The sequence below is a fragment of the Clarias gariepinus genome, chromosome 21 (genome assembly GCF_024256425.1).
Source record: "Clarias gariepinus isolate MV-2021 ecotype Netherlands chromosome 21, CGAR_prim_01v2, whole genome shotgun sequence".
Lineage (NCBI taxonomy): Eukaryota > Metazoa > Chordata > Actinopteri > Siluriformes > Clariidae > Clarias > Clarias gariepinus.
The window spans coordinates 865,397-926,344 of NC_071120.1; the positions used below are offsets into that span (position 1 = coordinate 865,397).

Below are 60,948 nucleotides of genomic sequence, written 5' to 3' on the forward strand. Positions count from 1 at the left end.
GACGATTTTGCCACATTCTACGATGGGAAGATTGTAGCAATCCGCCAGTCCTTCGCTCTCAACCAAAGTCCTTCGGCAGAACCTCAGGACCTTTCCTTCCCTCCTTTAGCAGAATTTTCCAACTTGTCATCTGACGAGATTCAACAGATCATCTCGTCATCTAACCCCACCACCTGTTCATTAGACCCAATCCCTTCCACAATGCTCCAGGCCATCTCACGAGACCTCCTTCCCTTCACCACAGCCATCATCAACCAATCCATATCATCTGGTCATGTTCCTGCCGCTTTTAAGAAGGCGAGGGTTATTCCCATCCTCAAGAAACCCTGCCTGGACCCATCAGAAGTTAACAACTATCGCCCGGTATCACTGCTCTCTTTTATTTCCAAAATTCTTGAAAGAACGGTTTATAATCAAATGTCTCTTTATCTCTCACAGAACAACCTTAATGACCCAAACCAATCTGGATTCAAAGCGGCACATTCCACAGAGACTGCCCTTCTGTCAGTCACTGAGAAGCTCCATGCTGCTAGATCTGCTAAACTTTCATCTGTCCTCATCCTCCTGGACCTGTCAGCTGCATTTGACACCGTGAACCATAAGATTCTATTATCTATTCTTACAAGCCTTGGAATTTGTGGAACAGCGTGGCAATGGTTTGCTTCTTACCTTAAAGATAGGTCATATGAGGTAACATGGAGGGGATCTACATCTGCCCCACGTAGACTCTCTACTGGTGTCCCGCAGGGCTCAGTACTTGGTCCTCTTCTGTTCTCCCTCTATACCCGGTCTCTTGGTAAGGTCATATCATCGCATGGATTCTCATACCACTGTTATGCAGACGACACCCAACTTGTCCTCTCCTTTCCTCCCTCTGACACTCAGGTTTCCACCCGGATCTCAGCATGTCTGGCAGACATCTCATTTTGGATGGCTGCTCATCAGCTGAAGCTCAATCTCAGTAAAACCGAACTGTTGTTTATCCCTTGTGACTCATCTCCAGGTCAAGACCTTGTGATATCCATGGACAACAACCAAATCACTCCCTCAACCACCGCCCGCAATCTTGGGGTAACCGTGGACAATCATCTGTCATTTTCCCCACACATCGCTAACCTTACTCGCTCTTGTCGATTTCTTCTTTACAATATCAGAAGAATTCGCCCATTTCTTTCTTCACAGGCTACTCAGGTGCTTGTTCAGTCCCTTGTTATTTCAAGACTGGACTACTGCAACTCACTCCTGGCAGGCCTGCCTCTGTCCACGATTCGTCCTCTGCAACTGATCCAGAATGCAGCAGCACGACTCGTTTTTAACCTTCCCAAGTTCTCCCACACCACCCCACTCCTCCGCTCCCTGCACTGGCTTCCTGTAGCTGCCCGCATCAAATTCAAAACACTGATGCTTGCCTACAAAGCCAAAAATGGCCCAGCACCCACTTACCTCTCTGCGCTAATTACACCACGCACTGCACCACGTTGCCTCCGATCCTCCAGCACTGCTCGCCTCATCCCACCATCTCTCAGGGATCGAGGGCGGCATTCATCCAGGCTCTTTTCTGTTCTGGCACCTAGATGGTGGAATGAACTTCCTCTAGATGTCCGTACATCAGAGACTTTGACTATCTTTAAACGACGACTCAAGACGCATCTGTTTCTCCAGTACTTGGACTAACCCCCCTCCCCCCGAAAAAAAAAAAAAGAAAAAAAAAAAAAAAAAAAAAAACACCTCAGTTGTGTTGGACTAATGGTACTTAGTTATTAACCTAGTAAACCCAGTGTAAGTATGTATCCAATGTTGTAAACATTAAAGCACTTTTTGTAAGTCGCTCTGGATAAGAGCGTCTGCCAAATGCCTAAATGTAAATGTAAATGTAGACAGACTTTCCTTTTTAGTTAAATAAAATCTACCAAAAATTTTATTAATTTCTTTGTATCCATACCTCAAGTCTATTTCTGCACTCATTCCGTCTGTCCCAGACATTTTGTATTTCCATCCTGATCTCATCTTTAGAAGTGTGTATGCCTAAATATTTAACATTTAATTTAATTAGAATATTATATGCAGTTGTAAGGTGACATTCGTGTATGGTAATAATGCCACATTTTTCAATATTAGTTTTTAAGAAATTTTCTTAATAAATCTCGATAAAAGTTAGATGTAATACCATCTAGTCCAGGTGATTTATCTAATGGCAAACACATAACAGCAGAATCAAGCTCTCAATCAAGTTTGTACTGTGCATCTATTTGAGGGACAGATTCACTTAGTTTTTCAAAAAGAGGATCAGGATCTAATATTGATGAGGAAGAAGAGAATAAATCTTGATAGAAGCTAGCTATTGTTTTTAGCTATTAATTGTGTATCTGAGCATTCTACCCCATCAAAGATTAAGGTTTTAATAGAGTTCCTTATTTTTTCTAATCTTCAGAAATAAGCTGTATTTTTTTTCTCCTTCTTTCATCCATTTAGCTCTTGATCTAATACACACCCCTTTGCCATTTACACTGTAAAAAAAAATGCTGTAAAAAAACGGTAATCTACTGGCAGCTGTGGTTGCCAGCATTGCACTGTTAAAAAACAGTGGGTTACTGTTATTAAAATTAACAGCAAGATACTGTTTTGTTAGCTACAGCATACAACTGTTATTTAGCAGTATATAGCTGTTAATATACATTTTAATCACAGCCCAATTATTCTAAATTGCAAATGCTATTATACCCTGCATTTTATATTTGTGGAAAACAAAATAAATAATGCCAACTTACTGTTTTAGTCCTTCTTTATTTCCATTTAACATTATATTAATTGTTAAGCTGTTTGTTGTGCCAAAAAGAAATGTGTGAAAATGCAAGCCATCATATTTTTGAGTGCATAAACTATGGTGCAACAAATAAGCACCCATAACATGGAGAAATACAAAGATGGCTTAAGAAAACAAACACAATTTCAAAATGCCTCAACTTGACATTAAATAATAAACAAGCTTCAAATCAAGCTTCCGAAAAAAAATAATGAAAATAAATAAATCAACACAAGGCTTTATCAAACACAAGCCCTTTCTGGATATAAAAAGTAGAATACAAAAAAAAATAATAACAGTATATACAAACCACTGTAAAACAAAAAACATTTTAAATAAAGTGCCACTCAAAGTCCATCAATCTTTTTAAAAGATTTGACACTTTCAGATTGACTGTCATGGTCTTCTTTTGAACAGTTTTTCCAGTCTTTTTAGATGTCACTTTTCCTTTTGCAGCCTTGGTCCCTTTTTCCGGATTTATTCCAACAAATCGTCTAAAAAATAATAAGGGAAGACTTTCTGTCATCAAACTTAAAATTCTTAAACCTTTAATAATAAAACAAGATTTAAAAGATTTACACAGTACTGTAAAGCTTGTTATTTAATACATTAGCTAATGTTATGAAGTGTTACCAAACTTACAGCTTAAACCTTTAAAGACCCAGAAACTTTAACTTTACTTTTTAAAATACTATTATTACCATATTATTGTAAGATAAAAATAAATTTACCTTTGAAGGAATTCCAATGTGGATGCTGCTTCCTCTTGATATTGCAGGTTAAAGATGTAATACAGTGAAAACAAAGCAGCAAGTCCAGACAGAAAGGTTGGTTGCACACCCTCACAGATTATTCTGCCCTCCAAGCTGATCATCCATTGTTTCATCCACCGCCCTTGAGTATCACTTGGACCTTAAAGGAGTGTACAGATTATGTTATAAACTATTATCCTTGGAGAGCTAACATAGCTAACAAATTATGCAAGCCCTGACAAAATCATATAATATTCATATCTTCCCAGACAACTAACCTTGCAGTTTTTAATATTTTAGCCAACAAGCCACTAAGGTTATGATATGCAAACTAAACAGCACAAACTCATTCAGGCATCACATCAAATATTTTCTTCAGTTTAAAAAAGTACACTTTAATCAAACTTTTTTATACAGTGGCCAGAATGAGGCACATCAAGATGAATGTTTTCCTAATGGTAAAAAGTTGTGCCAGCCAGCCTAGAGTGTGATCCTTGTTTAGTGAACATACAGACATGTCATATTTCATATACTTACCAAGCAGGATCAATCGAGGAGTCACAGGTAGGTTACCAGTCTTCTCAAGGTCAGCAGGAGTGGCAGACATCTATTGGTAAAGATAAGAATTAGAAATTACCATATCCAAAAAACATACAGTTATGTTCAAAATAATAGCAGTGTTTTTAAAATGTGAGTAAAGCTCAGAATTCTTATAATATTTTATTTCCATTTATTGGGAACACTGCACATTATATTTTACTTCAAAACATGAAGAAAAACGATCAATATTTTAATCACTTTACAGAAAATGACAGTAACAATGATATTGGGCTGTTCAAAAAAATAGCAGTGTCTGCCTTTTTCAATACAAACTGAAATATTTACTTCATAAACTGAAAAAACATTAAGATTTAGCTTTCCTGTGAATCACTAAACTAATATTTAGTTGAATAACCACTGTTTTTGAGAACTGCTTCACATCTGTGCTGCATGGAGTCAACCAACTTCTGGCACCTGTAAACAGGTATTCCAGCCACGGATCATTTGACAATTCCTCTGTATTTCTTAGTTTTGCCTCAGAAACAGCATTTCTGATGTCACCCCACAAGTTTTCTATTGGTTAAGGTCCGGGGATTGGACGAGCCACTCCATAACCTTAATTTTGTTGCTCTGGATCCAAGATGCTGCTCGCTTACTGGTGTGTTTGGGGTCATTGTCTTGTTGAAACACCCATTTTAAGGGCATTTCCTCTTCAGCATAAGGCAGCATGACCTCTTCAAATATTTTGTTATAAGCAAATTGATCCATGATCCCTGGTATGCGATAAATAGGCCCGACACCATAGTAAGAGAAACAGCCCCATATCATGATGCTTGCACCACCATGCTTCACGGTCTTCAGAGTGTACTGTGGCTTTAATTCAGTGTTTAGGGGCCACAGACAGTTTGTCAGTCAACCCCCAAACACTGAATTAAAGCCACAGTACACTCTGAAGACCGTGAAGCATGGTGGTGCAAGCATCAGCCAGACCAATCCCCAGACCTTAACCAATAGAAAACTTGTGGGGTGACATCAGAAATGCTGTTTCTGAGGCAAAACTAAGAAATACAGAGGAACAAACAGACAATTTATTTATTAAAATATCCTAATATGTAAAATTAAACAAGTCCTTTTCCTACACATTTGTTCATAGTAAGTACTAATAACAATGTATATAAAGAAAAACTTACATTTTCTTGAAGAATAAGTCCATCTTGATTCTCTGCAAAGTGAGCCATTAGGAGTTGAACTATGAGATGGGCTGAATCAATGGCTTCCTCCTTGGAAAGAACTGCCTTAACTTCTGAGTTAGTTGGCCTGGTTTTAAAAAACTGTACAATGCTCCTCCCACACTCTTCGACAGAAAGTTCAAACGCACGTAGGACATTGATCTCAGTCAGAAGCTCAAAATGTGTAAATAGGCCTTTCTGGAGAAAAAGGTATGGCCACTTTTTTATTACCTCTGCAACAGAAGGTGCTGGAATGCTATTTATTTGACTTCGTTGCAGGCAGAAAGTTGTCTCCATCAATTGAATTACTTCAGCATTCTCGCCACCCTTTGTTCCTTCACGAGAGTAGATATCCTCCAGCTTTTGACGTTTATTCTCAACTGAGTCCTCCGTTTCCTCTAAAGGAAGATCAGGCTGAAACCGTACACAGCCATATGTGTCGGTTGGTCCTCTTTTAACACCACAGAGTGATGATCGGTGCTGTCGGAAGCTGGTGGTCCGACTGAGGTTCTCAATTCTTGTCTTGACCTGGGTCAAAAGTGAGCTGTATCCTTCCCCTATAATTCGTCCATCATGAAGCTGGTCTGCAAAGCTCTGGGGATATTGATTGACAATTGTTTTGCAAATGGTAAGACACTGTGAACGTGTTGGGGTTGTCTCCATTTTTTTCATTTCATCTGCAAGTACCCTAACCATTTGTCGTCTTGCTGCTGGTGAAGGCCTTTTTCCAGAGGAAATAGCAGACTGAATTTCTGCAGGCATGAGCTGCCATGGTACTTTGAAGGTGTCTGGCCATGATTTCCTAATATAGGATGTAGATGGCTTACTGCATTCAAGACTGCTGGATTCTCCATCAGTAGAGACAGACAAATTAGAAGAGGATGGCAATGGTGAGGAGCTCCCAGCTGACAAGGAAGGAGTGTTCTCCATGATGGTGAGATCCAAAGTGACAGTTTCCCTCTCTATAAACCACCAAAATATTAAACAGGCAGTTAAAATTCACCCCACTTGATCTGTATAGACAACTTCAATTAAACATAATAAAATATATACATCATCACATATTGTTTAAATGGGCAGTTTATAGGCATCATTTTTAAACTATTTACATTGTTAATGTTACTATTGTAGTGAGCAAGCAAATTAAATTGTTAAACAGGAAATTAAAACCCCATTAAAACTGTAACACTCTTACTGTAACATGCACTTCCAAAATGTCAGGCCTAAAATTTGTCTATTCACACTTTCTAATATTAAAGAAATAGTTCACCGTGAAATTAAAATTACCCCATAATTTACTAACAAATGTCATCTTTAGTGTATATTAATGGCTTTCTTCAGATGAAAACAATAGTGTTATATAATTATATTTGTTATATTAAATAATAGCCTGGCTCTTTCTAGATTTATAAATTGATTCAATGGTATCCAAGGTTTTGATGCTCCACATGACTTTGGTTAACATAGGAGAATAGCTCATTTGGTGAATACCATGTTGCATATAAATGTATATAAAAAATAAACTCCAGCACAGTAGGTTTAAAATGGTGGCATGTGAAATGTCACAACACACTCAAGAACGAATTATATTCTTAAATACTGACATGTCACCATTCTCAAACTTACTTTCTAGCATGTCTGCTTCTGTATGTATAGATTTCTATGCAACATTATCCCTAAATTAGCTCACAATATTATTAGGTTTGCTCACAAATGCATCGTTTAACTTTGGAAGAAATTTATTAGTCATATGGATTACTTCTATTATGACTGGATGCAGCTTTAACTTGAACCCCATTAAATGCCATTACAAATGAACCAAGATATATTAACGATTGTATTTATCTACAGTGACATATGTAAATTATGTAATTTTTAATATCTGGCTAACTAGTTACTGAATAAAAATGTCTACTTTTGCTTTTAAGAACGAATGTAAATGAGATATAAAAAAGTAATTACCCATTTTGAAAGCACTGAGAAGTTTTCTGACTTTTATAGCTGGTAGAATGCTACTGAGGTCATGTTCTTCAACAAATTGGAGATCATCTTTGGATTCCACTCCCGACTCTAAAAGTCTCTCAATCAAAAGCTCTGTGGTGTTCTCAACATTTGTCGGCAATGCCCTGAGGATGATCGCCCTCAATTCTTCCACCAGGCAAGACATTGCTCTAAATTAAGAGAAGGGAATGATGAAGAACTATTACAGACATATCAAAGACTGTGTACTTCGACAATGGATAATAATCCAGAAGGTCATCCTGATTAACACAAGAGTAGGAACCATTTTTTACTGTCAAGCAGTAAACACCCATGTTATGGATAGTGGAAGTTTGGAAAAGTTCAGTGATGAAATACACTGAAGAATTCTGTATGACTGTCATCACAATCCTTCCCACAATAATGCCTTCATCAGTTTCCTGAATAACAACATACATGTTTTTTTTGTATGTTGTTCCTTTAACAGTTGCCTCATGAGCAACCGTAGTATTTTCAGGCTGAAAATCATATCCAGCCACAGCTTCCCTAATGGCGTCATTGTAGTCACTTACTACAAACTCTGTTGCCTTGTCTGCTACAATAGTGGGAGGGAAGAACTCACCAGCGTGAAGAAATGCCTGGAGAAGCTGATGTCTTTCTGCAAGAGTAAAGCACAGATTTTTAAAGTTATGTAATTTTCTTACACACTGTTTGAAATAAACATGCTTGCTCTCAAACCTTAAAGTCCACAAGCGAATGAGTGGACCAAAATATATAATCAGGTCAGGGTAGTGGCTAAGATAATGATGTTTAGGTCTGAGACAGTGGGCAGGAAAAATGTGTTTCCTAAAATGTAGGTACTCATCAATCAAAACTCTCAAATACCCCACCTGACCGGTGGAAATGGCTGGTGAACAAACAAGTGCAACGATTTCCCTTAACAGTAAAATTAGTTGCCAAACTTCATTTGTATCAGGGGATTCAATTTTGTCACCAATCAACAATGGCAGCATCCTCAAAAAACACCAGTTTTGTACAGCTTGGCCACCAAGCTTCTCACTTCCTGGGTTAATTTCACAAGGTCTGTCCCTGTTTTCGTTACCCAGAAACTTAAACTGACTGATCCTGCGATTTAATTCCAGGTAAGTAAACTGTCTGTCAACTCTTACAAGATGTTGTATACATAAAGGAATGTCATACGACACAACACCTTCAAACAAATCATGTCCAAGGCATGGGGGCAACCCTGGCTGACAAACATGATAGAAAGAGAGCTCATTGAATGATGAGTCGAACTTGATGCCTCCACTATGAAGCAAACCCTCGGAACGGTTTTGAACATGATCTTTGTACGACTGCACTGTACGAAATGTGGCCCTGGAAAGTGGATCTTGCTGAAATGTTTTTTTATCTACTTCACAGTATCGGCAGAAGTATGTGCTTCCACTGAAATTCTCCACAAACCCACCTATGCTATGTGAGCCTAAATTGTCACCGGCTATCGCCCACAGAATTGCTTTAATGTTCAGTCCATCAGGAAAACATACACCTGTAGTCTCAAGGTCTTTTAGGTCGTCGACTAAGCACCTCATGACCAATTTTTCACCAAAGTATTTGAAGTCTTGTTCCCTACAGAGAAACACCAATTGCATTTGATCAGTGCTTGATCTGTTATAAGGACACAGATCTGCTAATGTAAGGTACATAGCAAGTATTTTATGTTTTTTCCTGCCAGACCCTAAAGGGTTCACAACTTCAAAAGAGTCTTGATATAAGATCAAGCCTAAGGCAGATTTATCTATTTTATGCATGTTTGCAGTTCCATTTTCACCATCCCACACATCTTTTAAAATGTCCTTCACTGGGACATGACTGTGCACATCTCTGTACTGTTCCCTTACAGACTTGCAGTTAAGAAGAGTTTCAATTGTTTGTTTAATCGGTATGTACTGTGCAAAACACTCTTTTCCTGCTTCATTCTGTCCTAGACGAATAGGGACCGGCTCAACATAATGGAAACTGTTCTTGAAAAATGATTTTCTTCGCTGATCTGATCTTAAGGTATGACTGTTACACGACATAAAAAGATCTTCAGGTTTAAGATCGTCAAGAACCATTTTTATCATTGTCTCTGGAACGTCAAGTGAAACTAACTTTTCCTGAAGTTTGAAAAGCATATGAGACAGGTTGATTTCATGGATAGACTGAATATCTTCAATGACTGTCTGAATTACTGAGGCTGGAAGCAATAATTTTGCTTGCAGTTTCAAATAGAACAGAGCAAGATTCCTTAAAAACAATGTCTCATCAACATTTTCAGGACTTACATCTGGTTCCTCACAGTTCTCACCTTCATCCGTCTGTGTATCAGACTGAAAATTATCCTCTTGAATCTGGGAGCAGCTGGCTTCAGATGTCGTGATTGATTGTCTTGTGTCTTCTTTATGTTTTCTAGACAAATGAGAGGTAAATGTTGATATAACAGCAAACTTTTTACCACACTGCATAAAAGGGCATGTGACTCTTCGACCCTCTTTAATGTGCATTTTGATATGAGAAATAAAGTCAGGTAAACTGGAACTTTTGGCACCACACAAATCAACATGACATTCCAATGAATGTGTAGTGCACATTGTGGTTTCTGACTTATATCTTTTATGGTGTCTGTATACGTGAGATTTCAAGCCTGCGTGTTTTTGAAACTTTCTATTACAGTTACGTATGCAACAACGGAATACACTATTTGAGACATGACTGTGTATTTTCATGTGTTTCACATAAATCGCAGGGGTAGCACACGTTTCCCTACAGAAATTACAGGGAAACATAATGCAAAAAACAGCCGGAACACTAACTAACAAATTACTGATGCATTCGAGTCACGATCAAAAGATAAAATGGTGACAAAGTGCAAGAGTATTTGACGTTAGATTTTTTTTTAAATAAGCACATTCACAGTAATCTGTCGATAATTTGCTTATATCATTTACTGTCAACTAAAATAAACTAAACCTGTCTTTCCAACTATGGGTATAGCTTGCCAATGTAATGTAAAGTTAAATTGAGGTAAAATGTAACAAGCATATAATTTATCTTGTATTTAAACATTAACGTTAACTTACCCAGTCAGTTTGGGAAAGTTTCAAGCTGCTAACTGCATGTAATTAAGTTAATTACAACGGCTTCACCGAATCTTTAACGTTACCGCATGAATTTTAGAAATCGTCTGTAACACCAATAAAACAGTGAGTAAAATATGGTGTATTGAACCGATGAATTTAAAAATAATACGAAAATCGAATTTCAGAGTTGAACTTACAGATTTTTCATCAAATGAACAGTTTGAATAAAAGCGAACTCTTACCTGTTAGCAACACGATGGAAAATGTAATGCAGTATGGAAGTTCCGCAGCTCCGTGTCGCATCCGTCTGTGGCACCCAGCTACAATGGTCTCTGTTTTAATTGATCCGTTACCCACATGTTTTTATAATGTTATTTTTAGAAATACTTTAGAAATAATTATAAAAAACCCTCTGTAATATTTTTAAAGATATGACAAACATAGATAAAGGTGCACTCTAATTACCTCGTGGTGATAATACACGTCGCACAAATAAAAAAAATATGATATAATACCGTTAAATAACAGTGACATACTGTTGTTGTTCGACTACTAACCTGAAGTGAGCAAGTCTTCCCACAATGCACTGTAAAAAACGGCAACCTACTGATATTTCATTAAAACAGCATTTTTCTGTTAAATTTCTATGTAAATTTACAGAAATTTTTTACAGTGTATAAAGACTGCATAAAATTGTGATTGCAAAAATAGCAACCTTGAGTTATCACCTTCTGTTAAATTCATTTAGTTTAAATGTTCAGTTCAGGTATATTTAGTAATAGACGTCTGTGATATGATTTTTGTTTATCTGTTTACTATAAGAAATAGATAACAGATGAAGTTTATATTTTTAAAAAATCCCATTTACTTGTCCAGGAGAGCAAATTACTTGTTAATTATATTGTTAAATTACTTGAAATTATAAATTATATCTTTAACCAATTTTGCATATTCATCTTTTACAAAAAGGTTGGAATAAGTTTCCAATAACCTTTATTACGAACATGATTTATTGTCAACTTAATTTACCACTGATCTGTAAGGGGTGAATAAACTGGATATTGTTTGATAGTATAGAAAATTATAAGAAATTAACCAAAAATTAATTCAGGACTTGATAGAGGCATCAGGTTTAAACCATCAAAATCATCTTTGATAAGGGTTTGATTTACGCCAGGGATCTATTACACCCTGTTTATTACAAAAGTGTAGCAGTAATGAATTATAGTGATGTACATCATATTTAGTTGGTGATCTATCTAGCCACTCATTATACACCATATTAAAGTCACCACCCAGTAGAACAAAATCATTAGCATATTTTGTTTTCATTTCCTCTAATATTAGTGAAATGTCTGAAATTAAAAGTTTGTTTTGGGATATATTGTTATAACCATACACATTTCCCAAGATAATGTAACAGTTATCTTTTTTTCAATATAAAATAACCAATGTACATCTAAAGCAGATCTTGATTCAATAAGTTTTCCAGTTAAGTGGTTAAACAAAAAAGCAACGCCTCCTGAATGCCTTGTGCCATGAGCAAATAAAATTGGTTCATCCCACTGATTAAACCAAAAAGTACAATCACCGCCACTCGAGTGAGTTTCCTGCAAATGAACACATTGAGCTTTTTTCTCTTTAAAGCAGCTTTTGGTATTATTTTACCTAATGTTTAATGAGAGAAAAGAAATACAACTATTAAATAGAAACTTGAAATAGGTATAACACTATAAACAATCAAGAATAAAAATCTATTCCAACTAGGATTAAATATCATCGGTTATTAAAATCTGACTCAAAAAGCCACAGCAAAAAATAATAATGATAAACTGATGCCCTGGCAGATAACAGTTTCCTATTTAGTTCTCACTATGTAAATCCTCATTTTTATTTCACAGAAGAGTAATCACCCTTTGGTTTTATTTGCTGATGAAATTAGACGACCATTAATAAATCCCAAAGGCCATGACGGCCAAGCTCCCGTAAGTGTTGTGTTCATTGAATAAACTAATTCTAAGTCTGTCAAACAAACATGATAACTCACTAATTAAACACGCTGGTAAGTAAAAAAAAATACAAGTTAAAATAAATTTAAATAAAAAAAAAACATGTGTGCCAATGTCGCCATCTTGCCTCTTCTCACCTCCACAGGTTATATACAGGAAACAGAAATGAGTAGTTACCTTTGAGTCTTTCCAATCTGAATCGTTCATTCTTTTGTCACGTGACTCCCATAGACACTATGCAGTTACTGTATATTTACATACATAAAATAAACACCAAACACAGTATTACATTGTTGTTTTGTAAAATAATTTTAATTTAAAAACAAAAATTGTAAAGTTTAAATAAACAAGAGAAAGTTTAAAAACCAAGCCGTGTACTGTACACTATACATATGGGGGTCTGTTTATTTAAAACGTAAATTTATTTTATTTCTGATCAAATGACCGAAATGAACTAAATGACCAAAAAAAAAAAAAAGATTCCTTCGCTTGGTTGAACGAGATTCAAAGAACTGAGTGACTAAAATGATCCGAACTTCCCATCTGAATGTGGCACAAGGCTGGGGGGAGGGGCCAAGTGGGTGACTGAGTAACACGTAGGTGCTGAAGCTCTCAAATTCAAATTCAAATTTTATTTATCACGTACACGGTCATACACAGTACGATAGGCAGTGAAATGCTTTTTCGACTACCAGTGACCTTAAAATAAAAACTTAACCATAAGAATAAATATAAATAAAAGGTAATACGGTAGAAAATAAAGTTAACTGGTAAAATATACTGTACAAGTAAACAAAGACATATTGCAGTAAAAGAAATATTGCAGAAAAATGAAATTAACTAGTAAAAGTAAAAATATACTGTGCTACCTAAAATAAAATAAGAATAAAAATATACTGTACAAATAAGAACAAAATATATATAGTATAGAAATATGAAAGAAAAAAAAAAAGAAATTTGTCCATAAGTAATTTAAAAAATGGCTGAGGTGTGCAAATATGCATAAAGTGACTTTTTAAAGTGTCTTATTATTAAAGTGATTTGTGCAGTGGTCCATAATGAAAGTATAAGTATATAGTGCAAAAAATGTGCATGAATGTGTCCATACTGTCCATGAATGCCCACTGTTGGATGTAAAAGAGATATTAGTGCTGTATTAGTGCTCTGCAGTTATATATAGTTTTAAAGATTTATTATGCAAAAAGAACACAAAATGTCAACACATTTATGTCATGAACGGGGTGTTGTGGCAGGTGTTGAACGCCGTGGGCGGAAGAAGCAGGCATAGAGGCAGAGGGGTGATGTAACCAATAAGAGTCTTTTAATAAAGGGTAAACACAAAGTATAAATAAAGATACAAACAAAGGAACAAACAAACTCAAACAATACTTAACTTTGTGCTAACAGGGGCTCTCTGGCAAGACACAGACAGGGGAACAAACACACGCCCTGTGGCGAGACACAGGCAGGGGGACAAACACATAACAGGACACAAACGAGGCGTGGAGCTGAAACTGGACACTAGAGAGCACGGGGGACACTAGAGAGCACGGGGGACACTAGAGAGCACGGGGGACACTAGAGAGCACGGGGGACACTAGAGAGCACGGGGGACACTAGAGAGCACGGGGGACACGTAAAGACTAGCGACGAGAGACCAAGAGAGGGACGGGACGAGGGCTAAAGACCTGGCAATCAGCTAGGCATGGCTTTTAGCCAAACATGGTTAAGCTAAGCTTAACCATGGCAGTCAGCTACACATACACCTAGCTAAGCATGTCTTTAGCCCCAACATGCACTAAGCTACACTTACCTAATAGCTTAAACACACTAGGGAATGGGGGCACAGAAACACAAGGACCAGGGATACCCAGTGGCTAGGCTAGGGGACACTCAAAGGCTAGGCTAGGGGACACTCAAAGGCTAGGCTCACTGGGCAACTAGGGAGGTAGGAAACACAGAACAGCTAAAGACACAGTGGGGCTATGGCTAGAAGCATGCTAGTTACTGTAACTCAACATAGAATTTAGCTAAACATGCTCCTAGCCAAACACACACCTAACTACTTACCTGCTCTAGCTAAACACAAGAACACAGGAGGACAGGACTGAATCAGCTCCACTAACACAGACACACAAAACATACACAGAAACATTGCCAATAAGAGAGCCCAAGTCAACACAACTAAAATCAAAGTACAAACTAAACAAATAACAAAATAGAACAAACCAAAATGCCCACACAAATGACAGTGGTAATACCAAAAATGCTCGACCCAGTTTCCCAGTCTAATGAGCTATTTATAGATTGATGGCTACCTCGGTTCAGGTGTGCACTGCCTCACCTGACCGAGGTGCCTGCTGGGAAACTGAGTCGGCCAACAAAAACTACAAAATAAAAACAGTAACCTCTAGTGGAGGACCCTTACAGTACCCCCCCCCTTAAACCGCTCCTCCGGAGCGCTATTGGTGGTCTCAGGGCACTTCCCTGGTGTCCCGTGTCCTTTCACCCGACCCCGACGGGCTAGCTCCCGTAGTCGACTGTGTGGCGGAGGCAGCACCGGATCGCTGTTGTAGGCCAGGCGGAGGGGGCAGCACTGTATTGCTCTGAGAAGTAGAGCCCCTGAAGACAGTGCTGTGTTGTCCCCCAATCCGGGCGGCCGATGCAGTACTGGCTTTTCCTCCGCCGTGCAGCAGTGGGTGCCCGACATCGAAGCCGGGTGCTGGACGCTGTGCTGGGGTGTCGCTCCGAAGGCGGCGAGCCTTGATTAAGGGCTACTGGACGAAGGTGGGGGCCTCCACATGAGGCCTGCTGGTGTGGCTGGGACCTCCTCGAGGCGCTCGGCAGCGGCTGGGACCTCCTCGAGGCGCTCGGCGGCGGCTGGGACCTCCTCGAGGCGCTCGGCGGCGGCTGGGACCTCCTCGAGGCGCTCGGCGGCGGCTGGGACCTCCTCGAGGCGCTCGGCGGCGGCTGGGACCTCCTCGAGGCGCTCGGCGGCGGCTGGGACCTCCTCGCAGCTGAAACATCGCGCATACTTAAAGGGAGGTTCTTGCGCTACACACTAACCAAGATAGACAGAGGTGAAGTATGCTCGACACTGCGATATATGCAAAGTTTACGAAACGTCACCATGGTTTTAAAACGGAGGAGGTGAAAAAAAAGGCATAATTGCAGGCTGTGCATCTGCTTCATTCACCAAATACTGATTTATTAATTTTAAATGGGGGGGTGCTTTTCCTTTTCCATGTCACCTGCGATGTTATAATTCCACACGTGCTTCCACCAGAGAATAACATTACGTCATTAAACCGCAAAGAAGTTGCAGTTTTAATGACGTACAGAACGCAATGGCTCAGGAAATCCGATCTGTCTGTTTACACCACAATCACATTAGCACATATCGGATTTATATCTGATTTATATCCACATATGAAGGAGGCCTGAAACCGATCTCGAAATATCGGAATGCATGCTGTTTACGCGGACATAGAACATATCGAATATGTGTCACATACAAGCAAAACATCAGAATTGGGTCAACATTACCCGACAGTGTAAACGTAGCCTAAAATGATCCGATCTACTCTGAACGTGACACAAGGCTAGGGGGAGGGAATGCTTTATTTTTGTTTTCTAAAAGGCACAAAGTAGATTTCTGTTTTTTGTGTCACAGTGGGACAGTAAAATATGGTTATCACATGGGTCAGAACATTCTGCTGGAGTAGACATTATGACGTATAATTTTAATGGTAATATCCTGGAAGCCGGTATTGATCCTTAAGGACACTTTCTGCTGATGGTAGTTCTTATCAATCAGTATATACAGTACAAATTATTATTAACATCTATGGATACAACTCTGTTGCAGAAAACTGCAGTTTATTTAGCAGGATAGACTTAAAACTTACGTACAGTATGTACTGCCTTTTGATTTTAGGGAACTTTATCATCACAATGTGTAACATGCTTGATACAGTCAAGGAAGGCTGTCTCCCCAAACTCATATCTTACAGTTTATGGATAAATTTGACTAAGTTGACATTTGAAGAGAAATGTTTCCAGATGTAACACAGTACACTTGGTGTAACAAAGACTTTTTTGAAAACTAATATTTTCAATAGTCCGTTATCTGAGCATAAAGCCATCTATATCTTAGTTTATCTATTCCCAAACATGACAATCAATGACCCAAAAGCTTTACTTTGGAAGGTAAACATTTCCCTCCCTAAATAAGAAATGGTGAGGAAATAAATCAAGTTTCTTGTCCAATCTTGTTGGGAAAGCGCTGAATCACAAAAAGCTTATGGATGCAGTTGGGAGCTTTTAAAATACGAGTTAGGCAAATTCTTAAGAAAATTGAAAGTAATGTAGCAAAACGAAATAGAATATTAGAAGGTTAGTCCTGCATGCAATGGAGCCAAGGGCCTGGTGGACTTGTCATAATGTGTCTTTCCTTCTTTCCTCTCTGTCTGTTCCGTGTTATAGCTGCCTGGACCTGTGGTTCCACCTTTTTCACATACATGGCTTTGATCATGGAAATAGAAGTCTTGGTGCGCCGAGTAGGCAGGCGCTTTGCTGGTGAGTGCAGCCCATCTCTTGGTATGTTACGTAGATTGAGCAGTGCCGCATATATTTTAAGTCTGTTCCATCACGTGCACATTTTTCTACTAGGTGTTTGGCTGAGCGTACAGCTCTCTCAGCCAGCCCCTCTGATTGAGGGTAGTGGGGATTGCTGGTAATATGGCAGAAGTCCCATAGGCAGAAAAATTCTTTGAACTCCCTGCTTGTAAAATATGCTGCGTTGTCAGTCATTAGCTCCTGGGGAGCTCCACAAAAAGTGGTGTTTTAGTCTGGTTATAATGGCCGTACTGGTTAAATACGGGAGCTGGTCTATTTCAAACCAGCTGGAGTAGGAGTCAACAAGCACCAGATATTCTTTTCCTCTCCACTCAAAAATGTCTGCCGCTCTGTGCTCTGATGATTGACTAACGAGCTTATTTAAAGTTCCAGGAGCGTTCTCTTTAAGAGTCAGTGCGAGCACGGGGGTGCTGTTGGCTCAGTGCTCGGCTTCTTACCTGCCATGCAGGAGACCCGGGTTCAATTCCCAGTCAATGCCCCAAAAACCAAGCCCCTGGATGCAGGGTGTCCTTAGTGTCGCTCCCACGCCCGGTTTATAACAGTAGGGTTGCATCAGGACGAGCATCCAGCAGAACCCAGAGTTCATTATCAGTGTTGTGGTATGTAATAATATCTCTGTTTCTCCTCAGTGACTCCAGACTTATGATGAGCTCCAGGATCCACGTCCTCCTGGTCAGCTCTTTGATCATAGCCTGTGAGTTTCCTTTCCATCACTTGTGGGACTGCAGCACACACAGACATGACGTAGCATGAGAGACTGATACACAAACCCCATCACACGTACAGCTCTGTGTAGTCCTGTGGGAGGATTATTATTATTATTATTATTATTATTATTATTATTATTATTATTATTATTAGGACTCAGGCACTAAAGGACCCTCTTGGGTTCCCAAAGATTCCCCCCCCCCCAGCCAGACAGGACCCATTTAAAATGGACCAGGAGAAAAATATATTACATTTAAACATTTTTATTTTAAACTTAACCTTCCTGTGATCATTGTCCCCTCAGTTATTAAGACAGAAATGTCAATAACCATGGAAAACTCAAATTATTAAAATGTAAACATAAGTCTAAAGTCACAATGAACACTTAACAATTATCTCTTAACATTTAAGGTGCATAATGAAAGAAAATGTAAAAAATGCTTAGTGCAAAGTGCATTTTATGCTTATGAAGAGGAATCCAGCAGACCAACACGAAACGATATAACGCAACCAAGCGTGATACTGTTACATGATTGACGTTAGTGTATCACTCCCTATGATGCTAGGTTACCAGAGAGCGAGTGCCTTTGTTAATGCAACTGTCACGGGCAACCGGAAGCGGACCAAAAGACTAGCAGTTAGCGCTTGTAGCATGGACGGTAAACCCAAACGCGGAAATAGTGTGAACAGGCAGGATAACCACGCGAGTCATTGTAAGAACTCTCTCACGCCGAGAGCAAGCATTTACATTGAGAGCATTACATTTACACATTTACAATTATTATTTGGATTATTATTAAACTTTTATACTTCCTGAATTGCGACCAAACTACTTCAGGGTCCTAGTGCCGGTCGCGGAGCGAGTCCGCATGACAGCAACCAAACTAGCTTCGCAACCTTTGTTTTCTTTCGACAGATAATAAAAATTATCGACTGTTTTATCGAACATATTTTTTATTGATATCGATCACGTGTCTATCGCGATACATATCTTTATCGTTTTATCGCCCAGCCCTAGCTCATACACACTTGCACATATGCACACGAAACTCTGTACACATTTAGTGCTTATTGAGCCAAACAACTTTCGCACTACATGTCCTGATCTACTCCTCCTTGAGAATTGATGCGGTTGTCACCAAACCGGGCCAATGAATAAAGACATTGAGGACGCAAAATTGTAGAGGGAGTTTTGAGTTTTTGATGAAGGTGTTAAACTTATGCTGAAAAATTATTAATAACTTTCTGTGTGGCCTTATATTCAGTGACATCATAGTGTGAGGCTTTCTTTGGAGCTGTTAACATAAAATTCCCTTTATTCTACACACTCACACATTACAAAGGTTAACACACAAATGCGCAAAATCACATTGACTACTTACACACAGACTGACACACCCACACGTCTCACTCACATACACACACACACACACATCACAAATGTTAACATACAGCCTTGCACTCCACACACAAACACATTCAATAGCAAGCTTTTTAAAAGTGTGTGGTTTGTTTAAGAATAAAAATTATAAATACAATGACAGAAGGGTACAAAAGGTATTAACATACAAGATATAAAAAGATTTCAATTTAAATGAGTGATAGTGATACTAGAGTGATACTAAAAACACACTCAGAACACACTTGCTAGACTTACTAAAGATTTAGAATCAGAAATGCTTTAATAATCTCAGGGAGAAATTATTTTGTTACTCCAAATATACAGACAACATTTCATACAAACAACATACTGTATATTCAGAACAAAAATATAAACAACTAGTTCAAGTTCAAGTTCAAGTAGGCTTTATTGTCATTACAACCATATACAGTTAGTACACAGTGAAACGAAACAACCTTCCTCCAGGACCAAGGTGCTACATGCAACATAAATTTACAACATAAATTAACAGAGACACTAAACTAGCTAACCAAGAGGCCTAGTTAACTGGCTAGCAGAGACAGGACAGAGAGACCTAACATAAATTACAACATAAATTAACAAAAAAAAACTAAAACTAACTAACTAAGGAAGACTTTCTACAGGTTTTACAGACAACAGATAACATAAAGTGCACATGCAAATGTGCAAATGAGCAACAACAAAGTGACAGTGCGACAACAACGACGTATCAGAACATAAAATATGGTGTTGAGGTAGTAAAACATAGCAGCAAGAACTGAGGAATTAGTGCAAAAAGTAATGATCATTGTGCAAAAGAGATAAACAGTGAAGCATTTACAGGTTGGTGTGTACGATAGTTTGGTGGTGTAGGTCAGTGTGTCTGCACTTGTGTTGATTAGTCAGTCCAGTCTCAATGTTTTGATGTATTGATGTAGTTGAGTTAAGCTGTGTGATAATGTTTGTGTTTGTGTTTGTGTGTGTGTGTGTGTGTGTGTGTTTATCAGTCCAGTCCCTTTTTGTTGAGGAGACGGATGGCTTGTGGAAAAAAGCTGTTGCACAGTCTGGATGTGTGTGCCCGAATGCTTCGGTACCTTTTTCCAGATGGCAGGAGTGTGAAGTGTGTGTGAGAGGGGTGTGTCCGATCAGCCACAATGCTGGTGGCTTTGCGGATGCAGCGTGTGGTGTAGATGTCTTCAATAGAGGGGAGAGAGACCCCGATGATCTTCTCCGTTGTCCTCACTATCCGCTGTAGGGTTTTGCGGTCCGATATGGCACAATTCCCAAACCAGACAGTGATGCAGCCGCTCAGGATGCTCTCGATAGTTCCTCTATAGAAGGTGGTCAGGATCGGTGGTGGAAGCTGGGCCTTCCTCAGTCTTCTCAGAAAGAAGAGACTATGTACATATATAAATGCAACCAACAACAACTGACCAAATAATATATGACCAACTATATCTCTCATTTAAAAGAACCAAAAGTGCTCTTTCTGCTCTCCTTACAAGAGACAAACTGCTCAGCAACCTGTTTTCTGTTTCCCCTGTCCAGCTTGTCTTTATGTACACGGCACACAGCAACACTGCTGAGGTGAGTTTGGGTCAGTGAATATTGAAAAGTAATACAATGAAATAAATGCAAACAGCATCTAATGGTAAATAAAAATACCAAACAGCATCTAATGGTAATAGGCTACTGTTGTTTAATAACTTTCATCTCTCAACTTCACTTACAGGATTTCTCTTGAAAAAGGTGTCAATCTTCTCCTGCATCTTACTTTTCTGCATCTTAATGATACTGTGTGACAAAAGGACAGTGGGAAGCGTGATAGTGGCATGGGTCTGACTGGACTGGGACTGCTACATGGGTCCGACAGGACTGGGACTGCTACATGGGTCCGACAGGACTGGGACTGCTACATGGGTCCGACAGGACTGGGACTGCTACATGTGTCCGACAGGACTGGGACTGCTACATGGGTCCGACAGGACGGGGACTGCTACATGGGTCCGACAGGACTGGGACTGCTACATGGGTCCGACAGGACTGGGACTGCTACATGGGGCTGACAGGACTGGGACTGCTACATGGGTCTGTCTGGACAGGGACTGGGACTGCTACATGGGGCTGACTGGACTGGGACTGCTACATGGGTCCGACAGGACTGGGACTGCTACATGGGTCCGACAGGACTGGGACTGCTACATGGGTCCGACAGGACTGGGACTGCTACATGTGTCCGACAGGACTGGGACTGCTACATGGGGCTGACTGGACTGGGACTGCTACATGGGTCCGACTGGACTGGGACTGCTACATGTGTCTGACAGGACTGGGACTGCTACATGGGTCCGACAGGACTGGGACTGCTACATGGGTCCGACTGGACTGGGACTGCTACATGTGTCTGACAGGACTGGGACTGCTACATGTGTCTGACAGGACTGGGACTGCTACATGGGTCTGACAGGACTGGGACTGCTACATGGGGCTGACAGGACTGGGACTGCTACATGGGTCTGACAGGACTGGGACTGCTACATGGGTCTGACAGGACTGGGACTGCTACATGGGGCTGACTGGACTGGGACTGCTACATGGGGCTGACTGGACTGGGACTGCTACATGGGTCCGACAGGACTGGGACTGCTACATGGGTCTGACAGGACTGGGACTGCTACATGGGTCTGACAGGACTGGGACTGCTACATGGGTCTGACAGGACTGGGACTGCTACATGGGGCTGACAGGACTGGGACTGCTACATGGGGCTGACTGGACTGGGACTGCTACATGGGGCTGACTGGACTGGGACTGCTACATGGGTCTGACAGGACTGGGACTGCTACATGGGTCTGACAGGACTGGGACTGCTACATGGGGCTGACTGGACTGGGACTGCTACATGGGGCTGACTGGACTGGGACTGCTACATGGGTCCGACAGGACTGGGACTGCTACATGGGTCCGACTGGACTGGGACTGCTACATGGGTCCGACTGGACTGGGACTGCTACATGTGTCTGACAGGACTGGGACTGCTACATGGGTCTGACAGGACTGGGACTGCTACATGGGGCTGACTGGACTGGGACTGCTACATGGGGCTGACTGGACTGGGACTGCTACATGGGGCTGACTGGACTGGGACTGCTACATGGGGCTGACTGGACTGGGACTGCTACATGGGTCTGACAGGACTGGGACTGCTACATGGGTCCGACAGGACTGGGACTGCTACATGGGGCTGACTGGACTGGGACTGCTACATGGGGCTGACTGGACTGGGACTGCTACATGGGTCTGACAGGACTGGGACTGCTACATGGGGCTGACTGGACTGGGACTGCTACATGGGGCTGACTGGACTGGGACTGCTACATGGGTCCGACAGGACTGGGACTGCTACATGGGTCCGACTGGACTGGGACTGCTACATGGGTCCGACTGGACTGGGACTGCTACATGTGTCTGACAGGACTGGGACTGCTACATGGGTCTGACAGGACTGGGACTGCTACATGGGGCTGACTGGACTGGGACTGCTACATGGGGCTGACTGGACTGGGACTGCTACATGGGGCTGACTGGACTGGGACTGCTACATGGGGCTGACTGGACTGGGACTGCTACATGGGTCTGACAGGACTGGGACTGATACATGGGGCTGACTGGACTGGGACTGCTACATGGGTCTGACAGGACTGGGACTGCTACATTTTGCTTACTTGCTGATAAGCAATAAGTATTGAAGATATAAAACAAAAAAAAAAGTCCTCACAAAAAGCTTTTTCTAAATAATAATAATAATATAAACAAAATTATAATAATACAAATAATAGTATAAATAATTTAACAATTTACTGTTTTTAAACATTATAATAATATTTTTCCATAGTCAACATGCAAACTGACATTATTTCTCACTTTTTTCTCCTCAACAGATCCAATTTTAATCATAACAAACATTAACAACAACATTAACATAACAACATTAAAGTTAATCATAACAACCATAAGTTCCCGCCCCCTCTGCACGAGCTGACCGATAGATTTAACGCACCAAGAGAGGCGGGACTTAAGGCAGAACAGCCAATCATCAGCCGGTGTCATGTTCGAGGGGGAGGGGAGAGGAGAGCTGAAGTGAGCGGAGACACAGAGCGGCCAGAGAAACAGAGGAGCGAAGGCCAAGGGGTTTGTTTAAAACTGCGGGAAAACTGTAGAAAAAGTCTGGGTGTTAAACCCCCTCACCGGGAAAAGTCTGGGTGTTAAACCCTCTCACCGGGAAAAGTCTGGGTGTTGAACCCTCTCACCGGGAAAAGTCTGGGTGTTGAACCCTCTCACCGGGAAAAGTCTGGGTGTTGAACCCTCTCACCGGGAAAAGTCTGGGTGTTGAACCCTCTCACTGGGAAAAGTCTGGGTGTTGAACCCTCTCACCGGGAAAAGTCTGGGTGTTGAACCCTCTCACCGGGAAAAGTCTGGGTGTTGAACCCTCTCACCGGGAAAAGTCTGGGTGTTGAACCCTCTCACTGGGAAAAGTCTGGGTGTTAAACCCTCTCACCGGGAAAAGTCTGGGTGTTGAACCCTCTCACCGGGAAAAGTCTGGGTGTTGAACCCTCTCACCGGGAAAAGTCTGGGTGTTGAAACACACACATCCCCCACGGGTGCGACGCGCATGCGCAAAAAAAAAAAAAAGAGTAAATTTAAAATAAAAATAAGTACAATTTAAAAAACAAGCCGTGTACACTATACATATCGGGGTATGTTTATTTGAAATGTAACATTTTATTTTATTTCTGATTAAATGAACGAAATGACTAAATGAAAAATGAAAAGATTCGTTCGTTTGGTTGAACGAGATTCAAAGAACCGAGTCACTAAAATCATCCGATCTTCCCATCACTAGCTTTGACCGCGACACATTCTGTCACGTGACCTCTCTGTCAGGCGCTCTAACTGTGGAAATCCCCAAACACACACGCGCGCGCGCAGAGTTACACAAGAAATAAACAGAACGTTCCTTCTGCACGAGCTGATATTCAATGTGTGTGCTGTAGTGTGTGTGTGTGTGTGCTGTAGTGTGTGTGTGCTGTAGTGTGTGTGTGCTGTAGTGTGTGTTGTCGGGTCTTATTCTGTACTTGTGTGTGATGATTGTTTCTCCTCCAGGTGAGTAACTGAAGTCTAAGTGTTTATTCCATATTAACCCTGTCTGACTCAGTCACACTGATTATTAATCCTCATATTTATACAGTAAGAGATGATTAATCTTATAGAACTGTAAGACTGAAGTCAGGATTCATCAGGACTGTCAGTTTAAACACTCGAATTCTTTACATTATTATCTGATAAGTTGATGTAAGAACTCTGTAGATGTGTGTAGACAAATGACTAACACTTCTATAGCACCGAACTCTCTCTTTATTTATTTCTTTATTTTACACACACCGCTTGTAACTTCCTGTTTGTCTCTTTTTTTTCCTACCCTTTAGTGGCCGACAAACAGGTTTAACAGCTTTTAGGTTTAACATGAATATAAAATTAAAACTGAATGAGCAAGAAACAGTTTTAACAGCTTTTTTTTTTAACAGTTAGCCTTGATATATAACATTGGTATTTTATTATATACTGTATATATATATATTTATTTTTCTTGACAGCCAAATGTAACAGGGCTGTTGCAGTATAAGTTCTGAGCCTATGTAGTGCAGTCCTTGTATAGGGAATTGGGCTTCGATATCCTTCCTGAGCGGGTGACGACCACGGGTGTTTTGTGTTCTGTTTGCGGCTGGTCAACACCTCGCTGGGACTCTGGCAGAGGTTCATCGTTGTGTTGAGTGTGACCTGTGTAGTTGCAGGCGGGGTGTATTTCTCAGGTGTATGTAAGAGATGGTGCCTGTTTCTCACATATGTGGCATCTCCAGCCTGAACCTGGTAGCTGTTTGGCTGTGGTGCTCTTGTCATATCCCCTGTCCGTCTGTATTCTTACTGTCTGTCCTGCATGCAATGGGGCCAAGGGCCTGGCAGACCTGTCATAGTGTGTCTTTCCTTCTTTCCTCTCTGTCTGTTCCGTGTTATAGCTGCCTGGACCTGTGGTTCCACCTTTGGCACATACATGTCTTTGTTTATGGGAATAGAAGTCGTGGTGCACCGAGAAAGCAGGTGCTGGGCTGGTGAGTGCAGCCCATCTCTTGGTATGTTACATAGATTGAGCAGTGCCGCATATATTTTAAGTCTGTTCCATCACGTGCACATTTTTCTACTAGGTGTTTGGCTGAGCGTACAGCTCTCTCAGCCAGCCCCTCTGATTGAGGGTAGTGGGGACTGCTGGTAATATAGCAAAAGTCCCATAGGCAGAAAAATTCTTTGAACTCCCTGCTTGTAAAATATGCTGTGTTGTCAGTCATTAGCTCCTGGGGAGCTTCATAAGTGGCAAAGTGGTGTTTTAGTCTGGTTATAATGGCCGTACTGGTTAAATTTGGGAGCTGGTCTATTTCAAACCAGCTGGAGTAGGAGTCAACAAGCACCAGATATTCTTTTCCTCTCCACTCAAAAATGTCCGCCGTGGTAAGGGCCCACAGCAAGTCTGATATATCAGGCAGTTAAAGGGGCTCCCTTGTTTGGTGTGGTCTGAGGGCATTACAAGGAGCGCATCTGGAGACTTTACAGTATGTTCAATGTCCTGGTATGTACTGGGATCGATTCCCACCTCAGTTATGTGTGTGTGGAGTTTGCATGTTCTCCCTGTGCTTGGTGGGTTTCCTCGCGGTACTCCAGTTTCCTCCCACAGTTGGATGTTGTGGTGGTGGTTGCTGTTGGCACCTGTCATGCAGGAGACCACTGGATGCAGGGTGTCCTTAGTGCTGCTCCCACGCCCGGTTTATAACAGTAGGGTTGCATCAGGACGAGCATCCAGCAGAACCCAGAGTTCATTATCAGTGTTTCATCATCAGTGTTGTGGTATGTAATAATATCTCTGTTTCTCCTCAGTGACTCCAGACTCATGATGAGCTCCGGGATCCACGTCTTCCTGGTCAGCTGTCTGATCACAGCCTGTGAGTTTCCTTTTCATCACTTGTGGGACTGCAGCACACACAGACATGACGTAGCATGAGAGACTGATACACTGACCCCATCACACGTACAGCATGTGTGTGTAGTCCTGTGGGATTATTATTATTATTATTATTATTATTAGGACTCAGGCACTGAAGAACCCTCTTGTTTGCCTAAAGATTTTTCCCCCAGTCTTTTGGGCTTTTTGGGATCTTAACATGCTCGAAAACTCATGAAAGTCAGCAGACAGGTGGGAATCTGCTGCCATTCGGATGCCTGTGAGTCTGGGCTCCGGGCGCGGTCCCCCGAGATTTTGCTGCATAGCTCATACACACTTGCACATATGCACACGAAACTCTGTACACATTTTGAGCTCATTGAGCCGAACAACTTCCGCACTACATGTCCTGGGCTCAACTCAACAGGAAGTCACGCACCCGATGGATTTTGATCTCCTCCTCCTAGGGAATTTATACGATCGTCATCAAACTGGGCCGATGTGATCTAAAGACATTGAGGATGCAAAATTGTAGAGGGAGTTTTGATCTCAAATGGGTCAGTCGTGATAATGTCTTAAACTTATGCTGAAAAATGATTAATAACTTTTTGTGTGGCCTTATAGTCAGTGACATCATAGTGTGAGGCTCTTTTAAGAGCTCTTAACATAAAATTCCCTCTATTCTACACACACACACACATTACAAAGGTTAACACACATTTACATCTCTCTCTCGTACACACACACACACACACACATCACAAATGTTAACACACAGCCTTGCACTCCACACACAAACAGGCACAAACACATTCACTAGTCATGCACGGACTGGCACAACTACACGTCACACACACACACACACACACACACACACACATGGCCCGAAGGCTCATCGTTGCTCGCAACTATATTTATTAGTATTTTTATTATTATCTTAAATGTTCTTCTCCTTCTATATCTTTTTTTAAATGATTCCTGGGGTTTCAGCTCTGACACTAACTTGTATTAAATATAAAACTAATTTTTGCTAATTATTCCTGGGATATTTGGCTAATTGCCACAAGGTCGGTGCAGCCTGAACTTCAGTAATGATCAGAACTTCAGTAATAATCTGAGATTCATAAACAAATATGGCCGCCAAAGGCCCGTCTGTTCATGAGAGCTGTAGCGTCATTTACTCTTTAAACGCTAAATCCTGACGTCACCCCTAGGGGGCGGCGTTCACTTCATATACTGATTATGTTAAAAGTCTCTGTACTGTATCGATGTGTGTGTGTGTGTGTGTGTGTGTGTGTGTGTGTGTGTGTGTGTGATGAGGCTGTAATCCTCTCAGTAAGTGACATTACTCAGACGTCCCTCTGGATGTGTCCTGTGTTATTCCTGATGTTCAGCAGCTGCTTCTTCCTTCGTTTCTCCTGCAGTTATTGCCCGTGTGTCAGTGGGTCACTTGGTGAAGACCAGATTTAATGAGTCAGCGACTCTACCCTGTGAACGGGAATGTTCTGGTTTGGTCCAGTGGGTCGTGACCCACAGTCGAGATGACGTGGTGGCTCGGTGTGATCAGACCTCCTGCAGCTCAGAGGAGGGGTATGAGCTCTCTCACGCTCAGTACCTGAAGGGAGATCTGTCTCTCACCATCACCGCAGCTGATTACAGGAAGAGGAACACGTACACGTGTCAGTGTGACAGTAAGGACGTCTGTGACGTGCGCCTCAGCGTGGAGTGTGAGTGTCTGTTTAAATCAGTTCCTTCTTCTGAAGTGTGTACAAATTAACCACGAGTAATTAAAATGATGGAGTTCTGCTAAAGGACTGATTTAAAAAGTAAATACAGTTTGGACTTGAAGCCCTTTTCTGTGTTAACCAGAATGCTAAACTCCACATGTGTCCGGTGGTAATTATAGCTGTGTGTCTCCTCAGGTGTTCACTCTACCACAGAGTCTCATCCTGGAGGTTCTCTCACTGTGGGTGTGTCGATCTCAGAGAGAGTGAAGATCACGTTCATCAGTAGCGCCGAGGATGATGATGGTGGTGGTGGTGGTGGTGGTGGTGGAGGGGGTCAGAGCTCTGTAACACTCTGTACAGTGGAAGGACGTGAAGTTGACTGTAACCCTGAGTATGAGAAGAGAACATGGTTCCAGTCGTCCCTCACCCTGAGTGACTTAAAGCAGACTGACAGCGGGGTGTACACTGTGTGGGACATTGATCATGATGAGATCATCGCTACACACACACTCACTGTCACAGGTAAGACTTCACACTCATCTGTGTCTGGGATGATCTACAGTCATGGGAAAAAGTAAGCACACCCTCCTCCAGTTGTCGTTTAATAGATCAGGGTGTAAATAACACGTGTGCTGCTCAAAGACGTCTATACACTAATAACCTCAGGAGACAAAACAAAAACACAACAGGTCTCAACATGAAGTCATTTTTATTCCCCAAAATATAAACCAACAGTAAGAGAGTGATTCCCAGTCAGGTGTTACTAATGAGATACAGTAGACCAGTTCATCATTAGGGACTGTGAGTATCTCTGTAAAAGCAGAACTTGGTGTTCTGGACCCCTCAGGTGTGTGTCTCCATCATGCAGAGGAGAAATGACATCAGCCCTGGTCCTCAGGGACGTAACTGTTACTGCCCATCACTCAGAGGACGGTTATACTACCGTCTCCAAACTGTTTTTATATTAAACAGGAGACCACCTGTCCAGAAGTTTAAACTGGGTTTAAATTGGTCATGGAACAGGACAATGATCCCAATCACACCAGCAGTAAAGAAGGTTAAAGTCCTCAGCCCTACTGGGATGAGAGCTTATGAAGAAGGAGGCCAAAACGTATCCGAAGCCATGGGAGATACTGATTATACAGAACATACTGTGGTCACTTCATGTTATCGTTGCTGAGGGTGTTTCTACATGTTACTGAGATACAGGCTGGTCCTCACCTGGTTTCTGAGTGTTGCTTTACTTTTGGGGGAAAATGAGTCCATGCTGTGTTTGTTGTTGTTGTTTGTTTGTTTCTACAGTAGGAGTTGGTGACGACCATGCAGTTTATAATAACACAGCCTATTTAGAGACTGATGAATAATTAAATCTAGCTGAAGGAGGGTGTACTTTCTTTTGCCCCTGACTTTAAGATCCTGGTTAATGGAGTAGAAGGTTGTGATGTTTGGTTGCTGATGTGTCTGTTTTCTCCACTACAGGGAGGATCAGAACCCCGTCTTCAGGAACAGGTAAAGATTAACTATACGCTCTTTAGACTTTAGTTCTCAGTACAGGTGGAAGACCAGTTCTTCTTTAGTGACGTCAGAAATGAATAAACAATCAAGAACGACTGATGATGTGAGTTGTTTGTGAGAGATGTGTGTGTTGTTTTGTGTTCAGGTGAACAGACACACTGCAGTCTGGGGTTTGGACTCGTGTTCTGTCTGGGTTTGGTGCTGGGCGTTGTCCTGCACCACATTGTCCTTCGTTGTGTGCTGAAAGGCTGTTATTGGATTAAGAGAAAAGGAAGAAAGCGTTTAGAGCGCGCTCAGAGCACCGCACAGGGGAGTGAAGATCATCCTGCTGAAGTCGTCCAGCTGAAGTCTGAGTGTGTCGATACACTGCCTAACGTGTAATCCTCTGTTTATATCATTGTATATCAAGTGTTGTGTCCAACCTCATACTCTACAGAGCTCCACTGACCTCCACATGACCTTTATTAAGAGCTTTAATGTACTGGGGTGTTTCTGTGTCAGTGAGAGTGTGTATCAGTAGAGACTCATGAGGACGTCTGATTAAAGCTCTTACAGCAGTGTTTATACACAGCTTTATAAACCCCGCCTGCAGAGAGACGAGTGTTAACGTTAACGTCTCCTCACGTTAAACACTTAAACACCAGCACAGTGACGTGTGAGAGACGAGGACGAGCAGTGCAGCGCTTCAGATTCTCATCTTTTACATTGTACAGTTCATACTGACTCTCACACACACACACACACACACACACACACACACACACACACACACAGCAGGAGTACAGTAGTGAATGGTTATCTGGTAGCTCCATGACCTTCTCTAGTTATTAGTCCTTGCATTATTAATTAATGATTTGATTTAAAGCTATAAATACAGTGTGTGCTGTGTGTTGTTTTTGGACAGTAATGAGTCTCATCAGCTGGAGTTTAAAGGTTAGATCTTTCTCCATGATCATGTTACACAGGTACAAAGCTACAGCTGACGAGTGTGTGTGTACAGAATGTAGTTGTGTGTGTATTTGTGCTCATTAAGCTCAGGGGAAACAGGCAGATGTTTTTTTTTGCTCATTATTAAGCACTTTTATCATTTGTTGTGTACATAATAGTTACATTTATAGATGATTATTGTTACAGATTATTATTTTTTATTGGTTGCAACATTATTACCACAATTTATCTTATATTTCTATTGTCTTATAGTAAGTTATTACTAAAAGTCTGTTTCCAATGAAACGTGTGTTTTATTCTGCTGAGCTCTGAGCTTTAAAATCTACAGTGATTTTAAAATGAAAATGTACTGAATGTATAAATGGTGGTGGTTTTTGTACAAAAAACTTTTGTATTTTTTATTGTTGTAATTTTGATGCAGATCCGTCTGATGAGAATAAAATGCACTTTGTGAATAGAGTCTGACTTTTGCTTTTGTTTTAATCCGTTATTAAGGCTGAATCAGGGTTGCCAGATCTTAGCACACAGATTAGGAGTGTGTGCATGGTTGCCAACTCTTGTGCAACAAATTTAACGGCTTCATCAGCAAGCTTAAAATAAACTCAATATTATAGTGTGTTACAAAGTTAATATTAACATGTTAACATATGAAACTAGAATACACACATGTGCAGTACCAGTTCATGAGAGCCAGTTTCATCATGATGCTTGATGGGTTTTGTAAATGCACTTAACACAATACTGTTCTTACAAGACATTTTGACTGGTTTATTTATTTATTTATTTATTTATTTACAAAAAATAAAATGGCAACAAAGTTTTTTTTTTGTTGAAGGCCATGCAAAAAATAACAGCTCTGGGGAGCAGGATCTCTATGGTCTCTGTGCAGGTCCACGTGTGTGTGTGTGTGTGTGTGTGTGTGTGTGTGAGGATGTCACAGTGCTGATTAGTGTCAAATGAATTTGGGAGAAAATAATACCATTTAGTTAAAGAAGAATTAGCTTGTCAGATTTTTCTATCATGAAACTATATTTTTTAGGATTTTTTCCTATTTTCTCCCTAATTTAGTCGTGTCCAATACCTCCCTGTCACTAGGGGGCTTCACATTAAGCTATCTGATAGAGCGAGTACCTTACCACTGCGCCACTTGGAGGAAACCATGTTTTTAAAAACAACCCCCTTAAAAAAACACAACCCATGACCCATAATATTTTCAAGTGACTTCAGAGGAACAGAAGCTAAAAGTCGAGGATTATAAGCAAAACTGCCAACTATGATTGTATGTGTGCTCTGTACCTGTCTTCATGAGACTGTGGTTTCTTTATCACACTAGTGTTCAGCTACTGGGTTACGGGGGCCTGGAGTCTATCCCAGGAAGCTTGGGACATAAGCAATCCATGCCTCACACATGCTACAGGAAATTTAGGAACCCATATGTCTTTAGACTGTGGGAGGAAACTGGAGTACCAGGAGGAAACCCACCAAGCACAGGGCAAACATAAAAACTCCATGCACACAGACCTGAGGCAGAAATCGAACTGTTGACCCTGCAGGTGTGAGGCCACTATATATAAGCACGCTTACGGAATGAATTTATGCTCGTAATCCAAGGTTCCACTGTATGTGGCACTTTAGCGCCATCTGCAGACAGAGAGACGCAGGTGAAGACGACAGGTAAGGTGTGATGTTTTCACCTGTGGTTGTTACACATTTCTATTCATGTGAATTATAATTTTATATAGATATTTATAGTGGTCATATTAAATGTTTTTTATTTAAGACAATAGGCTGTGTTTGACCCCTAGTGTGGGTAATACTCCTCACAAAACTGAACACACACACGCTCACACACAGCTACTTGACACTCTTTACACTGTTTAATGCTGTGCACATTACATTACAATACAAACTCTAACAATGAACAGTACACAAACTGCACACAATACACACTATACACACAGTGTATCAAAGGATGCAGGCTGCTTGTCAGTACCGCGAATTATTAAAAGTACAGCAGGGGGCGGAGCTTTTTCTTACAAAGCCCCAAAGTTATGGAATAGTCTTCCAAATAGTGTTCGGGACTCAGACACAGTCTCAGTGTTTAAGTCCAGGCTAAAAACCTATTTATTTAGCCAAGCATTTCTATAAATAGATTAGCCTTAGGTAAAGGAGCAGATCTGGGGGACTCATGGACGTAGAGTATTATGGTGAACTGGTATGTTTGGATGCTGTCTTCCTCACTCTCATTGATCACTCAGGTTTGTTGACGGTGAAGTGATCGGTCGCTTTACATCTCAGGAAGCCCTCATGTCTAGAAAGTATGTATTTGAACGGAAGTACTATTTTACCAGTCTGGTAGACTTTATAATAACAGTCACACTTGTACTTACTTGTATACTATTGTTCCTTTTTTAGGTGCCAGCATTATGGGATGGCGGTGTAAACTGTGCATTTGTCGCATCATCAAAAGGAATTTCGATCATTATGGAGTGAAGCATGGTACTGTTAGTCATGGATATTTAGTGTCCTGTCTTCATTTAAACTGTCATTGCTTCTTTAAGATTTGAGAAGGTCTGCACACACATTTGTATGGATCCCACAGTTTGCAGGAAACTGAAGTGTGAAGGTGTGCAATCTTTCAGATGTAAAATGTGACTCATTAGATTCTAATACAAAAGTCTACTTTCCACATGTTAACTGTATAAAACTTGTAGCAGAAGTATTGTTTCTGAGACTGTTTACTAATAAGATAAATACAGCTCTCTGTTTATGATCTTGTTACTTGTCATTTGCATGTAAACCAGGTTGAGTTTAGACTTCATGTCTTGTCAAATTTGGCAAATAAATGTTTAATTAAAATGAAAATGTGTGTATCGTGTCTTTGTTTATAATTTGTTGTCATTAGATACATTGACCTGAATTAAAATACCACATGATTAAAGGGTAAATATATTTTAGAAAATGAAGTGTAACATATTAATTCTCTGCAGTATGAATTAAATTCAGTTAAAATATTTAGTAAATGTATCACATTTGTTGGTCAATAATAGTATAATTTTCGGTTTCTTCTACTTTGCATTTCAATTCTACTCAATTATTTTACTCATTTTCACTTGGGGTAACCATCGCATTAACCTATGATTTTATTATTACATTTACTCAATTTTGTACATCATTGTATTAAATAAAGTTATTCAGGTCTACTTAATTTTTCTACCGACTTGTACTCAATTGATAAAGTATATTTTATATGATTTCACAACATTTATATTTACTCAATTTTTTTAAGTGTAAAAATGTTTCACCAAAAACGTTGAGTACAGCAGAGTTTTATTTCTTAGAGTGTGGGTGACTTTCCTGTCTGGGACCGAAGGGCCTTGATGTGAGTCACACAGCAGACTTTTCATCTCCGGAGGCAGGGTCACGAAATCCTGCTCTGTGCCGAATTCTGGAGGATCATGAAGAATTCACAGCTGTGCATTGATGGAGGGATCCAGTTTGTGAAGGACGATTTATACTCGTCTTTATCAATGTTAGATCCTGATTTTTTTTTTAAAAACTTTAGTGACTCTACCCCTCAAATAGATGAACAGTTCAAACTGATATGTGATGCGGAAGTAACAATTGAACTTGATTCTGCTGTTCTGTGTTTGTCGTTAGATAAATCACCTGGCCCAGACGGTATTACATCTAATTTATCATTTTTGGGATTTTTTAAAGGGAATTTCTTTTTGCATCTTTTCAGGAAATTATTAGAAATCCATCTTTGCCTAACTTGATGAGACAAGGGCTGCCACCTTTGACCCCCACCGATTTGCTCAATGTCAGACCCGGAGTACAGAGGACCCAGTTTCCACCGCGCTGCACTCAGTCCTCTTTCACCTAGACAATGTCAGACACGTAAGACAGATTGCTTTTCCTCGATGTTAGTTCAGCATTTAACACTGTCATTCCCTCCCAGTTATAATTGCACCCTATTTATTATAAGTGTACAATATCTTCACACTGGCAACATCAAAATCATTGCACTCTCTGTACATAACTCTCCCTCTGTATATAATACCTTCCTATTGCACCCACTTATAATTCATTTGCTCATTTGCACTCATTTATTACCTTCCTCACTGTATAATGTTCACATATGCACACATTTTAAACATGGTATACAATACCTTCCTTACTGTACCACCTGTAATCATTTGCTCATTTGCACCCATTGTAACTAATCTACCTCTCTATACTGTATACTATTTATATACTACTTATTACTCTGCACTGTGAGAACGCACTTCTGGTTAGATGCTAACTGTATTTCATTGCCTTGTACCTACATGTGCAGTGACAATAAAGTTGAATCTAATCTAATCTAATCTAATCTAATCTAATCTAATCTAATCTAATCTAATCTAATCTAATCTAATCTAATCTAATCACACTCATTCCCAAACCAGGAAAGGATGTTAGATTGCTGGACAATTTGCAACCTATAACTTTATTAAACAATGCCTATATATTATTAACCCATATATATAATAATCGCTTAAAATCATGTTTATTTAAAAATTATTGGTTTAAAGTTGAAGGGTTTGGTGAGAATTTTATTTATTTTTATTTAACTATTCTACACAAACACTATCAGTCCAGTCACCCTACCAACAGGTACTTCACCCAGATTTAATATTAATAGAGGAGTTAAACAAGGCAGCCCCATCTCACCTTCACTGTTTATTTTTCACTGTTTTTTTTGGCTACCAAGATGTTATTAAAAATTCAAAAATGTAATGTGCTTGGTGTCACACCTGTACCACCTCGGTCCCAGGGAATAAGATCTGGTACTTCGGATTACTGCGCCGTCGCTTTGTCTCCCTCTAGTGTGTCTACGTGTGTATATGTTTCATGGTCGCACTAAATTAGGGTCACCGGTGTCTCTCCCCTGTGTTTCACTGTTTAAACCATCCGAACCCGTATCTTCCTGTCCGTTCACTGTCGTCATCGTACGTGTAAATGGTTCACCATAATACCCCTTGTCTTGCTTGTTTCCTCCTCAGGACTGAGCCGTGTCTGCAGGGTCGGAGCCGGGGTTCAGAACGCCAGACCAATGTCAAGGCCAATGTTGAGAAGTACTCAGCCCTTTTGTTGAGATCTAGTGCTCTTTGTTTGTTTCTTTGATTTCAGTTATTTTCCTCCAGCTCGCCCACCTGCAGACCCAGCCTGGGGAGTCACCTTTCTTCATGTTTTTTTGTTTAACCCCAAATAAAGACTCTTTGTGCTCAAATCCAGCTTTTGCGTCCGTCTCCTAGCTCTAAGATCATAACAGTACACTTGCTCAGGAAATTGACGATGCAACATTATTTAAAAAAGTAAAAAATGTGAAATTATTACCATACACCAATGTCATCTTACAACTGATGCATCTATCCAGCATCTTGTCTTTGTATTTATAATAGAGCCGTTAAGATCATCAACCAAATCAATTTCAACTTCATATGGAAAAAACGTGTGTACTATATTAGTAAAGCACAATTTGTGCAGGATTATAAAAATAGTGGATTAAACTTTTTTTGTACAAAATCATCTGCTCTTTTTTATTCTGTATTATATTGAATTGTTATATTATAACAATATCTTACAAGCTTATGATAAACCAACTGTTAAAATGTTACAAACACAATATATTGGCTTTCCAGTGGCTTCTAAAGCGAAAGAAACTCACTTCAAAATATTTAATGGTGTTTATCAATCAGCTGCTTTTTTATGACAACACTTTAATTTTAAGCAACACATTTGTATTTTTTATAAAGTTGACATTGAGACGACTGATCACCTTTTCTTTTCCTGTGTGTATTCTGCTATCTTTTGATATCTGATGTCTTATTGGTTGAAGCCAAAGATACAATCACTGTCTGCTTTTAATAATAAAACATGTTATGTTTGGAAAACTGCTGATGATAAGAAAAAGAAATTAATTAATTTAATGCTGATTTTAGGTAAATTTTTCATTCATGAATGAAAATGTATAAAAACTAAACCTTATTTTTAACAAAGCTTTTATATGTTATATTTTCCATCTTTAGAGCTATGAAAGGTAAAAAAAAAAAAAAAAGCCAAGAAATTCGCTGGAATAATAAGAGACCTTGGTTTATTAGAGGAGGAATAAAGAGGCCCTTTTGTATTTGTATTTACTTATCTATTTTGTTTATTTATTTACTTTTCTTATTGTATGTTTTCTTTTTCATTTATTTAAGTCTGTTTTCGCCATTTATTTTTGTTTAACTAATGTGTGCCTTGTTTTTGATCCATGTTTACTCAAACTGATCGGTGCTACTATAATTGTTTTGATATTGTTCCCAAAAAAGTTTTGCGATGCTTTGCACATGCGCGCCCAGTAGGAGAACAATGGAGGTGACGTTGGAGGTGACGTTGGAGGTGACGTCAGCGCTGGTGACTTTGCAGGGCTTCCGAAGGTGTCTTTCAATCTGACTGAAGTTCCCTGTGAAGTGCACTACACAGTGTGGTCAGTCATGTTAAGTGTGATTCCAAACTGCAGGGAGCGAAACAGTTCAAAGGGAACTACGAACAGTGTAGGGAACGAGTGAACATCAGGTCTTCACTTCACCGGAAAAGGGAATTAAAAAATGTCCCATCAGTCATTGCGTCTCGCAGGAGCAAAAAAAAATGGAGCTAAAAATATATATATATATATATATATATATATATATATATATATATATATATATATATATTAGTATTATTATTGATGACATCATATTAAAAAGACACAAAATTTACATTTTAATTTAATCAGGTAATCCTTAGTGTTATATAGTCTAGTAATCTGTAAAAAAAAATATTTAATAAACTCTAATTAATGAATAATTTATGTACAATAGTATTATTTTATAATGGTGTCAGTCTTTAGTGTCCACAGTGTGAAACCTCCACAGCAGCAGCATCAGGAGTCCGAGGGGGTAACACGTGGAGGAGGTGACGTCATCGGTCAGCGCTGTGACGGTGCAGGGTGTTCCGATAGGAAGGAGTTTTAGTTTCCCTTCACCGACATTCCCTGCAAACGGAGCAGGGAGTAGGGAGCACCCTGTGAAGGACACTTCGGAATGGAACACAGCCCGACTCGATGCAGAGTCCGGAGACAAGGCCACGCCCACTGCAGGAGTTAGGGACCGTGTGTAAATTACTGTCTGACTGAAACACGGATAATAGACATGTTATAAATAAAGGAATAAATACATGGTGTTACTGTTAGTGTCAGTGTGAGGCATGGTGGTGTATAATGACTTCATGTCATCACTTTACATATGTATTAATACTTTAAATAGAAATTTTAATGATTTCATTTTAATAACTGGTTATGTGACCTGTTGCCTCCAAATCTATTATAAACTACATGTGTCCACATGCACTTTGCATATCATTAATACTTTTAATTTAAATAATTGTGATTTTATTAAAATAATCTGCCTTTTATAATATTACATATAATTATAAATGATATTTATAATATTTATATGTATAATATGAATATTATCCGTATTTCAGTCAGACAGTAATTTACAGACGAGCCCTAACTCCCGCAGTGGGCGTGGTCTTCCTGAACTTCCGCAACAAATCCGGGAGTCTGAGAGCCGGAGGGAGAAGATCAAACATCCAACATCAAACCCAATTCACCACGATCACACACACAGAGAGAGAGAGGGAGAGAGAGGTAAAGCCCTTGTGTGTTTGTTGTTCTGTTAGTGTGTTGGTGGTGACAGGGATTTGTCCCAGTGCTCCCAGTAACACACCACTGACTGTGTGACTCACACACACACACACAGAGAGAGAGAGAGAGAAAGTGAAAGTAAAGCTGCCATTGGTCAGATCACCTGGATAAGCCTTTTTTCTATCTTATCTAACCGATAATCCTAAACCAAAGCTGGGATTTAAAGCTCTGTATTTACATGAACAAACAGGTTTTCCTGTAACTGACACAAACATTGTAGCGAAGTCTCATTTAGGGCTTTTTATAGGGGGAAAACGATAAGATCAGAAGGGAATAGCAGCTGTGTCCTGTCAAGGTGTTCTGTAGGGTTTACTTTTACTCCAGACCAGAGATGGATTACGGACCGGGCCAGCGGGGCCGCTGTCCAGGGGCCCTTGGGGTTCAGGGGGCCCGTGGGGCCCCTAGCCCAAAACAATTTGCAATGCTTATCAACAATGTATTTTCGTTTGTCTGTTTTAAAGGGCCTACATTCTTTGATCCTCTGCTAGAGCTCGTGCTATCAGATAAGGTTCCCCCTCTACTTTTCACATACAGATGTGTCCACAGCTGTTGAAATGGTACAACTGACATGTTTACAGCCTCCAAGTGACTCAGCCGAGGTTCAGCATTCCAAATATGTCCATGATAGCAAGGGAAACACTTCCTGATGTTATTGGATAATGTGTCCACAGCTGTCTAAATGGTACTATTGGTCCATTTATTTTATTTATTAAAAATAAATAAATAAAAAAAAATATATATATATATATTCCCTTGGTAAAATAGCATAAATAAATCATAGGTAGCGTATACCAGAAAAAAAAATACAACGCATGTTATGATAAGTTTCGTTTTAAAGGCACATGAAATTCGCCGTCTTTTCCGTTTCAGGGATTAAAAAGCGCTAACAATTTCCTTTTTGGCCTTTATCACGCTCCGTAGAACTTCACTGGTTCGCGCATAACCCTTCGCGGGCGAGCCTTTTTTTTTTTTATTCAGTTTGTGAAAAGCAAACAATAACAAATGCCATCATTAACCGTATCAATACAACAACTGTCCAGGGTCTCAGTCCAAGGGAAGTCCAAAGTCCTTTAGCAAAGCCATCGTTCTTATTGCTTTTAGGTTCTTTGATAACTCAATTGATTCAAAATACATTTTCAACTCAAGTTTAAATCTTAAAAAAAGAGGTTTGCATTTAGAAAATTTACATTTATGAATATGATATTTAGCAAACAAGAAAATAAGGTTTATGAGATAAGTATCACCATTTTTTTCACATTGGTGAAAACCAAAAAGTACATTTCTGTAAGTAAACTCAAAATTAGGATTCACTTAACATTTGACAAATTCAAGAATGTCACACCAAAATGATGTTGTATAAGAGCAATTCCAGAAGAAATGTAGAGAAGTTTCAAGGTTATCTAAACAGAAACAACAGCTGGTGTCAATATCCTTCTTCAGTCTTTTAAGAAAGCACTTATCCGGATAAACTCTATGAATCAACTTAAACGCTATTTCTCTCATTTTGTTAGTAATTAAATATTTGTGAGGTAATGACCAAACTTTCTTCCAGGGAATATCACTAACTAAACCATTCCAATAAGAGAGTACATAAGGCACAGAAATAGACTCCATCTGAAATAACACTCTAATATTATTATTGTTTTTTGATTTGGATGATGAAAGGCACTGTTTTCCAACATAAGTCTTACGAAGATCCACTGAGTGACATAAAATTGGAGAAGAAAGACCTGTAAAAAGCATGACAACTCCATGTGGCACTGCATCAGCAACAACGGCAAACTCTTTCGGACTAACAGGAATTCCATGCTTAACTAAAAATTCTGAATAATTACAAAGCAAACCATTCTGATTGAAAAGTTGAGACACAAACATAATACCATTTTTAAACCAATTTTCAAAAAAAAAAGTTTTTTATCCAATTTATTTTAAAGGTGTTGTTCAAAGTGGAGAAATCAAGAAAGTTCAATCCCCCTTTCTCAATGGTGGTTTCTAATAAAATGAGTTTTATTTTTCCAAACAAAGTTGAGAAGCATTGTATCGATTTATTTAAGAATGGCAGTGTCAACATTCAGAGAGAGAGCAGCATGAGTTAATCTTGACAAACCTTCAGCTTTGGCTAGTAAGATTCTTCCCTTCAATGAGAGATCATGTTGGAGCCACATATTTAATTTTTTCTTAGTGCTTTCAATTTAAGGAGCATCTTTCTAATTCATTTTTAGTTATAAGAACACCTAAATAAGAAATCTGATCTTAGACTTGAATATTACAAATTTCTGTCAAATTACATTCTTTGGTGGACATCAATTCACACTTTGAGAGGTTCAAGAACATCCCTGATGCTTTGGAGAATTGCTAAATATACTTCAGTGCTAAAGGAACCTGTTTAGCATCTTGCAAAAAAAAGTGTGGTATCATCAGCCAGTTGACTGATAAGTATTTGTTTGTCAGCAATAGAGATACTATGAAGACCACTATTAGAAATATAAGAAGCGAATATCTGGGAAACTAGTAAAAATAAATAAGGGGATAATGGGCATCCTTGTCTAATACCACGTGACAAGCTAAATCTAGGAGATGTACCGTATTTTAATTTAATTGTGCTACTACAGTTGTAATACAGAGTTCTCACTGCCTTACAAAAATATTCTCCAAAACCAAATTTTTCCACTGATTTAAATATAAATTTATGTTCAACAGAATCAAAAGCTTTATAAAAGTCCAGGAAAAGAATGAAACTATTATGTTCAAGCAAATCATTATAATCTAATACGTCTAAAACTAATCTGATATTATTCATTATGTGACGGTCCTGCATAAAACCAGACTGAGTCTCATCTATAACAGTGTCCAGACAATCCTTAATTCTTTTAGCAAAAATTAGAGCAAAAATTTTCTAGTCATTATTAAGGAGTGTGATGGGTCGCCAATTGTCTAAATTGGTAAGATCTTTCCTAGGTTTAGGAATTAAAGTAATGATACCTTGCGTCAATGTAGGAGGTAAAGCTTCTTTTTCAATACTTTCTCTAAAAACCTGAGTTAAAAAAGGAGTAATTTCATCAACAAATACTTTGTAAATCTCGGCTGTAAGTCCATCACACCCTGGAGATTTATTGTTTTTCAGGAGTAACTATGCTATCACAAAAAAATCTATCACTTTCAGATATAACTTTAACATAATTAACTGAGTCTAGAAATGAGGACGTTGTTTGCTCTGAACACTTTGAGGTATAAAGATTCTTATAAAAACTGGCACTGTAATTTGCTATTTCCTTTGGATCTTTAACAATTTTGTCATTGACGCATAGTTGTTCAATTGTTGAGAGGGCAAAATTACGTTTTTCCAGCTTAAAAAAATATGCTCGCTTTCCTTCTCGTCCGCCTTCTCCACCGTCGGCCACAGGAGAGACCTTGCATCCTTTTCTCTCTGCGAAAGATCCTCGAAGATCTTGATCTTCTTTTCCCTGAGAAGGACGGCTGTTTTGGCATCTTTCCAAACTCTATCCCGCAGGGACCGGGAAGAAAATAGGACAATTATTCGACGAGAGGATTTTTCTGCAGCAGAACGAGGTCCCAGCCTATGAGCGATATCAACTCCACGGGGCAGATCTGCAGCGATGCTCGGGGAAACCTGGCTGAAGAGGTCGATGATCATCTGCTTTACATCCTCTCCTGCTTTCTCCGGAATACCAGCGACGCGAAGGTTCCATCTTCTCTTATAAGCCTCCAGATCACTGTACTTATCACGAAGATCGACGTTTTCTTTCTCCAATCTTAACATTTTCTTTTCCAGTTCCTCAGTTTTTTCATTCAAATGCTTCACCTCTTCACCGTGGAATTCAAGCGAGTTGATTATCTGTTTAATAGAGTTTGAGTTTTCAAGTACCGTTTTTTCAACTCCTTGAATTTGACGCAAAGTTTCTTCGTGCATGGCCTCCATTCTCTGCATGAATCTCATTAGCATAGCATCACTCACTGAAGGACTGTCATAACTCGGTTTGCTTTTTTTTGCAGGGTTTGGTTCAGGTGTATCAGGTAAAGGTGCGAACTCAGAACGTCCAACAACTGCATCCAATTCAGCATTTAGAGTTCTTCTTGCATAGCTGTGCATAGCAAGGACAGTTTCTTCTTTTTCGTCCATATTAACAAATCAACACAGCAACACGTGAAATATTATTAGCAACTAGCTAGCAAAATCTTAAGCAGTAGATTTCAATTAAAAAAATATGAAAAAGAGAACAAAAAATTTAAAAATGCTACTTAACTAAAAAATGGCATCTTCCAGTTAGTTCTGAACAGAAACTGTTTTAGAGAACCCGGATCTGAGCAAAGTTTGTAAGAGCTCCAGCAAACCCGTCTTGCTACGACGCCATCTTGGCCGTCCCCCCGAGCCTTCTCCTAAATGCGCGTTCCCTGTGCCGTTTTCATGGGGGTGGGGCTAAAAAAAACGTATCCTGATGGGGGAACCAACTTCGACACAGCACCGGAACTTGGACATTGAATTTCATACACACACACACACACAAACACACACACATTCTTATGTTTGTATCTACTGTATTTTGTAAGCATGTTTTGTGGTGCACCTTTTGTTTGTTGTTTGTTTTCCACTTAATACACTTTGGGTTTATTTTTGAATTGCTGTGGTGTGTCTTTACTTGTCTTTACGTGTCTTTACTTGTTAGATTCCCGAGCCTGTATTGGTGTAACTAGGTTTAATATCTAAGCTGATCGTGACATGACAGTGGAGTGAAGACCTGAGTGGTTACACTACATGTGTGTCTGTGTGTGAGCGCTGCAGCTGATCTTCTGCTCCGTCATCACCTCACTGTAAACACTTTATCTTAGATCTTATAGGTGATATATTTAATGATGATCTTAAATTTGACAAACAGATAAACTCAGTGGTTAAATCTAGTTTCTTCCAGCTGAGAGTTTAATATCAGGTTAAAATGTTTTTATTATTCACCAATTTAGAGAAAGTGTTGATGCAGCCATTCTTACGTATGAAACCGATAAATGATATTAAATTATACAGAGGGAAAAACATGAACACTACTGTATTGTATTTCTGCTGAACCAGAACCAGAACTTTTTTTTTATTTACATAAAAGAAGTAAGAAGTTTTATTGTCATTATAACAGTTACATATACAATGACATTTAGTGCCAACCAATAAAAGTGCATCAGTCACACATACATTCAAACAATTTAAAAAAAGTACTAGTTAAAAATAAATAAATAAATAAAATAAAATAGATAGGTAGGTACAGCAATTTTCTTTCTTTTTTTGCACACAGTCACAAAGCACATTTACCATTTGTCACATCTCTTTATTATTGATTATTGAGGGTGGTTATGGCTGTTGGTGAGAGACAGGTCACACATCACATGATCAGTGTGAGAGCACACCTGATGCAAATGATAACAAAGTAATTGATGCTTTTATTTCATCTGGACCTGATTACTGTAATGTGTTCTACAGAGGAACCAGTCAGTCATCTCTCTCTCACCTACAGCTCGTCCAGGACTCTGCTGCTCGACTTTTAACAGGATTAAAGTCACTTCACTGGTTCACTACAGGACTGATTTTAAATGTTATTGTTGTTTTGGTTTTTATAACCACACACAATATCAAGAAATCTCAGATCCTCAGAACAGTTACTCCGATCTGTCATTAGATTAAAGCTCAGAGGTGACGCACGTTTTCTGTCTCTGCGCCTAATTATGTCACAGTTTACAACTGAAAAGCAGAGCAACAACAGAAATGAGATACTTTTAAATCCCGACTGAAACCTTACTATTATCACTGGCTTTTACACCATAATGTGAGGTACGTTTGTATATGTGAAAGTTCTAACCTCGTATGTAAGTCGGAGACATACTGTACTGTATATTAATAATACATATAATTAGCTTGAAGTTTAATAACTATATACAGTGTAATCCTAGGTTCCATTTGATTTATATACAGTGGAACCTCGGATTACGAGGATAATTTGTTCCAGAAGTGGGCTTGTATTCCAAAATACTTGTAAACCAAATTTAATTTACTATTAAGAAATAATGGAAACTCTTATTATTCATTCCACAGCCCAAAAAATGAATGAATAAAAATGATTAATACAAAATATAAAGTAAAAATAAAACAAATTAACCTGCACTTTACCTTTAAAAAAAGTAAAAATAAATCATGACAGATAAGTGTTTCTGTTTATGCGCACAGGCGCTGTGTGTTTGTGTGTGTGTGTGTAATTTGCGTGCACACACACACACACATTAACTGAGAGACTGTTTTATCGGAAAAAATAGCAAAGAATTCCTAATTGCTATTGCTAATAACACTTGCGTGAGCGCATACTAACAGAATCACTGTTGTAAAGTAAAAAAAAATAAACAAACAAATGAACCGGCCCTTACCCTTTAAAAAGAATCGCGACAGAGCAGAGTTTCTGTGTACCCAGAATTCCGCAGCGCAAGAGAAAAAAAACGTTGGCTCAGTTGTGATTATGTGACGCTTGGCATCAAAACAAGAAGCGCGTGCGTGATACATGATACTCATAACCTCGACTCGTAAACCAAGACTTGCTCGTTTTCCAAATGAAAATGTATTAAAAGTCTTTGCTCGTCTTGCAGAGCACTCGTAAACCGCATTACTCGTAAGCCAAGGTTTCACTGTATATTTGTGTGTGTAGTATCAATTGGGTGTGTTTCTTAGTGTTTATTACAGTGCCATGTAAACAGTGTTTAAATTTTTATACCACCAACCACCACCGGTGCTGTAATAGGAACATAATCTACAGCAATAAGTCCACTTCTTTTATTGTACTTACATGTCACATTGATGTTTAAGGATTTAATAAATTTGAGTAAATGTGAGGTTTAATGATGTAATGTTGCTGTGAGTGGGTTTCTCTCTCCTGCTTTATTCTCCACCTGTGCAGTGCTGATGGTGGTGTTGTGTCTCCTCAGACATGCAGTCCTGCAGCGTCCATCACTGTGTCCTGTTCTTACTCACACTCACACTCACCACTGGTAAGTCTCACTACACACTCTACACTCTCACTACACACTCTCACTACACACACTCACTATACACTCTCACTGTACACACTCACATCACTGTGTCCTGTTCTTACTCACACTCACACTCACCACTGGTAAGTCTCACCTCACTCTCACTGTACACACTCTCACTACACGCTCTCACGACACTCTACACTCTACACACTCTCACTACACACTCTTGGATTCACCACTGGTAAGTCTCACTACACTCTCACTGTACACAATCTCACTACACACTCTCACTCTACAAACTCACTTCACACTCTCACTCTACAAACTCACTTCACACTCTCACTGCTCACTTTTAATTATTTTTCTTTATCCTCTTCTCCAGCTGGTGTATCAGCTGCCGTCTGCTCTACAACAGTGAAGCTCCATCAGCCTGTGACTCTCTCGTGTGAACATAAATGTTCTGGTTTAGTCAAATGGAGCTTATTTTATAATCGAGACGTTGTCCTGGCTCGGTGTAATCAGACATCATGCAGCTCACAGGAGGGCTTTACCATCTCTCATGATCAGTATAAGAAGGGAGATCTCTCTCTCACCATCACTAAAGCTGATTACAGTCTGAGGGACACGTACTCGTGTGAATGTTGGTTTTCAGAAATCTCTACTGTACGTCTTAGCATCGAGAGTAAGTGTCTTATTACTTCTCCTGCTAATAATTCAATCTGAACTCTTGGGGTCACATTCAGACTTAAGGGCTACGGTTATGATTGAATCCTGAAATTACACACATCAGTGTTCAGATTTAAAACAGGAGTGTCTCAGTTCTATACACAGGAGGGGTCTCAGTTCTACACACAGGAGGGGTCTCAGTTATACACACAGGAGTGTCTCAGTTATACACACAGGAGTGTCTCAGTTATACACACAGGGGGGGTCTCAGTTATACACACAGGAGGGGTCTCAGTTCTATACACAGGAGGGGTCTCAGTTCTACACACAGGAGGGGTCTCAGTTATACACACAGGAGTGTCTCAGTTCTACACACAGGGGGGGTCTCAGTTATACACACAGGAGTGTCTCAGTTATACACACAGGAGTGTCTCAGTTCTACACACAGGGGGGGTCTCAGTTATACACACAGGGGGGTCTCAGTTATACACACAGGAATGTCTCAGTTATACACACAGGGGGGTCTCCGTTATACACACAGGAGGGTCTCCGTTATACACACGAGGGGGGGGGGTCTGAGTTATACACACAGGAGTGTCTCAGTTATACACACAGGAGTGTTTCAGTTATACACACAGGGGGGGGGTCTTCGTTATACACACAGGGGGGGGGGTCTCCGTTATACACACAGGGGGGGTCTCCGTTATACACACGAGGGGGGGGGGGTCTGAGTTATACACACAGGAGTGTCTCAGTTATACACACAGGAGTGTTGCAGTTATACACACGGGGGGGGGGTCTTCGTTATACACACAGGGGGGGGGTCTCCGTTATACACACAGGGGGGGTCTCCGTTATACACACGAGGGGGGGGGGTCTGAGTTATACACACAGGAGTGTCTCAGTTATACACACAGGAGTGTTGCAGTTATACACACGGGGGGGGGTCTCAGTTATACACACAGGTGTGTCTCAGTTATACACACAGGAGTGTTGCAGTTATACACACGGGGGGGGGGGTCTCCGTTATACACACAGGGGGGGTCTCCGTTATACACACGGGGGGGCGGGGGGGGGGCGGTTTCAGTTATACACACAGATGTCACAAAGTGACCTGTCCCTGTCGGTTTGCACAGCACATACATACACACGCACACAATCACGTCATACCTCACTCCTCCTCTGTACTCCCCATGCTGAGGCGATGCGGGTGCACACGCATGTCGTCTGTATACTGGTTTAACATACACACAAACATATCCACTCCATTTCCATTCCCCAAAAATAATCCTCGCTGTGCATACCAACACACACATATTTGATTTATCTATTGTTTTGTGTTTGGTATATTTTGTGTATTTGCTGGTGGTCAGTGTTTTAATGTGTGTTCAGTGTTTTAGTCGGTCTTCCGCGTTGCTTCCTACCATCGGCCGGCTAACCCGAGCGACACCTAGCGGCCTGGCGATATAGTGTCAGAGTCACTACGCGCCGGCGCAAAGCAACCGGAAGCAGACTCATACATTGTTTGTCATAAGGGGGAATATGAATGTTTGTGTTAGGTTTGTAATGTTTGTTTCTGTTATTTGTTTCTGTTATTTAAGTCTATAAGGACTAAGACCAAAAGAGCATAAAGTGGGTGCCTAACTATATGTATGTTATGTGTGTTGCACAAACAAATGTATATACTTACTATGTCATATTCCCCTTTTCTGGTAATTTCACTTGGTTTGTTCTGAGATGGGCGGGGTTTGAACTATAAAGGGAAGCCCCAAACCAGTGTTCAGGGTCGGTTTACCTGGCCAGCGAGCGTGCAACTGTGGTGCCGTGAGCTATATTTCACAATCGGAGTGTGTTTATCTGTTTGTTTCCATTTTTCCCTTTTTTTTTTTCCTTTTTTTGTATGGTGTTATTTTGTTACTTTGTATATAGTTTTGGTTTGGATTTTTTTATTTTTATTTTTTTTTTTGTTTTCCACTGGGACCCCTCTCAAGCACTGTAAATAAATTATCACCTTTCACTCAACACCACTGCGAGTATTGCCATCATTTTTGGATTTTTCTTTTTTCCCGGGGTGTTGAACCCTTTTTTTTTTGCCGGACGTTGGTCGGCAAGGTGCAGACGTCTTACAACAGGAGTGTCTCAGTTATACACACGGGGGGGGGGGTCTCAGTTATACACACAGGAGTGTCTCAGTTATACACACGGGGAGGGTCTCAGTTATACACACGGGGGAGGGTCTCAGTTATACACATGGGGGGGGTCTCAGTTATACACACAGGAGTGTCTCAGTTATACACACAGGAGTGTTTCAGTTATACACACAGGAGTGTCTCAGTTATACACACGGGGGAGGGTCTCAGTTATACACACGGGGGAGGGTCTCAGTTATACACACGGGGGAGGGTCTCAGTTATACACATGGGGGGGGTCTCAGTTATACACACAGGAGTGTCTCAGTTATACACACAGGAGTGTTTCAGTTATACACACAGGAGTGTTTCAGTTATACACACAGGAGTGTCTCAGTTATACACACGGGGGAGGGTCTCAGTTATACACACGGGGGAGGGTCTCAGTTATACACACAGGAGTGTCTCAGTTATACACACAGGAGTGTTTCAGTTATACACACAGGAGTGTCTCAGTTATACACACGGGGGAGGGTCTCAGTTATACACACGGGGGAGGGTCTCAGTTATACACACGGGGGAGGGTCTCAGTTATACACATGGGGGGGGTCTCAGTTATACACACAGGAGTGTTTCAGTTATACACACAGGAGTGTTTCAGTTATACACACAGGAGTGTCTCAGTTATACACACGGGGGAGGGTCTCAGTTATACACACGGGGGAGGGTCTCAGTTATACACACAGGAGTGTCTCAGTTATACACACAGGAGTGTTTCAGTTATACACACAGGAGTGTCTCAGTTATACACACGGGGGAGGGTCTCAGTTATACACACGGGGGAGGGTCTCAGTTATACACACGGGGGAGGGTCTCAGTTATACACACGGGGTAGGGTCTCAGTTATACACACGGGGGAGGGTCTCAGTTATACACATGGGGGGGGTCTCAGTTATACACACAGGAGTGTCTCAGTTATACACACAGGAGTGTCTCAGTTATACACACGGGGGAGGGTCTCAGTTATACACACAGGAGTGTCTCAGTTATACACACAGGAGTGTCTCAGTTATACACACTTCTCACCATGAATTTAAGAGCTTTTTTTTTTTTAGCTGACTGTGGGACTTGCTGCGAAACCTGATTCTTAATACCAGGAACTTTCCCCACATACACACTGGACTCTTAATGTTGTCCTAATGATTTACATTTTAATCTAATTACAGATGAATGTTTTTTCTCCTCAGCCATGTTCTCATCAGTTCAGAAGAGTTATGGTGAAGATCTGAAGCTGGACGTGTATGTTCCAGAACCAGTGGAGGTGATTTATAGAGGCAGAGACTCAGCTGATGGTGTACAGATCTGTACTGTAACTCAATGCTCACTACAGTGTAAATCTGAATACACACCCAGAACATCACTCAATCACACAGAGATCACACTGAGAGACGTGACGCTGAGTGATAGTGGGACTTACACCATCCGGGACACGGAGAATAGTGAAGACATTAGTGTGTACACCCTCTCCGTGACAGGTACGTCTTCTAAAATGTTCAGGCTTTTTAAATGTCAAGAGGCCAATATGGATAAACATTTACATAAAAACACTTATGTTTCAGCTTGTATTTAGAGGTCAGTGTATCAAGAACTGTGACAGCAGTCATCGTCTCATGTTCCACAGGGTACTTACAGCTCAGTTTGTGTTCCTGAATATGGTTAAGACACCAGACTGCAGTGTGAAACTTGGGGATGAGCGCTCTTCATCCTACCTGGGGAAATCATTTCAGGGCTAGAATAAACTACACTTAAGAAACTAGGCTATTTATTTTACAATTAAGTTTTGTCTGGTTTTATTCATTCATTTATTCTTTGCTGCAACTCAGTGTCATATAACTGCATTGCATTTTGGGACTTTGGGTTCAGTGATGGCCCCAGTGTTACCATTACTTCCCTACTGGGTTTGTCATTGATAAAGCACCGCTGCAAATCGTGACCTGAGCCTGTGTCAGAGGAAGCCCCTCAGGTTCACTTCTTCCTGCTCTTTGCTGCCCCACTTCCAATCCTTTTCACCTAAGGTTGCGCTCCTCGCACTTGCTTAATTTATGGGCCTTGAATCCTTAAAAGAGCACCTTTTGTCACAACTGTGTCCCACTTGTGCTCTAATTTGGTGAAAAATGCAGGCAACGTATTCTAACTCTGAAACCACACCCACCCTGTACCTGCACCTCAAGCCGGCTGAAGGCTGTTACCTAGGAATTTATCTGGGGGCTGCAGGCCACTACAAAGTGGCAATGGCACGACCTCTTCTCCCAGAGACTCTTACAACCCCTTTGCCGTACTCTAGACAATGATGTTAAAGACTTCTTCCTCACTTTTGACCGTATGGCTGCCCAGGAGAACGGTCCTGTGTGTAGGCTATCACCGGCCCCCTTCGCCAGTGAGGCACAGAAGACCTGCTAGGCTCTACTAGCAAATGAAGCCATAGACTACAGCAGTTTCATGGTGTAGGTCCTGGCCCTCTGTGGGCTCTTTCTTAGCTCAACTGCCACCAACGTCCACCAATGGACCAACCATCCTACTACCACCCCAGAGGCCAGCTTGACTCTCTACTAGGTGTCTTCTGTTAACTATGACAGGCAGACCAACTGATTATAATTTTAGCTGGATATTAACAATGCAACTGCTCTCCAATGTGGCTAAAGAAGCCTAATAAAGCTGGTGATATTACCACGTTTTTGTTCCCAACTTTTCTGTAAGTGCCATGTGCATACCAAGTTTATCTGAATTCTCACCTTAAAAAAGTCCAAAACTGTCTTGAGTCAGTGCAGGGGGGCGTGGGTGGGGGTGCATGGCATTGGGCAACTACCCTGATCTCACAGTTGATCAGTTTCAGCCAGTCCTGCATCACTTCCAATTCTTTTTACCCAACACTACTCAGCTCACTGTCTCCTGTCATATATATAATGCCATAATAATTTTTGGGCTCAGCCCCGCCTCCTCACTAAGATAAAAGTTTGTTCCTACCTCATAATTGATCCTATATCACTCTTAAGCTAAAACTCCTAGCTATAGGTTTTTAAACAAAAATTGTGACAAACACTTCGAGAAAATGTAACGCAAACTTTTGCATAACTGGTTCATAAGAAAGTAATGTATTACTGTTACTATTATTATATTTAAAATAAGGTGTTATATTCCTAGTTACTAATAGTAATATAATATAGTAACTCATTACTTTTGTTAAATGTTACTCCCGTCAGTATTATAACCTGTACACACTGAACACTTCACAGCCGAGGAGGAAACAGAACTTAAACAGGGAAATGAATACGTGCCAAACATAAAAGGGAATGGGGCAGAGAACAAAAGACTTATGGTGCCCTCAGGAAGCATTGCACTGGCTTCCTGTAACATTCAGGATAGATTTTAAAGTACTTTTACTTGTTTATAAATCACTTAATGGCCTAATACATAACAGATATGCTCATTGAATACTGTATAAACCTAGGGTTAGAGTCAGTTAGAAATACCAAGGGTTAACACAAAACAAGGGGAGACCGCCTTTAGCTATTATGCTGCCCGCAGTTAGAATCTCTGGCAATCTTTAAATGATGACTAAAGACATATCTGTTTTTTAGATGTTTGGGTTAACCCCCTCTTCAATAAAACAATAAAACAATAAAACCCAGTGTGTGACTAGTTAGTACCAGTAACCCAGTGTAAGGATCTGTCCAAGGACACACAAACTTCAGTCACTCTGCATAAGAGAGTCTGCCAAATGCCTGAATGTAAATGAGTGTGTGTGTGTGTGTGTGTGTGTGTAGATGACCGGGTTCCATGGTGGGGAATTGTACTAATAGTGCTGCTGGTGGTGTCTTTGCTGCTGGCACTCATCGGATTTATACAATACCGAAAGAATGCAAGGTATCGGGTCTTCATAAAGGTAAGTGTGTGTGTGTGTGTGTGTGTGTGTGTGTGTGTGTGTGTGTGTGTGTGTGTGTGTGAAATAAGATTTTTGGCTGTTATCTGTTTTAGTTTTACTGCTGCATCATTAGCTCAGAGTATATTTGTATCCATGTGTTGAAACGTATTTAATTAGATTGGCAGAGGGGGCCTGTGTGGGCAGCAGCTCCTGCGAGCTTCCTTGACGGCTCCTCTTGTTGATCAGCCTCCCAGCTCTGGTTTGAGTGCGGTCTCAGACGGGAGTTCCTCATTATGTCCATCGGCTGGACGACTTTCCTGTCTGGGAACCTAAAGTGAGACACACAGTGGACTTTTCCTCTTTGGGCGTCAGGGTCACAAAACCAGCCCTGTTTGAGAGTGCAAGTACCGCGGGAGCTATAGCTCTCCAGTTCTCAGTGCGGTGATCGAAGGGGCGCCATTCCATTAGGGCCTTCGAAGTGGCTGGGGCGCGTTACATCACACAGCGTGCATACCATTCTTCTGCACCAGGACCCATCAAGCTGCACTTCCTGTCTGGGTTTATAGCCCAGGGAGAAGCCCGAGATCCATTAACGATGATCTCATCCACCCGCGGCCACTCCCACCTAGTGAGCCTACGGAGTTAGCGAGGAGTGATAAAAGATGTAGCACACGTTGTGACAGTATCTACATAGATATATAGATAGATACTCCTCAAGAAACTTCTATCAACTGACAAGGTGTGTGTGTGTGTGTGTGTGTGTGTTTAACAGGTGAGCAAGCAACTGGGAAATGTGAACAAGCTTGTGCAGCAAGCTGAGCGCAGCGTCAATGCCCCAGAAGCTCTGCAGAAGGCAGAAGAGGCGATGAAGGATCTGGAGAAGAGCTACAGAGAGAACGCCAAATATTCAGAACAGATCACGTTGTTCTGTGCAGCCAAGAGAGCGCAGCTGAAACTCTACAGTACTGGGGAAAAGGAACAACTCCTGCTCACTGACAGAGGAGAGGTGTGTTTATAGTTCACACACACACACACACACACACACACACACACACACACACACACACACAGTTGTAGCAGCAGTACCTCAGTCACAGTCCATTAAGCTCCTCCACATGTTCCAGCCGCTCCCTGTAGGCATGACGATACACACCCTGTAGCAGCAGTAACTGACCACATACACACACACACACACACACACTACTATCTAACCTGATCACTTGAGGTGCGTCCACATGGCCAGTGATGTAGCGCTCAAACATTCACAGTCAGACCCATAAATACTGGAACAAAGATAAAGTTCCCAGTAGGATCTGGAGAAACTTCAGGGTCGTCACATGGGCATCTGAGCTCCAGAACACTGAATTTTAAAGGAAACACTCAGGATGTGAGTGAGGTCGAGACTTTTAGCTTTAATGTAAGGGGTTGTGATGGTGTAGCTGGTGTGTCTCCATGTTGTGTTGAACTTAATTCCGCTCCTTCACTCGTTCAGAGAAAATCAGTTTATTATATTATTAGTTTATATATTATAAGTTTTTATTGAACATAACATGTAAATATTCACAGTGCAGAGTGGAAAAAGTATATGAACCTTTGGATTTAATAACTGGTTGACCCTCCTTTGGCAGCAATAACCTCAACCAAACGTTTCCTGTAGTTGCAGATCAGATCAGACCTGCACAACGATCTGAAGTCGGACCACTCCTCTTCACAAAACTGTTTCAGTGTAGCAATATTCTTGGGATGTCTGGTGTGAATCGCTCTCTTAAGGTCATGCCACAGCATTTCAATCGGTTTGAGATCAGGACTCTAAGTGGGCCACTCCAGAAGGTGTATTTTGTTCAGTTGAAGCCATTCTTTTGTTGAATTACTTGTATGCTTTGGGTCGTTGTCCTGTTGCATCACCCAAGTCAACAATCAACAATTCAAAAGTCAACAATTCTTGATCGTAGGTGTTCTCAGAGCTCTTTTCTGCGAGGCATGGTTTACATCAAGCAGTGCTTCTTGAAACCAGTAAACCCAAAACTGGTGTGTTTTTAAAGGCCAGGACAGCTTTAAGCAACACACCCAATATCATCACACTGATTGGACTCTATGTGTATGGATATCTTCGCAACTGGTGTCCGTACATACAACAGCCAGACACTTTTCAACCTAAATAACCCGGTTAATGATATCGACGATGAGCTGCGGGAAAAGCTACGCGACCTCGGCTTGCTGCGTGAACCAGGCCTCGAAGCCTCGGCGTTGCCTGATGCCGGAGGCCGGAGGAAGGGTCATCGGAAGCGGTGCGCGAGGAAGCGGAAGCGCGGCAAGCGGGCGGGAGTCTGTGCTAGGCTAAAAACAAACCCTAGCCGGCCGGCTCTCCCGTCCATCATCTTATCTAACGTCTGCTCCCTGGACAATAAAATGGACTACATCCGACTCCAGCAGGCTACACAGCGTGAGGTTAGAGACTGCTGTGTCTTTGTTTTCACGGAGACATGGCTCAGCGACAGAGTACCGGACGCCGCTATTCAGCTAGACGGGCTAGCCTCGTTTCGCGCCGACAGAAATACAGCTCTGTGCGGTAAGACTCGCGGTGGCGGCTTATGTGTTTACATCAACACGAAATGGTGCAAGAACTCTGTGCTAGTTTCTAGTTATTGCTCATTGCTAGTGGAGTTTGTGATTGTTAGATGCAGACCTTTTTATTTACCACGGGAATTCACCACTGTTTTCATTATCGGAGTGTACATTCCACCTAGCGCTAATGCTAAGGAAGCGCTATGGGAACTGTATACAAAGATCAGTGAACTGCAAAATACACACCCGGATGGACTGTTTATTGTTGCTGGAGATTTCAACCATGCAAATCTCAAGTCAGTGCTTCCTAGATTCCATCAGTATGTGGACTTTGCAACGAGAGGGAAAAACACGCTGGATCTTGTTTACACAAACATCCCCGGCGCATATCGGGCAGAGCCCCGCCCCCATCTCGGCTACTCAGACCACATCTCTGTTATGCTAATTCCAGCATACAGACCACTCGTCAGGCGCTCAAAACCGGTTCTGAAGCAGGTGAAAACCTGGCCAGCAGGAGCCATCTCTGCTCTTCAGGACTGTTTCGAGTGCACTGACTGGAACATGTTTAGGGAGGCTGCAACTTACGGCGACTTCACTGACTTGGAGGAATACACGTCATCAGTGACCAGCTACATCAACAAGTGCACCGATGACGTCACTGTCTCCAAGAACATTATCTCACGACCCAACCAGAAACCGTGGATTACTGCGGAAGTGCGTGCACTTCTGAGGACCAGAGACTCTGCCTTCAAAGCGGGAGACAAGGTGGCCCTCAGAACAGCAAGGGCCAAACTTTCTCGGGCCATCAGAGAGGCAAAGCGCGCACACGCCCAGAGAATCCACAATCACTTCAGGGACAGCGGCGACACACGGCGCATGTGGCAGGGTTTACAAGCCATCACTCACTACAGGACGACATCAACTGCCTGTGACAGTGACGGCTCCCTTCCAGATGCGCTGAATAACTTCTATGCTCGGTTTGACAGGCAGAACAACGTGGCGGCGAGAAAGACCACCCCTTCTCCGAATGACCAGGTGCTGTGTCTCACTACAGCTGAGGTGAGGAAAACTCTACGCAGAGTCAACCCACGTAAAGCTGCTGGACCAGACAACATCCCAGGCAGAGTGCTCAGAGAATGTGCTGAACAGCTGGCAGATGTTCTCACCGACATCTTCAACATCTCTCTGAGCAGCGCCGTCGTTCCCACGTGCTTCAAGGCCACCACCATCGTCCCCGTGCCCAAGAAGTCTACTGTGTCCTGTCTCAATGACTACCGTCCCGTTGCACTCACACCCACTATCATGAAGTGCTTTGAGCGGCTCGTCATGAGACACATCAAGACCCTGCTGCCCTCCTCACTGGACCCACTGCAGTTTGCGTATCGTCCTAACCGCTCAACGGACGATGCCTTCTCCACTACACTACATCTTGCCCTCACACACTTGGACAAGAAAGACACATATGTTCGAATGCTGTACATAGATTTCAGCTCAGCATTCAACACTATCATCCCCCAACAACTGATTGGGAAGCTGAACCTGTTGGGCCTGAACACCTCCCTCTGCAACTGGATCCTGGACTTTCTGACCGGTAGGCCTCAGTCAGTACGGATCGGAAACTGCACCTCCAGCACCACCACACTGAGCACTGGGGCCCCACAAGGCTGCGTGCTCAGTCCCCTACTGTTCACACTGCTGACTCACGACTGTGTAGCAACACACAGTTCGAACCACATCATTAAGTTCGCTGATGACACGACCGTGGTGGGTCTCATTAGCAAGAACGACGAGTCAGCATACAGGGAGGAAGTGCAGAGGCTAACGGACTGGTGTAAAGACAACAACCTGTCTCTAAATGTTGACAAGACAAAGGAGATGGTTGTTGACTTTAGGAGGACACGAGGCGACCATTCTCCGCTGAGCATCAACGGCTCCTCTGTGGGAATCGTCGAAAACATCAAATTCCTGGGTGTCCACCTAGAGAAGGATCTCAGCTGGTCCCTCAACACCAGCTCCCTACACAAGAAAGCCCAACAGCGTCTCTTCTTTCTGAGAAGACTGAGAAAGGCCCAGCTTCCACCACCGATCCTGACCACCTTCTATAGAGGAACTATCGAGAGCATTCTGAGCGGCTGCATCACTGTCTGGTTTGGGAATTGTGCCATATCGGATCGCAAAACCCTACAGCGGATAGTAAGGACAGCGGAGAAGATCATCGGGGTCTCTCTCCCCTCTATTGAAGACATCTACACCACACGCTGCATCCGCAAAGCCACCAGCATTGTGGCTGATCGGACACACCCCTCTCACACACACTTCACACTCCTGCCATCTGGAAAAAGGTACCGAAGCATTCGGGCACACACATCCAGACTGTGCAACAGCTTTTTTCCACAAGCCATCCGTCTCCTCAACAAAAAGAGACTGGACTGATAAACACACACACACACACACACACACACACACAGACACACTAACACAAACATTATCACACAGCTTAACTCAACTACCTCAAAATATTGGGACTGGACTGACTAATCAACACAAGTGCAGACACACTGACCTACACCAACAAACTGTTTATCTTTTTGCACAACGATCATTACACCAACTACACCACTACACCAACAAACTGTTTATCTTTTTGCACAACGATCACTACTGGACTAATTTTGCACTAATTCCTCTTGCTGCTGTTTTTAAAGAATGTTTACGTTTACCCACTACCTCAACACCATATTTTATGTTCTGTAACTGTTACGTTTAACACCATATTTTTATGTTCTGTTATGTCGTGGTTGCGCACTGTCACTTTGTTGTTGCTTTTGTTTGCACATTTGCACGTGCACTTTATGTTGTCTGTTAAAATAGTTATACTTAGCTAGTTAGTTTTTTGTTAATTTATGTTGTAATTTATGTTAGGTCTCTCTGTCCTGTCTCTGCTAGCCAGCTAACTAGGCCTCTTGGTTAGCTAGTTTAGTGTCTCTGTTAATTTATGTTGTAGATTTATGTTGCATGTAGCACCTTGGTCCTGGAGGAACGTTGTTTCGTTTCACTGTGTACTAACTGTATATGGTTGTAATGACAATAAAGCCTACTTGAACTTGAACTTGAACTTGAACTCAAGGTTGACTCGCTCCTGGCTCCAATTAGCTCTTGGAGAAGTCGTTAGGCTAGGGGTTCACATACTTTTTCTTGCAACTGTAACCCACATCTCCACCAGGAGGCCTGAGGGGAAAACGACACACAGATGATTTATAAATCAAACATCGTAGTCAGAAGATACACCGCAGAAGTGAACACGGAGGAGCTTAACACATTTAGTGTGAATTATAACAACAGAAAAATTAAAGTGAATAAACCAGGCTACACTGAAACCGCTTACTTTTAAACACAAACAGAAATGCATTACACACATCTTTATTTCGGCAGGTTTACACACTGAACACTGTTTCGTAACATCATAAATAGAGAGAGATGACTTTTTCAGCTCACAGTTTATTAGTAGATAATAAGGTTATGTGATTACAGAGTGTGTAATGTTAAATGTGTGTGAAGGTCGTGTGTAATGGTGTGTTTATGTGTTATGTAATGGTATGCGTATGTGGTGTGTAACGGTGTGTGTGTTTATGTGGTGTGTGTGTGTATGTGGTGTGTTGATCAGATGATGAAGAAGATGGAGAAAGTGATGAAGAGTTTCCAGCAGCTCAGTGGTGATGGATCAGGACCCCTGCAAGTTACGAACTGCGACAGCGTCACAGAGACGGCGCGCCACCTGGCTGAGATCGAACAGTGGTGCAGGGAGAAGAGGGCGGAGTTAAACAACCTCACACAACAGCAGCGAGGTGGAGAACCTGAGGGAACATCTGATGATCTCAGTGAGGTGGAACAGTGGGAGATGATTTCTGTTTGACACACTCTAAATGAGCTCCGACTCCAGGGGTTTAGGAAGAGCGACACTTGAACATGAATGCTTCATGTGGACAGTTTGGTGCACGTGTCCAGTGTCCTCCATAACGTTTCAGAGAAGACTGAGATTATGTAGCTGCTCTTACATGGGAAGTTGCTCCATTCGGTGCTGTGACAGGTTTATTGTCAGATGCACGTCCTGACTTAACTCTTCCATTTTTATCCTTGGTTGGCTGGGACTCGAACCCGGGCCTTCCTCATGGCAGACGAGAGGACACTAATGTCTCGTAGTCCCTGTTCCAGCAGCTCCAGTGTGAAGTTTAATCAGTAACACTAACATAATAACACACTTTAACCCTCATTAATATATTTTACATTAGATCATATTCTAAGTCTGTGAAGCCGAAATGTCACTTCCACCAGTCCGTAGTTATTGGGGTAAAAACAGAGCAGCTTGTTTCAGCTCAGAACAATCAGCAAAGTCACAGTCTAAGAAAGTACAATAGAACCTCGGATTGCGAGTAACGCGGTTTGTATCACACATGCGCTTCTTGTTTTGATGCCAAACATCACATGATCACAACTGAGCCAAGGGTTTTTCTCTCTTATGCTGTGGAATTGTGGGTAATCGTCTCCCCTGCTGGGTCTTAGTGCTTGTCTCTTGCTGGTATAATCAACATCCGTGCAGAGTGTACTGTTTACTATAACACTGACCACGTGTGTGTACTGTTACTTATAACATGTGTGTGCGCGCGCGTGTAAAGCAAAAGAAAGTCTCATTAGAGAAGTTAAAGATCAATTTCTCTCTCTCTGTATCCCTGCTCTCTGTGTCTGTGTGTGCACGTCATTGGACACCGTGCCACATACACACACCCTCCTTTCGCCTTCACACAAACACACACAGACACACACACACACTCTCTCTTTTTCTCTGCTTTACACAGAAACTCTGCTCTGTCGCGATTCTTTTCAAAAATAAACTGCAGGTTAATTTGTTTTATTTATTTATTTTTTTTCTTCAAATATTACAACTTTATTCTCATAATATCAGACACTATCTTTATTTTTGTGTAGCCAGATTATTCTAACCTTTCTTTATAAATAAACTCACCTCATTATTGTTTGAAATGACATTCCACAGCTGTAGGGTTGTGTGTTCTATCGCTGTGTATTTATTTACACTTACAGCATTTGACAGACGCCCTTATTTAAAGCGACTTATATTTTATCTCATTGTACATCTAAGCCAGTGGAGGGTTAAGCATTTATAAACTAACACTTTTATCGGGTTAATAATTTTCTATTATTTTGTTGTTCACATTAAATAAATTTATTATTAAACATATCATGACTAATCGGTATGTTGAAATACAGCACTGCTCAAGGTAGTGATATTTACCCCAATCAGCCATAACATTAACACATTAACACTAATGATCAGTTACACTCCACTAAACTGGTGAGAGGATCAGGGACACCCGAGGCTCGTCCATGACCAAAGTCCAGCCTGTCTGGTCCGATCCCACAGAAAATCCAATGCAGCACAATGCCACACCCAGTGCACCACACCCAGGGCCCAGCAGGCAAAGAGCCCCTGACCCGGCCCCCAAACGCCCCAGGTTTAATTCTTAAACAAGTGGCCCCGCCCCCTCAACCACAGCATCCAAAGGATCTGCTGCTAACGTCCTGGTGGCAGTCACCACAGCAACAGAATGTGTGTGTCATGTGACCTGATCCTTATCACACAGCTGATGTGTTTAGCTGATGTTAAGACACAGTCCAGACACATACCAATTACACACCAATAACAGGCTCTACTGTCCGGTCCTCAATCATGTGGAATATTATTCACTCATTCTATTCTCTAAAGTCACACTCCAGTCTCTATTTTGTAGAAAGCTCTCCTGTCTGCTGTGTGTCCTGATTTATAAACATCATTTACAACATGGACAAATCATAGACAACAATGACAATAATAATAATAATAATAATAATAATAATAATAATAATAATGTATGAATATTTTCAAAAAAAAAAAATTTAGCGCTCTGTAGTTACAGTTCAACCAGCAGTTACAGTTCTGTTATGTTATAATGTTCAGTATTCTTCATGGTTAGACGTTACATTCCCATACAGTAGGTGGCATCATACACTATATGGACAAAAGTATTCAGCCAAACCTGCAGTGACATCATTGTATCCAAACACACGCACTTTAATATAAAGTCGGTCCACCTTTTTGCAGCTATAACAGCTTCCACTCTTCTTCGAAGGCTGTATGTACACAAGATGTTGGAGTGTTTCTGTGGGAATTCATGTCCATTCATTCTGTAGAGCATTTGTTCAAGAACTGTGTGTTTACAGTCCATGCAACTGAAAGTACAATATAACAGAAGTTATTTAAATTAACATGAAGTCCAGTTCAGCACAGGGAGTCAGTAGGTGCAGATGGCAGATGGGGTCTGGATCACTGGGAGCACAGGAGCAGCATGTGTAGCTCCAACCATCATCAAGCAGAATCCAGCTGAAGCTGGTCCTT

At 41.1% G+C, this 60,948-nt stretch overlaps 3 protein-coding genes across 4 annotated transcripts; 2 read left to right on the forward strand and 1 right to left on the reverse strand.

Moving 5' to 3' along the window:
• Positions 1–2,532: 2,532 nt before the first annotated feature.
• Positions 2,533–8,011, reverse strand: LOC128509657 (uncharacterized). Its single transcript, XM_053481477.1, has 6 exons — positions 7,927–8,011; positions 7,287–7,495; positions 5,286–6,286; positions 4,093–4,162; positions 3,535–3,715; positions 2,533–3,297 (listed from the first exon to the last, which is right to left on the reverse strand). Exons 2-6 carry the CDS (start codon positions 7,489–7,491, stop codon positions 3,135–3,137), a joined length of 1,620 nt encoding a protein of 539 aa, XP_053337452.1. The 5' UTR covers positions 7,492–7,495; positions 7,927–8,011; the 3' UTR covers positions 2,533–3,134.
• Positions 8,012–24,154: 16,143 nt separating this feature from the next.
• Positions 24,155–30,880, forward strand: LOC128508956 (uncharacterized). Its single transcript, XM_053480441.1, has 7 exons — positions 24,155–24,221; positions 24,290–24,346; positions 26,168–26,232; positions 27,656–27,958; positions 28,154–28,480; positions 29,438–29,467; positions 29,619–30,880. The coding sequence occupies exons 3-7, from the start codon at positions 26,181–26,183 to the stop codon at positions 29,852–29,854; spliced, it is 948 nt and encodes a 315-aa protein (XP_053336416.1). The 5' UTR covers positions 24,155–24,221; positions 24,290–24,346; positions 26,168–26,180; the 3' UTR covers positions 29,855–30,880.
• A 14,253-nt stretch (positions 30,881–45,133) lies between these two features.
• LOC128509673 (uncharacterized) lies at positions 45,134–59,997 on the forward strand. Of its 2 annotated transcripts, none has more exons than XM_053481494.1 (6): positions 45,134–45,233; positions 45,601–45,900; positions 49,261–49,548; positions 51,838–51,956; positions 52,708–52,941; positions 58,165–59,997. In XM_053481494.1, the coding sequence occupies exons 1-6, from the start codon at positions 45,173–45,175 to the stop codon at positions 58,411–58,413; spliced, it is 1,251 nt and encodes a 416-aa protein (XP_053337469.1). In that variant the 5' UTR covers positions 45,134–45,172; the 3' UTR covers positions 58,414–59,997. The 2 variants fall into 2 exon arrangements, with proteins under 2 accessions (XP_053337469.1, XP_053337470.1); XM_053481495.1 differs by lacking the exon at positions 58,165–59,997 and adding an exon at positions 53,599–55,471.
• Positions 59,998–60,948: the final 951 nt, after the last annotated feature.

Excerpts from the sequence above, each read along its gene's own strand:
- LOC128509657 (XM_053481477.1), bottom strand. The coding sequence starts at position 7,491 with ATGTCTTGCCTGGTGGAAGAATTGAGGGCGATCATCCTCAGGGCATTG. Across the intron at positions 6,287-7,286 it reads TCTCAGTGCTTTCAAAATGG|AGAGGGAAACTGTCACTTTG; the intron begins GTAATTACTTTT and ends GGTGGTTTATAG. Across the intron at positions 3,716-4,092 it reads TCCTCGATTGATCCTGCTTG|GTCCAAGTGATACTCAAGGG; the intron begins GTAAGTATATGA and ends CACTCCTTTAAG.
- LOC128508956 (XM_053480441.1), top strand. The coding sequence starts at position 26,181 with ATGATGAGCTCCGGGATCCACGTCTTCCTGGTCAGCTGTCTGATCACA. Across the intron at positions 28,481-29,437 it reads ACACACACTCACTGTCACAG|GGAGGATCAGAACCCCGTCT; the intron begins GTAAGACTTCAC and ends TCTCCACTACAG. Across the intron at positions 29,468-29,618 it reads AACCCCGTCTTCAGGAACAG|GTGAACAGACACACTGCAGT; the intron begins GTAAAGATTAAC and ends TTTTGTGTTCAG.
- LOC128509673 (XM_053481494.1), top strand. The coding sequence starts at position 45,173 with ATGCAGTCCTGCAGCGTCCATCACTGTGTCCTGTTCTTACTCACACTC. Across the intron at positions 45,901-49,260 it reads TGTACGTCTTAGCATCGAGA|CCATGTTCTCATCAGTTCAG; the intron begins GTAAGTGTCTTA and ends TTTTCTCCTCAG. Across the intron at positions 52,942-58,164 it reads TGCTCACTGACAGAGGAGAG|ATGATGAAGAAGATGGAGAA; the intron begins GTGTGTTTATAG and ends TGTGTTGATCAG.